This window comes from Tamandua tetradactyla, chromosome 5, assembly GCF_023851605.1.
Source record: "Tamandua tetradactyla isolate mTamTet1 chromosome 5, mTamTet1.pri, whole genome shotgun sequence".
Classification (NCBI taxonomy): domain Eukaryota; kingdom Metazoa; phylum Chordata; class Mammalia; order Pilosa; family Myrmecophagidae; genus Tamandua; species Tamandua tetradactyla.
In genome coordinates this window covers 175,888,851-175,960,939 of record NC_135331.1, presented here as the reverse complement: position 1 = coordinate 175,960,939, position 72,089 = coordinate 175,888,851, and the positions used below count along the sequence as shown (strand labels likewise).

The window sequence follows — 72,089 nt, the reverse complement described above, 5'->3', positions numbered from 1 at the left end:
CTCAATGACCTCCCCGAGCTACATGTGACATGACTCCCAAGGATGTAAATTGTAGGACAGAACTTCTGACATGACCTGGGGCCCAGCATTATGGGATTGAGAAATCCTTCTTGACCAAAAGGGGATAGAGAGAAATGAGACAAAATAAAGTTTCAATGCTAAGAGATATGAAACAGAGTTGAGAGTTTATCTTGGAGGTTATTCGTATGCATTATATAGATTTCCCTTTTTAGTTTGTGGTATATTGGAGTGGCTGGAGAGAAATACCTGAAACTGTTGAGCACTGTTCCAGTAGCCTTGATTCTTGAAGAGAATTGTATATTAATATAGCTTTGAAAATGTGAACATGTGATTGTGAAAATCTTGTGTCTGTTGCTCTTTTCATCCAAGGTATGGATGGGTGAGTAAAATATATATATACATATATTTTTACACAAGTCAGTGGGAAATGTGTACAATCATATATATATATATATATATATATATGGAAAATATAGAATTGGGGGTATAAAGGGTAAAAAAATGAGTAAATTAAAATTCTGGTGGTGAATGCATGGAAGGGAAAGGGGAATGAGGATGTGAGAGGCTTTTTTTCTTTTTCTGGAACGATGAAAACATTCTTAAAATGATTGTGGTGATGAATACACAACTATGTGATGATATTGTGAGCCATTGATTATACTCCATGTATGGACTGTATGTGTATAGAGATTTCCCAATAAAAATATTTTAAAAAGCAGTGGGGGAAAAATCAGACACAGAAACATAATGCACAATGATAGTTCATTGGAAAGAGAGATTAATTTTACCTTGCAGTGGTTCAAACAACATTTACAAGGAAGAAACATCCCTGGAAAAGCATGAGAATGCATTTCTAAGAGTCCCAAATTACAGAAGCTTGAAATGCCTTCCATATTCATTGAAAACCAGGCTCATAAGAAATGGAGCTGGTGATGCAGGTTGGGGACAGAGGATAAAGGGCTCTGCTGATTTTGTTGATTATCTTAGATTTCATCCTTATAGGTGGTAATCATTGGAAGAATACTGAGAGTGAGGGAGTGAGTAACATAATAGGACCATACTTATCAAATTATTTTACAAGTAACTCCTATGTACAATGACTAGCACATAATCAAGACAGCCAAGATGAAGAGGTAAGAAAATGTGGCCAAAAACCAGCAGAATAAAGACAATGGAAACAGAATAAAAGGAGCCACAGTCGTAAGAATTCACAGAAATAGTTTAAGAATGACTTTGCTATTATGTTTAACTGCAATAAAAGTCAACAACAAATTTTTGGAAAAAGCTAGACCACACAAATTAACATAGTAGACTTAAAATGGATGCAAATTCATGAGTAGAAATTAAGACCCTGGTTAACCATTTGTGTAGCAGATTCAATTCAGATGAATGGGAACAGAAGGAAAAATCCATAATGATACATCATGGAAAGAAAACACAGATCACCATACTCTAAAAAGCATTCCTGTTTGTACAAAGGCTTATGAGACTCTTTCCTGTGTCTCTCTAAAGTTCTCCAGTTAGGGGGTTTCTTTAGCATGTAAGCCATTTCCCAATGCTATCACCTATTTCTGTGCATAATATGAGCATATTCCACAAAATAATAAACTCTTCCTGCAAGAAAAGTCCCTTTCTTCGTTCCTACCCTATTACTTCTATTTCCAAAGTCTGTTCCTCCAAGGAAAACAATATGCAAAAATTTCTTCACTGAAAGCTTCAGCCAATTAGAAAATATGAAGGAAAAGAACATAGGAAGAGAAAGATTAAATTTCTTACCATATTAGGCTTTCTGCAATGATGTAGCACCAAATACCTTCCCATTTTTAAGAAAAGTTAAATAGCTCAAAGATTTTTGAATTGTAAAATTAAACATGTGTAGAAAATTCATTGAAATATGTGATTACAGAATTATTATAAAACGAACACCCATGACTAACATGCATGTGAAGAAATTGAACAATGCGGTATTCCAGAACCCCCCAAACACGTGCCCTTTCCTAATCATAAACCTTTCCCTTCCCCTAAAGATAAATACTATCTTTGTATTTTATGATAAATAGTTCTTGCTTTTATTTATAGTTTTTGCGTCTTGGTATAAATCTCTCAACATTGTAATTTAGTTCTGTTAATACTTCTTATGAATAGAAAACCCAGTGTGTATTTTTGTATCTGGATTCTTTTGATCAATCATATGATTGTGAAATTCATGAGTATTTTCACATATATTGGTAATTTACTTTGTTTATTGCTGTATGGGATTCCAAGTCTGAATACACAACTGTTTATTTGCCAATTATATCACGGTTGAGAAATAAGACTGTTGAAAGTTTTAGGCCATTATGTACAATGCTAATATAAACACTCTTGTACACATCCCCTGATGCATGTGTGTCTGCATTTTATAGGTATACCTGCATATGAATTGCTGTATATTAGGATGGGTGTGTCTTTAAATTGGATAGATAAAAGCAGTGTCTTAGGTGTCCCATCCCAAATCATTGGAATTAAATGGCAGCATCCTACTACTTGTAAGGTAAACTCACAAACATAGGAGAAGATCAGCTGTTTACCTTCCCTCCAACTACAATTGTTGGGTACTTGGGACAAGGAAGTACACATAGGTTCTGCATGGTCCTGTGGTCCTGGGGATATGATCACCTGCAAGTCAGTGGGAAATGTGAGCAATCAACTGAGATGGGCTTAATTTGCTTTTGGTGTTTCTGGTGGGGTAACCAGAAGAGAACTAGATATATAACAGGATCAGGCATAATCACCAAGATTTTTAAGTACAGTAGCAGTCAAGGGCAGTGTGGAGAGTGTTCTCTGAGAACAAGCTGCTGTTTTCCCCTTTTACTCACAAATAAAACCCTTGCTCAGAACCGTATTAGACTGGCTTCTAAGATGGGCTGATAAATATGTGTTGATTTCCTGCTCAGTAATGCCTGGTGGTACTCCTTAGCAGATAGTGGACAGGCAGCAAGTTCCTTCCTATTTGACCAAAACATGTAGTACCATTCACTGAAGGTAGTCTGGCTACAGTATGTGTATTTCAAGGCAATCAGTTCACCCCGCTAGTGTATCTGTTCCTGGTGGGGAGGGAGCAGCATCCCTCCACTATGGCACAAGGCCAAGGGGTACATACATCATCTATCTCCCTGGATTGAGAACCGCTGACCATGGAGGACCAACAGCCACTAGCGATGACAAACTTGTTCTGTCTTTTCCTGCATGAGTAAATGTTTTAGTCTCCACTGCCTGTGGAGTAAGGCTTTGGCTGCTGACCCTAAACCTGCAAACCATGGAGTGGGGTGGGGCACTGGGACTGCTGTTTCTCCTGACAGGCATTGATTGTTAAGCTCTTTGCCAACCTCCATTCAGTGAGATCCCTTTCCCTGGAGGTGGTAAATGTGTCTCTCTGACAGGCTGTTGGGGACAGTGAACAGGGAACCGAGAGTTCAACAGGAAAATCATCAAATTTATTGTAACTTTGATGGATGCCTAGTTGCTTCAGAAATTTGGGATCTTTAGAAAGTGTTTTAAAACCAGAAAAACTTGAGTTGATGCCAAAAGGTGTGTCTTGCTTTCAGTGATTTTTTTTAAAAGACTCTCTTCCTAATGCATGGTAAGAAAAACATTTCTTTGAATGGCTGGAGAAATATCTAAATCAAAATACATAAACTCAGAGCCTGCCCATACAAATAAGTAAATAAGTACTTAACCTTTGAGCCATTCAGTAGAAGGTAAAAGAAAACTGACATTGATGATTGAAAATATGAACAGATAAATGGTGAGGTTTTGTGTAGTTTACTTTATGGTCCTTGTCCAACTTTTCAGTAAATTCTATTGTTCATTAATGCTTTTGTGTGAACACAAGAATTATTTGGGGGAATTCAAATATAAAAACAAGGGGAGAATCAGATTTGCATTTTGAGATGAATTCTTCAGGTTGAAGAAAGAGGAATAAATTAAAATGAGGTGAGATTGGAGGTAGGTAGACTGATTCAGTAGGTGCTGTAGTAACCTGGCATGAGACAACTGCGATCTGGCCTAGGGAAGGGGCAATATGGATGAGATGATTTGTGTTTCCCAAAAAGGTTTCAGAGGTGGAAGTAGCAATGACTCATTTGATTGTCGATTGGGTGAAGCTATAAAAGAGGAGGAGTCATCAAAGATGAAAATCAGTTTCTGACTTGGCCACTATGAAATGCTGGGCAATTCATAGGAAGAGGAGCAGCTTGTGTGCAGAAGGGTTGACTTTTATTTTGGACATGGTTTCTTTGAAGTTCCAATGTTCGATTAAAATTAGGTATGCAGAGGGGTGTTATATATATGTGTAAAACATCTGGGCTGATGATGTAGATTCGTGATATACCAGTTTATTCCTTGACACACTCTAACCTGACTCTCTAGGTGTCACACTATTTCATGTCACTAAATTCAGTGGTTTTAATCTCTCATTTTTACTTGCTTTCTCAGCAGTCTTAAAGGTATTGTCCATTCCCTTTTTCTTGAGATTGCTTTGGCTTTGTGTCACCATACTGCTCATTTGTTCCAACTTCTTTTATTCCTTCTTTTCTGTTTCCTTGGTAATCTCATCCCTCTTTACTCAAACTTTGCATGTTAAAATCACTGAGAAGTTTATTGCAGTTCCTCTTTAATTCTCACTCTGTGCCTTATTCCAACCCCCCTCTATTTTATCCATATTCATGGTTTCACTTTAATACTATACAGTGATGATGCCCAAATTCATACCTTCAGTCCAGACCTCTTCTTTACTTTAAACCTGTATTTTTCACTTATTCCTCAATATATCCATTTAGATGCTTCTAAGTCACTTTATATTCCACATATCATAACCAAACTTAGAATTTACCATACCTAACCTGAACCATCTTTAATGTTCCCTAAACAACTTCATGCATTACACCATCTACAATCAAAACTATAACTGTATCCTGGAAGCTCCCTCTTTTTGTTTTTCCTTCATATAATCCCTACTCATTTTATCTCCTAAATAGGTCTTAAAACTCTGTATTCCCTCATTCCCCAATCTTGATACTCTAATCCAAAACCAGATTTTCTTTCAGTAGATTTGCATACTATCTCTAACAGGCCAGTCTATACTCACTATCATCACTTTTCAACCTGTTAAAGGGAATGATATTCAAAAATACAAATTCTATTACATTGCTATCCCTATAACTCCCATAGGGCTCCTTAGTGCTTTTAGGATTTAAAAAATATCATTATCATTAACTCATCCTATACACTTTACACAATCAGGCTCCTACACACCTCTCCGTCTTTGTTTTACACCAGTGTAAGTTACTGCCTTCAGTTCTTCAAAGAGGAAACTTCCTGAGCTAGGGAATTTGCACATTGTCTCTCTGGTTCGGAATACTCCTCTCTCTGCCTTGCCTTTATTAACTTATGTTAATCTAGTTTTGCAGTTCCCATGCTACTTCTTCTGGAAAACGACTCCCCTCACCCTTGATTATACCCAATCGTCTTGTTACGTATAGTGACATCATACCTGCACTTTTCTTCATAACACTTACCAGCTGTTTTGAATTATATACATGCTTGATGAATACCTGTGTTCCCTGTTAGATTATTAACTGAATGAATGAAAAGACTACCTTACTTTTTCTAATGATTCATTGCCCACCACATAGTACGCTTTCAGTATTTTTTAAAATAAATGAATGAATAATGTATGAATGAATCAACCTAACAAGGAGAGGTCTCAGAATACTGAGCTTCAAGTGTGTTTTCTGGTTTTACACAATGTTTTAAGATAGCATTGATTTGATTACCAACATTTAAAAATTTAGTGATTTCATATGAAATCTACATTTCAAGGTTCTCTTAAAAATAGGAAGAGCTTGCTACACAGGGCACAAATTGTCTTCTGGTGATAAGGAGCCATGTCTCAGTAGTGGCTTCTCACCTCAGCGCTCCACAGTGCCTCCTCTTTATTTATACCTGGCTGCTCTGGACATCTGGTTTTGCCTTAATTACCGCAGAAGGATCTAAGAGAAAAAAATCATGAATGAAGATTGTGCATCATGACGGGAGGCCTGGAGGAGAGCCCTGAGGAAGATGGTAATTAAGAGGTGGGCAAGAAATTAGGAGACCAGAAAGAAGCCTGAGTAGGAGTATTTATGTGTGAAGGGGACCAAGACAGGAGTATGTGGTTTCCACTAACCAAGAGAAGAAAGAATTTTAAGGAAAAGTTAATTTTAAAAATAAACGTATCTTCTTCATATCTTCATACTCCATGAACAGAATGTTGAAGTCATGTTTGTGCTCATTCAACCTGTGTGTGGCCAAGCCAAAGGCTTCTGAACACTGTGGGAAAAATTAATAAGTGATGAGATAAAGATGTTGCACTCATTACACAATAAACAACTGTCCTTTTCTGTTTTGGAAGCATCAGAAAGGAAAAATCAGCCTCCATTTCTGGACATCCATATCTCTTCCTATGGTGTATCAGTTAGGTTCAGTTGTCAACTAGCCCAGGTGATGGTGGCCAGTTGTTCTGTTGCTATGGACTGAAATCATCAGTATGTGAAATTCATCTATGGCTGATTACATCTGCTGTTGGCTAAGGAAGTGCCTTCCACAAAGAGTGATGATTAATTTAATTAGTGGGTGGCTTAAAAGAGAGAGGTCAGAAGAGAACTCAGCAGATCAGATTCAGATATTTGGAGATGCAGAAAGGAACCACCCCAGGAAAAGCTGAACCCAGATGCTGGGAGGGAAGCCCATCACAGGTCACCGTGCGCCTTCCTGTGTGACAGAGGAACTCAGATAAAAGCCTTCTGCCTTTCCTCAGAAGAACTGTATATATATATATATATATATATATATATATATATATATATATACAGTTATATAAATATTATTATATATTATATATTTAATATATAAAAATTATATTTTATATATATTATATATATGACTGTATATATATATGTGTGTGTATATATATATATATAACTGATTAAATGCCCCTTATAAAAGCCAATCCACTTCAGGAGTATTGCATTCCAACAGTCTTAGCAAACTAAAACAAATTGTTAGTGCCTTAGAAAACAATTCCCTAATTTCTACAAGAATCTGCTTAGGAAAGTCACTCTATGTAGGTAAAAAAATAGCAATACAGAGATGAGGAAAACAGAGATCAAATTTTGAAGACTAAGGCAAGATCTTTCCTTCTCCTACATCTTCCACCTGAAAACAGGTCTCTAGTTTCTTCCTAGTCTCTATTCTAAAACATTTTTCTTTATTCTAGCAACATTAGCTGTCAACAAAAGGACAGAAAGTAAGTATAGTCTTTTAAATGTGTGAGAACCCCAGGTGCATGCTCCACAAGCCTCTTGCACCAACCCACCCTCCTTGGTGGTGTAATGAGAAGTTCCACAGCTGCCCATTGGAGGGCACACTAACTACACCAACCATATACTACACCCACCATGAACAGGAGCTGTTCTGGAACATATAGGGATACAGATCTTGATTGTTTGAATGGCTAGAATGTTTATGATTCTTTTATAGTCGGGTAAAAATATTTCCTAAGAAATATGCCTTTGCAACCTTGACAACCTCTAAAGCAATCCTGGCAGGGATAGAGGATGATGGCAGAGTAAATCGATGGACAATAATAACCACTCATCTGCATTCTTCCCTCTATCACCCCCTTCTCCATTACCTCAAAATATGTTCCCTAAGCTGGATTTGGGTAAATGACAACACTATTTCATACACATGTATTTGACAAATAAATTTATAGTTACCTTTTCCATCTAGAAACTGTTTTGTGTCTTGCTCTAAGTTCTCTGGAGCTTGCAATGGAATCACCAAATTTGAAAATTGATGAGTCCAAAATAGCCTTAGGATTTTTGAAGATGTAAACTATCTGCAGGGAGAATAAAGAAGTAGTTTTAACCATTTTTGGCTATCCTCTTAGATATTTTAACACTTGAATAATATTACACTATATGAATGGAACTTATTTATCCTGTCTACTATCCATGAAAATATAGATTGTTATCAATATTTTTCTATGACAAAGAGCATTATAATCATGATCTTATTCACATGACATCTCACATGTGTGACAGCATATTGAATAAATTTCTAGAAATTAATTCATTTGTAAATTTGATAAATATTGCAAATCACCTTCCATAGAAGCGGTGTCAATTCTCACCTGTCACGAGAATTTTGTGATATCCATTTATAGTGAAGCTGCCACTGGATAACAGTGAAGAAAGGAGAAATTTATCAACAGACAATTCTTAGGTAAATGGTTACATATCTATGGAAAAAAGGAAAATGGTTCTCTATCACACAACATATTTAAAGATTAAGGACTGAAATATGGCAGCAAGACTTTGCCATATAGGAATATATTGTACAATGCACTTCTGATCTTGGGTCAGGAAAAGATTTCTTAAACATGAAATAATTATTTAAAATTTTAAAAATTGGTCAAAATATACCATAAAGTTACAAAGAGCAAGAAAATGTGAGAAAAGACCCATTGTTTGATGGGACTTTATGATTAGGTTCTTTCCATGGTGATGTGACTCACCCAGTTGTGGGTGGAAACTTTTCAGTAGGTTGTATCCATGGAGATGTGTCTTTACTCATTCAAGGTGGGTCTTAATCAATCGCTGCCTGTCCTTTAAGAGGGGACATTTTAGAGAGAACACAGACGTTTGGAAATACAGAAGGAAAAAGAGTCCAGAACGGCCCATAAGAGTTGAGAGACCCACTTGAAACCAGAAGCCATGAGAGAAGGACAGCAGACATTGCCCTGTGTCCTCCATGTGACTGAGGAACCAGAATGCAGCTGCTTTTCCTCCAAGAAGATGCCTTCTTGTTCGTACCTTAACCTGGATATTTTCACTGCCTTAAAATTGTAACTTATAACCTATTAGATCCCTTTTATAAAAAACAACTCATTTTTGTTATTTTGCATTCTGGTAGCTTTAGCAAACAGAAATGGTTATTTACAAATATTTTGTGAGGATGTATTGTGTTTACTACTGACACTTCCACTCACTATTATTAACATCTGTTAGTGGCTTTCATTCCATCATATTTTCTCTTTTTATTACTTCATATTTAAGTTTAAGGAAGAAATTTCTCTTCTCATTTATTTAAATCAGCATAGAGTAGGCATTGGCAAATGACACACTGAGCCAAATCCTACTCATTGCCTATTTTTGAATGAGTCGTGTTCAAAGGTTTTCGTAATTACAATTACTTGAAGGATAATTAAAAGAATAGTATCTTGTGAGATGTGCCAGTTTGAAACTATTGTGTACCCCAGAAAGGCCATTTTCTTTCAATCCTGCTCTAATATTGTGGGGTCAGACCTATTGTTTAGGGTGGAACCATTGATTAGATCATTTCCATGGAGAAGTGGTACACAAAAATGTGGGTGTGACTCTTATATTAGATGGAGGTGTGCCTATGTCCATTCAAGTTTGGATCTTGGTTAGTTTACTGGAGTCCTTGAAGAGGGGAGATATGTTTCAATTTCATGCAGACATTTAGAGTTGCTTGGAGTGCTGACAGTGAGAGTAGATGCTTAGACACAGACGTTTGGAAATGTGGAGTCCAGCAGATGTTGCCATATGTCTTTCCACATGACAGAGAATGGCCGTTCCTGAACCAAGGTATCTTTCTCTGTATGCCTTAATTAGGACATTTCTATCGCCTTAAAACTGTATCTTAATATGTTTCCTTTTAAAAGCTGTTTCTGGTATAATGCAATCTGACAGCATTTAGCAAACTAAACCATGAGACAGGAATATTATATGAAATACAATTTATAGTGTTAACAAATGAAATTTTTTGGAATGCAGTGTAGAGAGCCGCTTTCCGGGTTTGGCCTAGTGGACACGCTGCAGCCTGCTCTAGAGTTCCCCCCGCCCATCGAGTGAGCCAAGATGGCGCTCACATCCTGCTTCCGCAAATGACGCACACGCCCACCAACCCTATCTTCCAATCACCTCTGTATACGTGGCACTAACCTATTGGGTTTGGGCACAGTATATAAGAGGTTACCCGGACGGGGTGGAAGGAGACGACCCACAGGGAGCCGTACCTGACGGCCGCATAGAGGTTGTTCCCCCGCGGGAAATTTCGCCCGCGCGGAACCTGTAACAGAGAATGCAAGCTTAACTCCAGTAAAGGTCTGTGCTTACAACCGTTGTGTGCCTCGAACCCGTGTTTATCACTCGAGTCGGTTTGCCTGCGTCCGTCTCTTTCTCCCCTCCTGTTCCCTTCGCCGGCCAGGGATCAGAAGCCGAACGAGACGGCTGCCGACAAGTGGTGGCCCGTACGGGGAACCCTTCTGCTGCCTTTCCCCGAGCTGGTGAGGACGTGCTTCTTGAGTTCGCAGCGGACTTCTCGCGCCTGATCACCGCGAGGAGGTAAGTGCTTCCTATTACGTGAGAGTTAAGGGCTGTGGGCTTTCAGGTAGCCCCAGTGACTCGGGAGAGCTCCCCGAGTGGTTAAGGTACAGTGCCGACTGCAAGCATGGGGCAGTCAGGAAGTTCACCTTTATTACCCCCTTTAAAAACCCTTTTGAAGCAGCGGGGCATCTCAGTTAAGAAGAGTTCCCTCCTGCGGTTCCTTGACGATGTTGTTACCTTTGCCCTTTGGTTCGCCCATTCCGGTAGCCTCAGCCTGCCTTCTTGGCTGAAACTTGGTAATGACATAGAACGGGCGCGCCGGACGGGCCTTTGTATGGACCCGATCCTGGTCCCTATCTGGGAAACCGTCCGTGCTTGCCCTGAGGCGGAGAATGCTGCAGGCCTAAGTCCGTCTTCCGCCCTGCTGCAGGCACGGCACGCGCTCCAAGAAACTCAGTCAGTTTCGTCTGCGGACGGCTCCCGTAAAGGCAAGCTGCCAGAGTCTGGCGCTAGTTCAGACACCTCTGACTCAGAGTCAGATGGTGATGAGACCGAGGGTGCAGACGCGCCTCCGCTGATCGATTGGGGGAGGCCCCCTGTCTCACCCACGCAGCCTTCCGCCCCGCCAGCGCCTGCTGCAGGGGCGCGGCAGCTTCCGGTGAATGGTTTTGGTGATCTCGCCAAAAACCCTCACCACGGGCTCCCTCTGGTGGCCGAATCAGGTAATTACAGTGGCTGCTCTCCAACTTCTAAGTGCTTGTTAAAAGGAATGGGATATGTCCCCGGCAAAGGCTTAGGAGCCTCATTGCAGGGGCGCGCAAGGCCTATACAAGCTGTCTCCAATTCTGACAGACTAGGCCTGGGTTTTTCCTAGGGGCCACTGAGGGGAGACTCCCACCCACACCTATAAAACTAAAGTGGAAGACAAGTACCCCGGTGTGGGTGCCTCAGTGGCCCTTACCAAAAGAAAAGCTGTTAGCATTGCATACTCTAGTGTCTATACAGCTAAAAGAGAGCCATATCATTCCCTCCACATCGCCTTGGAACACACCCGTATTCGTCATAAAAAAGAAATCAGGCAGATGGAGATTGTTACATGATTTAAGAACCATCAATAACTGTATGGAGCCTTTAGGACCTGTTCAAATGGGGTTACCCCTCCTCTCAGCTTTGCCAGAACACTGGCCCATTATCATCCTAGATCTTAAGGATTGCTTCTTTTCCATCCCACTTCACCCTGAAGATACTCCAAAATTTGCTTTTACTGTGCCCTCTCTTAACCAAGAGGAGCCCTGTCAACGCTTCGAGTGGACGGTCCTGCCCCAGGGCATGACTAATAGTCCTACCATGTGCCAGCTGTATGTTGCTACAAAGCTAGCTAGCACTCGGCAGCAGTTCCCCCAAGTGAAAATCATCCATTATATGGATGACATTCTCTTAGCCCATAAAGACACAGATCTTCTTAAAACAGCTTTATCACATTTAGTCCTTAGTCTTAGAGAAGCCAACCTGGAAGTGGCCCCTGAAAAAATCCAGATGACAGAGATTACCACCTTCCTGGGGGCAAAAATCATGCCTCAGCATGTTTCCCCCCAAAAAGTGTCTCTCAGAGTAGATGACATACATACCCTTAATGATCTGCAAAAACTTATGGGAGATATCAATTGGGTTCGTCCGTACTTAAAGATCACCAATGCCAAATTAACACCTTTGTTTGATTTGCTAAAAGGAGATTCAGACCTACACTCGCCCCGGTATCTCACCCCAGAGGCGAGGCAAGCACTACGTCAGGTAGAACAGGCGCTCAGTAGTGCTGCTTTAAAAAGAATAGACCCCCAAAAGCCATTCGAAGCCTGCTTACTGCCAACAAAACTACAGCCCACGGCAGTGCTATGGCAACAGGGACCATTACTCTGGGTCCACCCTGGAATTTCCCCTAAGAAAAGTTTAGAGCATTTTCCTACAGCAATTGCAGAGTTGGCATTGGAGGCCATCAAGAAGGCCATACAGCATTTTGGCCAACAGCCTAAGTACCTCAGAGTACCTTACTCTTCTCAGCAACTTGAGATACTTACTGGATGTATAGATCAGTGGGCCATCCTCCGATGTACCTTTTTGGGAGAAATTGATAACCAATACCCAAAAGATCCCCTCTTACAATTCGTCACCCGTCACCCAGTAATCTTTCCTAAGGTAACTTCATCTAAGCCACTAGTGGGCGCCCCCACCGTGTACACGGACGGCTCCAGCTCCGGTTCAGGAGCATACTATATGGAAGGGGACACTCCCAAAACAGTGCTCTTCCAACCACAAAAACCTCAGTGGGTCGAATTGCAAGTCATTATTACAGTCCTGAAAGAATTCCCTGGCCCCCTGAATATTGTTTCTGATTCCTTGTACGTCGTAAATTCTGTAAAAGTTTTAGAGACAGTAGGCATTATAAAATGTTCCTCCACATAGAGGTCTGGTCCGATGGAAGGATGTCCTGTCAGGACAATGGCAAGGCCCTGACCCAGTGCTCAGCTGGGCCAGAGGCTCTGTTTGTGTTTTTCCCTAGGAACCAGGACGTCAACCAGTGTGGGTTCCGGAAAGACTGGTGAGAACCGTGACATCGCCCGAGGAGGCCACGGAGCTGTTGCCTAAAAAACCAACAAGCCTTCAACCTGAACCATCAGATCAGGCCTCCAACTCTGCTGATGACGGCGGCGACTGACGAGATAGCAACGAAAGCGCCGGTCACCCTTCGATTGTTTAGAAGGGGGACCAGTTTTAATAACCCCCGTTGCCTTCGACCTTTCCAAACTGGGCGAGACTGTACAAAGTCTGTGGAACCGAGTCACCTCATGGTTCTCTTGGCCCAATTTGACTACTTGGATTCTCGTGGCAGTGGGACTATTAGTGGGCTTAGTCACTGTTAAATGTTTGTTAGAACGCTTGTTCCAGACACAGCAGCAACTACGTGTTTCTACCATGTTAGCTATGTCTTCCCAGTCAAATGTGGGTGTGCGTCCCTCCTCGATAGATAGCCCGTCTGAATCACCTGGGGCAAAGCTCTTGTCAGCAAGGTTTGTTGCAGGCTCCCTGGCCACTACCCGTGTTTAGCTAGGCACCAGAGGCTGTTAATTTTGCGCGCCTAGCCGCCTCGACGGTGGAGCTGCGGCCGCAGTCCTGGCCAGACTGGGCTTGGCTCTAGCCATTGCACCGAGGCCTCCGCAGCGTTTCCTATGCCCTGGCTGTCGCTCTCATAATCCCCGCTTGACCCAGTTGCGAGGCGAAGCACTGCAGGGAGGAGTCACGTGGTATCCAGTTCACGGACTCTCCGGTCTCTATATGAGGTGAGCATTCTGGTCGGTGCCAGAGGCTCCGTCGTGTGATGACGCGAGCCTAGTCCAGACTCCCCAAAGCACCAAACTATGTTGTGAGCCACTCAGGCCCACGGGAGCACCATCATCAATAGAGACACTGGGTACAAGAATACGGTCTACGGACCATGCCTCTTATAAAAACAAAAAGGGGGAGATGTAGAGAGCCGCTTTCCGGGTTTGGCCTAGTGGACACGCTGCAGCCTGCTCTAGAGTTCCCCCCGCCCATCGAGTGAGCCAAGATGGCGCTCACATCCTGCTTCCGCAAATGACGCACACGCCCACCAACCCTATCTTCCAATCACCTCTGTATACGTGGCACTAACCTATTGGGTTTGGGCACAGTATATAAGAGGTTACCCGGACGGGGTGGAAGGAGACGACCCACAGGGAGCCGTACCTGACGGCCGCATAGAGGTTGTTCCCCCGCGGGAAATTTCGCCCGCGCAGAACCTGTAACAGAGAATGCAAGCTTAACTCCAGTAAAGGTCTGTGCTTACAACCGTTGTGTGCCTCGAACCCGTGTTTATCACTCGAGTCGGTTTGCCTGCGTCCGTCTCTTTCTCCCCTCCTGTTCCCTTCGCCGGCCGGGGATCAGAAGCCGAACGAGACGGCTGCCGACAATGCAGGTATCTTCATTCATTTACATGTTTCTTATGGCTGCTTTTGCACTACCATGGCAGAGTTGAGTAGTTGCAACAAGAGAGGACAGAAACTATATGGAGCATTCTACCCTTTCATTTGTGTCCACTGCTGTTTGTCCCATTACAAATCACGATGATGTCCTTACAACTAACTCAACAGTGTTTCAGTGCCATGCATATTGCCCCACCACAATTTTATTTTCTAATACTAGTGTGTACCCTCCATGTAAAAATAAGGAAAGCAGAAAAAGCGGTTTTTGAATGTCACACTTTTATGGGACAGTGTAGTGTGGATTATTTTGTTATTGAACGAAATGGCAAAACCTTATTTTATGCAATGAATTAAGATGTGTTTAAAAAATACAGTATACATTAACCTTACCACACTAAGCCTTGCCCGAAATATTCCTAACTCATTGGAAAGAAATGGATAGAAAATTTAGAAAATTTACAGTAGAATACCTCATGATAGCAGAACTTCTCCATTAAAGCATAAAATGCAAATGAGGTGGCAGCAAATAATTTTGAGAGTGGCTTCTTTGTTAGCCAAGCAAGTTAAGTCATTTACCAATTGTGAGTTAATTAAATTGGATTTGAGTAAAGCTACTGAAGTAATGCATGTAGTGAAAATAAACTTATCTAATGGTTTTAGACTCCCACAGCAAATCAATTCCTCTCTTTCATAAACATGTATTATAAAAATTATTTATAATTATCAATGTATTTTGAATTTTAAAATAAAAGTTCATGGAAATTAGTCTCCTTTCTTGTTATACAGGCACCTACTTGAATCTTTGATTAGCCTTTGACCTGTTGACTCAAAAACCAAAAACATGAACTTTCTAGCTCTTTACGAAAAGTATTTGCCTATTCTTGTTATAGACTCATTTTTTTCTTATATTATTCAAAGGTCATAATTCAGGCTGTCATTATGTATTTTAATATTAAATTGTTTCAATAGCGGTCGGTTGCAGTCCTTCCAAAATGGTTTCATGTCCTTTGGAAATGTCTCCAGGATTCTCTGAGCAGTTTTTAATATTCTAGTACAACTAGATGGCCCAGGCTCAATCATACTCTCCCTGCCCCAGCTCTGCAATCAACCATTTGTCTTGGCTCCTCTAAATGGAGAATGGTATCTAGAAGCCAAAACCTGGACTTCAGTTGTGATCAATGTTTCTGCTTTGTCATTGCTTTTATGCTCCATCATTAGACAGATTAGGAAATATGAAATGATATGATGTGGTTTCCTCTCAATGTCCTCATTTTTTGAGCATTTGAAAGATATAAAAAGACAAGACAGGCTGAATCTGTGGAGTGGGGAAAAGGAACATTTTGTTGTATCACGATTATACTGTGCTTTCCAAATTCTTTCTTCTTATTTGCCCTTCATTAATATTTTGGGGATACCATTATTTAAATAGAGGGCCTCTCCCAAATCTTAGAAACCACACTTTCACTAAGCACTGGAAAAGCCACGGAAGCCAGAAGACTAGTCATATTCTCATCTGCAATGGACACTATGTTACTGATGGTACGGATAAACAGCAAATAAAACCATTGTTTTGGTCAATTTTTCATTTTGCTTAAAGGATACAAGTGTGGTGTTGACTTCCTCATGCTGATGCCAATGATGACTGGTCCAGAGCCTTCATGGCTGATAATCAGAAGTTGAGAAAAAGAGAAGAAAAGGGAGGTAGATTGGTAAACAGAGAGTGAAGGTGGGAGGAAGGAAGAAGGAAAGGAAGGGAGAGAAATCAAGGAAAAGATCTCAAGTTTTTCAAAAGGCCTCTGAAAGCATTTGACTGAATGAAACTTCATGTTATGAAATCAGAAATTATAGTTGAGCTATTCATCTTACTAAATAATCCACCGCCACTGTTCTCTATTCTCTAGGATATATGACCCTCACAAAATGGATTATTGTCTTCATTTACAATCACTGTCAGATACAAGATACTGGGTGTACCCTTAAAAGTTGAAATTGCTCACAGATTAAAACCTATTTCCTTACAAGTAAAGACATATATTGAGAGGATCAATAACCTTCCCTAGGATAAATTTATTACGTAGTGGAAACCTGAGAATCATTAGCAAAGGACACCTTATGTCGACAAGAAATAATTTAAAATGGGTGAGGAGTGTTTGGAGAGGCTATAGACAAATGACAATTATTATAGAATGTGAAAAACAACTGATGAAATTTCATCCATGATGTCTGCATCTAAAAAAATAATCAGCAGAAGAAAAGCATCATTTAGGAAAGACAACCCTGAGCTTTGGAAAAGGAATGTAAATGCTTAGTGAATTTGCAGGACCTCTGGAACCTTCTATAGCCATAGCCAATATAAACAAATGAGCCTGGTGATATTAGAGTAGAACAAGGTAAGATAATGTATACCAAGACTGTGGTAGCAGACTAGGTATAACCTCCAGCTCGCAAAGGGAGGACGAAAAGTTATCATTAATCTTTCCTCATGTCCAAGGCAGAACTGCCCCAATAGATATTATTGTAGCTTTAAAATACACATTGTTGTTGTTTTCGTAATTGCCAAAGTTAGGTAAATGTGACTACTGTTTACTCACCATTCTCTTATTTTTTTTCCAACAGCTTTTAGGAGTCTGATGTCCCTGGAGTAACATGACATTTTTTACCTAATGTCAACAAACCCACAGGAGCTTGAATTGCCCTCAGATGCCAAACAACAGAGCCAATCACTGATTCACCAGAATACTTCTCCATTGGCCAAAACTACCTTGGTAGAAGATATTTATTTCTCAGCAACAGGTCTACCCTCGAACCCTACAATTGTGTCAGGGGTGGATTTTGCTTCGTCATCTGATCTTCAACAGTGAGTACTCCCAGGGTGGACCTAGATCCTCTGTCAAGTCAGTCTGTCTGCAGTGTAACAAATAGACTTAGTTTTATCTCCTGAATTCCTGTTCCCCTCCTTTTCTTTAGGACTCAATGAAAACGTAGAAGAGAATAACAAGACATCCTTTCTCTCTATGCAATCTCTTCCTCCTGTGCCCCTCAAGGAATATAGTGTCTTTTGCAGTGTCTGTACACAGTTCTCTAGAGTGCTAGGAAGTGTGTCAGTAAGAAAGTCACATTTTAGTCTTTGTCTTTCTCATTAACTCTGTCTCCTACTTATGAACTTCTCCTCCATTTTCCCATGTTATACAGTACAAATTCTCCCTCACCATCCATCTAAATTGAGTTCTCCAAGGTGCTTCCTCGAAAATTTGTGATGCCAACTTCAAAATGACTCTCCTACTCCTATTGAAACCATTTTGTCAGCCAGGATATTCTACCCCCAATTCTCCATAGTTCATGTTACCTCAATTCAACCTGTAGTGAAGAAAGCAAAATTCTACGCTTGTAGCATGTTTCTCTTACTTGGGGGTCAAGTAACATTCCATAAAGGACAACCTCTCTTCTAGAGGTTGAAATAAAATTTCTGTTGAAATCAAGGTACTTTATTACTCTTTGGTTTTCACTTTTTTAGTGTGAATAGCAGAGTTTCCTCTTTTGTTATAATGAAGATTTTCCCAGTTCCACTCTCCAGAAATTCTGATTCTGCTTATCTACTATACAGCCCAAAACCATGAGGAACCCAGATTATTTTAATACAAGTCAGTTCCTACTCTTACTCTACAAAACAGAAATCTCTGACTTCACTCTATTGATTAGGTGAGTTAGGGTTTTTTAAAGGAATTAAATGTGTTTCTTGAGATACAGTTTAGACTAAGCCATATTTGAAGCTTTTGACCAGTCATTTTCTTCTTGCACACAAAAATTAAAAAAAAATAACTGAATTATAGGGCAGTTGTTCTTAAATCTAATAAAGTCACCAGAACTCCTAGGACCTCCTCATATTTAGCAATGAAGAATAGATATCTCAGGCAGAACTAATAAAGTAGTGTTTGGTGGGTCTAATTTTGGTCAGATATGTCTTTATTAGGTTCCAGTTTTTTTTTTTTTACCTTTCTCATTTAGATTTATATTCGATTTCTGATTATAAAATCTTCTACTGGAAATTATTATAACAATCACCATATAAAATCTTAAAACTAAAAGTCAACATTTACAAAATGAAAGAAATTGTTATTACTCGTGTAGAAAATACTCTACACTCATTTGAAACAGCAGAACATATCCCAAAGCTTCAGAAGCTTCCTTCAGATGCAGCTGATTATTCATGTTCTAGGGAAAATCAGAAATGAAAAGTCTATTTATAAGAGGCACAAATGGTTCAGTGGTAGAATGCTCACCTTCCATGTGGGAGACATGGGTTCAAATTCAGGCACATGCACAAACACACACACACCCAAAACAAGCATATTGATGAAAGAATGATGATGAAAAAAAAATTTTTATTGTTTATATTATAAAATACTGAGACTCTTCATGATAAAGTGATTAAAAGAATCTTGGTTCTGTGCTGTGTCAGCTTGAGCAATTTGCTTAACCTTTCTTTGCATTAGTTTCTACCTCTTCATGTTCAGAATCATGAGGACATGTCTCCCGTGGGGTTTCCAGGAAAGCTATTTAAATTCTTATTATGTCAGTTTTTCCATTGTTAAAACAGTGATAAAAACAATACCTACTTTGTTAGGTTGCGGTGAACATGAAATGATTAACATACACACATACATACATGCATACACACACACGTAAGTTGTTTACCGTGGCAAATGAGTTGATACCTATAAGACATTAAATGATGCCCAGTCCATATGAAGTACTCTATATGTGTAAGTCATTATAAAAAACTACTAAATATTGAAAATAATTTCATCTGTTTTTTTTTGGTAGGTGAACAATTATGGATGACACTGACCAATTTTTATTGAACTTTAAAGGCTTTAACTTTGAACGCACTTTAATTGATATTGATGTACTAGAAAATCTAGACAATTTTGAAATTAGAGATGATGATGTCTTCATAATCACATATCCAAAATCTGGTAAGTTCAAGGAATGGAGCCATCTGTTGTCAGTCTCCACTCTGGATTTTTAATCGATAAATGTATATTTATATGTTTTTAGATATCAACAACAGCCTAGTCTACTTAAGCAACCACTTAGGATCAGAAACAATTACTTGAAACTCAAATTCTAGATGATAAGACCATTTTCAGTGCATATATTGCCATTTCTGATGGTGTACTGGTTACACTCTATGATATACCCCAGAAAAGCCATGATTTAATCCAATTTTGTGGGGGCAGCTATTTCTTTTGATCCTGATTCAATACTTTAAGGTGGAAACGTCTGATTAGCTTATCTCCCCAGAAATGTAGCACGCCCATTGTGTGACCTTTTGATTAGATGGAGATGTGACTCCACTCATTCCAAATGGGTCTTTATTGGTTACCGGAATCCTTTAAAAGAGGACACATTTTGGAGAGAGCAGAGCTGACAGAGTAGAGCTGATGTGACAGTGGGGATTGAGACAGAAATAGCCTAGGTGCTAAGCAAGGACTCACAGAAGTATCCAGAAACTGAAGAGAATAAATCTCCAGCCCTGGCAGACGCTAAGTTAAGTGATGAAACCCAGAGTTTTTTCCCAGATCAGGGAAGTGAAGGCCCACAGACAACTAGAGAAGAAACAATGGTAGCAATGGAACCAGGAACAAGGACAGGCAGACACCAGCCACTTGCCTTCCGAAGTCATCATTTCTTGAATTAAGGTATCTTTTCCTAGATGCCTTAGTTTGGACATTTTTATAGGCTTAGAAATATAAACTTGCAACTTATTAAATCTCCTTTTTAAAAGCCACTTTGTTTCTGGTATATTGCATTCTGTCAACTGAACAAACTAATATAGATGTGAAAATAGAAGCCTGGTATAACCAGCTCTTTTTGGTAAAGTCAAATCAAATCTAATCGCGTCTAGGTTCACTTAAAAGGAAATGGCACTATTCAAACATTGACATGAATTTCCCAAATCCCTTCATAGCTGATTACCAGGGTTGATTGGTTAAGAAACCAAGGATCAGAAAGAACACCCCCATTTTTCATCCTCCCTTCCCCCAGTGTGTAATGGGAAGTCAGAGGCTATCTCTGGACATTTTGTTTAAAAAAAATCACAATGTAAGAATCTGATGTTGAATAGCAGAGGAGGGGGAGAATTGAACACACTTTCATATAGCTTTAAAGACACATCTGGGCTGAAGGCATATTTTTAAAAGGTACATTTCTGAGAAGAGAGACTAAGCAGGGAGTAACAGAGGTAGTCACAGAAGATGGTAGAAAGGGATCTTCTGTGGAGTACAAGGCACAGAGAAGGATCTGAAGAATTAACCCGAATCAGCACTATCATGGAGTCAGAACACTCATCACTCTTCAAAGTGAAGAAAGAACTAATAGTCCTTGATTTAATCTTATGTGAAATAGAAACAGACCACAAAAAAACCTGGATCATTTAACGGGCATACTTAGAAAAGTTATAAAGGAAAAAAATATCCCCTAACGATTTTAAGGTGGATGGCATTATTGTTGAAATTAACCTTTAGAAATAAATTCAGAGTTGAAAACAAGGTTATTTATCTTGACAGGTACCATCTGGGCTCAGCAGATATTAAGCTTGATTCATTATGAGGGACATCGTAACAAAACTGAGAATGTGGAAACGCTTGACAGAGCCCCCTTCCTGGAATACAATATGCGCAAAGTGGATTTTAGCAAGATGCCATCACCTCGCATCTTCAGTTCCCACATCCCATATTATTTAGCACCGAGAGGTCTGAAGAACAAAAAAGCTAAAGTACGTCATAGAAATAATTTTTTCTCTCATCTCCATGTCTTGTTCTTGGCTCCACTGTTCTGAAGTCTTTCAAATGTTGTGCTTTTTATGTCGTTATGACATGGGCATTCATATTTATATATATATTTTGTATGCTGTTCGGTAGCATCACATTTCCTATTTTTCCATGTGATTATCCTGTTATTTATTGCAGCACCATTTGTTGAATTTTTGTTTGTTTTTTGTTTGCTTGTTTTTTGGGAAGTGCATGGACCGGGAAGCAAACCTGGTCTCCTGCCTGGCAGGTGAGAATTCTACCACTGAACTACCTTGACACCCCCTTATATATATATATTAGTGCAATAAGTATGCTCACATTAATTATATATGGAAGTATAAGTATATACATATATTGGGCCACCATATATATTATTTTGCAATCTAATTATATAACCTATAACAAAAATAAAAAATCTATCATGTCAGTACAGGAGACTCCATTTTTCTTAAACAGAATTTCATGTATAGCTGTCCAAAATTTAACATCTATTGATGGAAAGGTACGTTTCAGCAAATGTATATATGTATATTGTAATAAACATCTTATATGGATTTGCGCTTTGTAATTCTGGTGAAACGTTTCTCTAAGAGTGGAGTTTTCAGGAGAAAGTGCCCAAATATTTTATATGTTGGTAGATGTTACATATTTGCCTTCTATAGGTTTTCTAGAAGGCAAATCTTGGATAATTTGAATCTCTTTTGATTTTAACAAATTTGAGTATTTTTCGTGTATCTTTAGGCTTATAGATAACTTTTATATTCTTTGCTTAGTTTTTTTTTTTAGTTTGTCTCTTATTTAACGTTTTGTAGAAGTATTTACTTGGGACAAATATTTTCCCAATTAATGGTTAACTTTAAAAACTTTGAAAGCTTTTAATATTATGTAACCAATCTGTTAATCTTTCCTTCTTGGCCTCTAGATCTGTTGGTTTGCTAAGAAAAGTTTTCCCCACTACAAAGATTATGCAATCACTTTCTAGGTTTTTCTAGTTAGTTTATACTTTTATTTTCTACATTTAATTATAAGTTATATCTGATAGTATATGTGATGTGAAGTATGAATATTGCACTATATAATTTGCCCAAAAGGTTAGCCAGCTTACCTGACATAATTTATTGAAGCATTCCACGGTTTCCCCATTATTTTGAAGACTACATGTTGATATGCTAAACATCCCAGTCTCTCCTTCTGATTCTTCACTTTCTATTCCAAAAATCTGGCAGGACTAAACAGGACCAGCTCTTCACTATTTTAAACATTCAATCATGTAAACATTTTCCTGTCTCATAAGTCAAATCCTCATTGACTTCATTTTCTAGTATGTTAATTCCTGTAATGACTTTCAGATGTTGATTTGAATTGATTAAGCATAAAGGTTACTTCTGAGAAAATTGTTAGCCTTGCAATACTTTAACATTCCATCCAGTGTTATCCCCTGAATCTATTTTTAATCAGGTCTACTTTTGTATCCTCCAAATATGTTTTACATTGTTCTTCATATACTGCTTACTCACATTCTAAGTTAATTGCTAATTTTTGTTTATTTTTAAATTGTAATTATGATTTGGATTTGTTCACTATTGTCTTTTCTATTTAATTACTGCTGTTATAAGGAAAAAGGCATTGGTTTTGTCACTGTATTATATCTGGTCCCCTTAAACTCTTTCATTAGTTTTTTTAATTTTCCCTTTATTCTCTCAAATATATTTCATCATCTTAAAATAATAATAAATTTGATTTCTTTTTGCATTTTAATATTTGTACTTTATTTTTCTATTTGCTACCTAAAATCTGAGAAAAAATTGAATAATAGAAGTGAGTGATAATAATCTTTTCTCATCCTTCATCCTTGAGAATTTTCAGTATTTTGCTTGTTTGTAGTTTTGTTTTGCTATTGAATTCTTATGTAAATAATGCTGAGAATTATTTTTTCCATTCTTAATTTACTTGAGGTTTCACTTCTGTTTATGCTTGTTTTATTCAGAAAAGGTACAATCACATCAAACGACTTTTTTATCAACTGAAGATGTCATATATTTTATCTACTTTAATGTATAAAGAAATGAATTTCTTTAATTAATTGATTAATATTACATTTCCAGAATAAATCCTACTTGCTTACATATAACATTCTTACATACTGCCATAAGTGTTTTATTAATTTTTATGTAGAGTTATTAAAATCCATACTATTAAAAAATAGAGCTCTAATTTTTAGGATTATTCTATCTTTATTTCCCTCATTGTCAATGTAATTCTTATGTCGTATGACAATCTTGACGGCTTTTTAAATCTTTCCACATTCTAGAGTCGTTTAGTAATATGCATTAACTGGTTTTGTGTATTTAATTTTTCAAAGTCCATTCATTATAAATATACCCACTCATTTTATTTGGTGACTACCTCCTCTAAGCAATTGTTATAATTTTATTTTCAAAGTAAATTTTTCCTATTTTAGCTAGAAAACTGAAAAATATATGACATGTACTTCCAAGATTTAATAAATTGCCTCTAATTCCATCATTATCTCTTTTTCATTCATTTGTAATGATGTGAATTTTTTCACTCCTTTTCACATCTTTTTAGAATTATCAGGATATTTCTATGTTATGATCTTTTCCTCCAAAAAACTACTTTAAAAAAATAAAATTAAGGTTTTCTACTTTATTAATATCTTCTCCTTTATTTAATTATTTCCTTATACTTTCATCGCATTAATTTTCCTATCACCTCTAGTTAAATAATATATCTATTCCCAATACTTATTTTAGAAATATTAACATTTTAAATTATGGATAGCCTTTGGAATCTATTTTAGATATAGTTTGTTAATATCTAAATAATATATAATCTCAGTCTTAATTTTCTAATTTGTCCAAGTTATTTTGAACACTTTTTGTTTCCAAGTGTTTACATAATTTTATTTTAACTTCTTCAATGCTGATTTTAGTATTATGGCACTATCATTAAATAACAGTGTTGCAGGAGTTCTAATTTGGGGCATTTATACAGAAGTTTTGTGGCCAATAACATGATCAATTTCCCAACATGTTCCATGACTAGATAACAAAGTTATGTATATACTCTTCATAGGGTACAAATGCACAGATATATGAAATTAATTTTGTTCCTCAAGTTATTCATTTCCTTTTATCCTTTTATCTGAAGTTAGGCATGTATAAGTCTACTGTGATTGGTACTATGTCAAAATCTTTAAACTCACCAGATTGTGCTGTCAAAGTAACTCTGTTATGTCACTCAGTTTACAAAACTTCCTGTTCTGTTGGACGTTGCAAAAAAGTATTGGTTGTCATTTTGAATCATTGGACCTTATTTTATTTAATTTTATATTTTTATTGTCACTTGTTCTCCATTTTCTGAGATTTTCTTTGTTTGTGATTTTCAATACTATCTTCACTGCTGTATACTTTTACAAGCTCCATAATTTTATCACTTTTATGCTTTCCTTCACTGAATATTTTGCTATTAAGACATATTCTGCGTGGACATTCTTAAACATGTACCTAGTACACAGCTGCACTGCACGAGCTTTCCTACGATACACATCCAAGAATATAATTAAAAAACCATAGAAAACAATAATATTAAAACTTATAGCATGATTTTTGTAAGAAGACAGTCATACCAGTTTATGCTCTAACCAGTAACATATTACTGCTTATTGTTCCTCACCCTACAGGGCTTTTTCTTCACAGATTTCCTAATTTTTGTCAGTCTGGTCATTATAAAATGATAGTTAAACTGGTCTCAGTTTGCATTACCCTAATTAGTAATGAGATTAAGCACTTTTTCATATGCTTATTGGTCATAATTACATCTTCTTCAGTGAAAAAGAACTGTGACTTTTGATTCATTTTCTATTGTTTTTCTTTTTATTGTTGATTTGTTTTACATATATAATTTGTTACACGTGTTTTTTCTCTACATTTTGCTGCTTTTTTGTAACTTTCTTTATGGTATATTTTGGTGGATATCATTCTGAATTTTAATGCAGACGAATTTATCAATTTTTAGTTTAAATGATTTTTTCTTCTTTAAGAAATCCTTCCCTGATTCAAGAACAGAAATATACTATATATGTATATATATATATATATATATATATATATATACATATATATCTTTTTTTTTTGCATAAGTATGTACTGGGAATCAAATATACAAAATATTTTTAAATGCCAAAGTCTTGCTGTCGTACATCAACCCTTAATCCTTAAATATGATGTGCAATAGAGATCCGGTTTCACTTTTTTTCCTTGTATATGACCATTTGCCCAAACACCATCTGTTGAATACTTTCCCCATTTCTCACTGATATCCAATGGCATCTTGAGGATAAACTGAATATCACACTATTCTCATGAGGGTAAATTAACACTGCTTCTTTTCTATGGAAGGTAATTTGTAAAATTTATCAATTTTACAAGTGATTAATTTCACTTCTAGAAATTCATCTAAGTTGCTATTGGAAATGTGAAATGCCATGTGAATAAAGTTATGATTACAATGCTCTTTGTAAGAGCAAAATCTTGTTAACAACCTAAATTCCATGGATAGTAGATAAGTTTCATTCATGTAATGTAATATTATTCAGGTGTTAAAAAATCCGGGAGGATAACCAAAAATTGTTAAAACTACTCCTTTATTCTCCCTGCAGATTGTTTACATCTACAGAAACCCTAAGGACATTTTGGTCTCATATTATCATTTTTCAAATTTGGTGGTTCGATTACAAGCTTCAGACAATTTAGAACAATTCATGAAACAATTTCTAGATGGAAAAGGTAACTATGAATTTATTTAACAAGCAATATATTTAAGAGATAATGTTACCATTTAACCAAATTCTCAAGTGTACTGAACACATTTGGAAGAGATGGAGAGGGGAGATAGAGGGTGGGATGCAGATGAGTGGTTGTTATTATCCATGAATTTATTCTGCCACCCAAAGATCTTTCTGCTCTTGCCAGGACCACTTTAGGGGTTGACAAGGTTGCAAAGTTGGTTTTTGTTTGTTTGTTTGTTTTTTTCAGAAATATTTTCACCAGACTATAAAAGAATCATAAAATTCTAGTCATTCAGACGATCTAGGTCAATATCTCCATATGTTCCAGAACAGCTAATCTTCATGGTGGGTGTAGGTAGTGTGCCCTGCTATGGGCCTGTGGTAGACCTTATAAAGTGGCTGTGGAACTTCTCATTTCACCACCGAGGAGGGTGGGTTGGTGCAAGAGGCGCGTGGAGTGTGCACCTGGGGTTCTCACTCATTTAGAGGACAATAGTAGTTACTGTCCTTTTGTTGGTAGTATTGCTATGCAGAGATTTTAGAATAGAGACTAAGAGGAAAAATAGATTCATGTTTTCAGGTGGAGGAAATAAAAGAAGGAAAGATGTTAGCTTAAAGAAATCTTCAAAATCTGATCTATGTTTTCCTTATCTCTGTATTGCTGCTTTCCTACATACAGAGTAACTTACTCCTATAAAAATCAGGAAATTGTTTTCCAGGCACTAACCATTAAAAAGGGATGGATGTCCAGTATTGGAGACTTAATTTTTCCTTTTTGAGGCTTCTGTAAAAGAAAAGAAAGGAAAAGTTATTGCACAATAACTGTAACATCTGTACCTCATCATTTATTAATTTTTCCCACAGTGGTAGGAAGCCGTTGGTTTGATCACATCAGAGGATGGTATGAGCACAAACATGACTTCAACATTCTGTTCATGAAGTATGAAGATATGAAGAAGGTAAGATGAGTTTATTTTTAAACGTGATTATTTCCTTAAAATCCTTTCTACTCTCGATTAATGTGAACCACATTCTCCGGTCTTGTTCCCCTTCACACGTAAACACTCCTACTCCGGCTTCTTTCTGGTCCTCTAATTTCTTGTCCACTTCTTAATCACCATCCTGCTCAGGGCTCTCCTCCAGGCCTCCTCTCATGATACACAATCTTCTTTTATGATTTTTTTCTCTTGGATCCTCCTGCAGCAATAGAGGTAAACCCAGATGTCCAGAGCAGCCAGACATAAATAAAGAGGAGGTCCTGTGTAGCACTGGGGTGAGAAGCCACTGCCAAGACATGGCTCCTTGTCACCAGATGAGAATTTGTGCCCTGGGATGCAAGCTCTTCCTATTTTTAAGAGAAATTTGAAACAGATTTCTTGTGAAATCACTTAATTTTTAAATATTGGGCATCAGATCAAAGCTATTTAAAATATTGTGTAAACCATACAGAATATATTTAAAGGTCTCTATTCTGTGATCTAATTAACAAGTTGATTTCCACATACATCATTTATTCATCCCTGTATTTTTAAATATTGAATGCTTAATACATGACAGGTACAACATCATTAGAAAAAGAGAACAAGCCTCTAATTCATACAGTTCATAACCCAACAGGGAAGACAAGTGTTCATCAAGCATGTTATTTAATTCAAAACAGTTGTTAATGTTATAAAGAAAAGTGCAGGCATGATGTCACTATATGTATCAAGGGGATTGGATGTAGTCAAGTGTGATGGAAGACATTTTTCCAGAAGAAGTATCATGGGAACTGCAAAGCTAGATATATATGAGGTAACAAAGACAGGAGAGATAGAAGAGCATTCCAAGCCAAGGCAACAATATGGAAATTCCCTACAGCAGGAATTTTCCTCCTTTGTGGATCAGAAGGCAGTGCCTCACAATGGTGAAAGATGAAGATAGAGAGGTGTGTAGGAGCCAGACTGTACAAAGTCTAGAGGCTGTTTTAAGGGCAGTGATTTTTTTAATTCTAAAAGTGGTAAGGAACCCTTTAGGAATTATAGAAGGGTTGCAATATTATAGAATTAATATTTTTTAATATCATTCCTTTTAGTGGGTGCAAATGTGATGATAATAAATATGGGCAGAGCAGATAGAAGTGTAAATTCAATGAAAACCAGTCATGCATTGGATTAGAGTGGCATTACTGGGATCTGAAGAATGCAAGTTTTAAGACATAATTAGGAGATAAAAAGGAAAGGAATTATATTTAGGGAAAAAAGAGAAAGAAAGCAGCAAGGAGACATCCCATATTTTTGACTGATGTATTTGCATAGATGGTGCTTTACATGAAGTTGTTTAGGGAGCATTGAAGAAGGTTAAGTTTACATAGAGAAAAATTCTAAATTTAGTTTTGACAGGTGGACATTAAGTGACTTGGAAGTATTTAAATGTACATAGTGAGGAATGAGTGTAAAATACAGGTTTAAAGGAATGAAGAGGTCTGGACTGAAGATATTAATTTGGGCATCATTGCTGAGTAGTATATAATTGAAACCATGAACATGGATAAAATAGAGGCGATGTTGGAACGAAGAGTGAGAAGTACTGAAGAATTGGAATAAGCTGCTCAGAGATTTTGGCATCTCAAATTTGTATTGAGGGATGGGTCTACCTTACAAACAGAAAAGGAGCAATCAGAGAAGTGCAAACGAATGAGCAATATGGAGACATGGAACTCAAAACAGTATCGAGAAACAGGGAATGGATGATATTTCTAAGGCTGCTGAGAAGTCAAGTAAAAATGAGAGTTTAGTGTGACACATAGTAAGTCCAATGAGAGTGAGTTGAGGGAATAATCTGGTGTATTCCAAATCTACATAATCAGCCCAGATCCTTGACGCATGCATATAATTGCCTTCTGCTAGTTAATCCTTTATTTAATATTGAGACTTCAATAAAAAATTCATCCTCTTCCCTGAAGAAGCTGCTTCGCTTCCTATGTTTGCCCAGTATTTAAGACGTCAAGTCAGAAAACAAATTTCATCTTTGATGACTCCTCCTCCTTAGCAGCTTCACTTAGTCACCAAAGCAATGAGTCATTACTACTTCCACCTCTGAAACCTTTGTGGAAAACAATCTCGATCCATTTATCCCCTTCACTGGGGAATTTCTCTAGAAATTTCTTGTCCTAGGGAATTTCCATATTGTTGCCTTGGCTTGGAATGCTCTTCTAACTCTCCTGCCTTTGTTACCTCATATATATCTAGCTTTGCAGCCAGGTCACTGTTATCTCTTGCTAAATGTCTACAGCACCTGCCTAATCAGTTTACCTGTCTCCAACCTCACCTCAGTCCATTTAATCCTCATTCTTCAACCTGAAAGATTCATCTCAAAATGCAAATCTGTTCTCCCCCTATTGTATATTTTAATTCCTCCATAATAATTTCTGTATTCACACAGAGGCATTCATGAACAATAGAATTTACTGAAAATTTGGACACAGACACCACAGAATAAACTACACAAAAGTCCCAACATTTATCGGTTCTGTATTTTCCATCATTAATATCAATTTTCTTCTTCTACCAAATATCCCACAGTTTCATTATTTTGACCTAATTTTTCTCCTGCCATTCAAAGATTTTTTTTTACAATACATCAAGAAGAGAGATTGTTTAAATCTCTTCAAAGAAGATAGATTCTTGGTCTCAACTCAAGTTTTTCTGCTTTTAAAACTCTTTCTAATGACCCCAGGTCTGTAGCAATTAGGCATCTGTCACTGTTCCAATAAATTTGAGGATCTTCTTGTAAAACTGTAGGCTCTGTGCTCACTGTGCCAAACAGATACAGGAAAGAGGCACCATTACCACCTCCAGGGGAGGGGATCTCACTGAATGAAGGTTGGCAAAGAGCTTAACAAAACCTGTCAGGAAGAAGAGCAGTCCCAGTGCCCCAGCCCACTCCATGGTTTGCAGGTGTTGGGGTCAGCAGCCAAAGCCTAACTCCACAGGCAATGGGTAGTAAGACATTTACTCACACAAGAAGAGACAGACAAGTTTGTCTTCACTAGTGGGTATTGGTCCTCCAAGGACAGCACTACTCAATCCAGGGAGATAGATGATTTATGCACCCCTTGGGCTTGTGCCATAGTGGAGGGATGCTGCTCCCTCCCCACCAGGAACAGATATAACAGCCGGCTGAGCTGGTTGCCTTGAAATGTCTTCAGTAAATGGTAACATATGTTTGGGTCAAAGCTGGAGGGAATATGCTGGCCATCCACCATCAGCTGTGGAGTACCTCCAGGCACTCCTGAGAAGGGAGTCAGCAGGTACTTATCATCCCATCCTAGAAGCCAGGCTAACAGGATCCTGAGCACAGGGTTTATTCTGAGTGAAATGGGAAGATGGCAACTTGCCCTCAGAGCATCCCCTCCACACTGCCCTTGTCTGCTACTTAACTTCAAGATTTCATGGCAATTATGCCTGATACTGTTGTATATCTGGTTCTCCAATGGTTATTCTACCAGAAAAACCCAAGCACACAAACAGTATCACAGAAGATTATGCATATTTCTCACTGACTTGTAGGTAAAAATATCCCCAGGACCATAGGACCAAGCAGAGCCTATTTATACTGTCTTGTCCCATGTGTCCAGCAATATTACTTGGGGGAAGGGAATCTGCTGATTTTTTCCAATGTTTTTTATTTATCTTAAATGTAGTAGAATGTTGTCATTTAATTTCAATGATGCCACTCTGAAGTGCTACTTTTATCAATTCAAAGATACACCCATCCAAAAAAAACAGCAATTCATATGTAGGTAGACCTATAAAATGTAGGCACACATGCATCAGGGGGTGTGTACAAGAATGCTTACACTAGCAGTGTATATAATGGCTTAAAACTTGAAAAGTCTTCTTTCTCAGTTGTGATAGAAGTGGTGAGTTAACTTGGTACATTCGTACATTGGAATACCACATGGCATTAAAATAAAACAAATTACCAATATATGTGAAAACGATGGTGAACCTCTCAGTCATATTTTTTATTAAAATATCTAGAAGCAAAAATAAACACTGGGTTTTCCATTTATATAATGTATTAACTCAGAACTAAATTATGCCGTTGAGGGCTTAGTAGTAAGTTGTTAAAATTAAAAATAAAAGCACAAGATTAATTATCATAAAATGCAAAGACAGTGTTTATCTTTGAGGGGAGGAAAAGTTTTATGAACAAGAAAGGGCATTGTTTGGGGGTTTCTGGAATGCTGACGTTTTAATTTCTTGATTTGCATGTCAAAGTCTTGGGTGTTCACTTTATAATAATATTTTAATCACATATTTTAATGAGTTTTCTGATGTGTTTTATTTAAAAATTTAAAATCTTTAATCCCTATATTTTTATTTACCTGATGAGAAATGAGATGCTGCTTACTGCCACATCATTGGGGAAAGCAAAATACAGTAAGAAATTAAAAATATAAATTTCTTTTAACAAATCTTCACACACATACATTCCATACATAGTATACAATCAGTGGCTCACAATATCAATACATGGTTGTATATTCATCACCATGATGATTTTTTACATTTGCATTATACTGAGAAATGCAATCTTTTTCTGGCTATGATCTTTTCCTTGATATATCATAATTGGCTGAAGTTTTCAGGGAGAAATTTTATATAGCTGTATTCCTTCCTAGAATAGATTTTGGAGACTGAACTACTAAGGTGGAAAATAAGAAAGGAATTCTTTATCTTACTGGAAGAGTTTATTATTTTGTGGGACATAATCAGATTATGGGCAGTGATAGGTGATAGAATTGGGAAATGTTTATACACTGAAGAACCATCCTAAGTGGAGAACTTTAGAGACATTGAAAAGTCTTACAGCTATCTTATAAGCAGTAATGGTTGTTAGAGGACACTCACCTCTGTTTTGTTTTTCCATGTTGCATCGTTATGAATTTTTCCTTCGGTTCTCATTATCTCAATTGAGTTTTCATTCATGTATTGGGATCCATTTTGAATCTGCTATGTTTTTTTGTATGGTTTCTAGCTCTTTTCAAAATGTTTTTGGAGCTTTGCATTGAACATAGTAGCATAATTGTTTTTATATTATTTCTGCGAATTCTTAGTTCTGTTGCTTCTTTTACTGTGTTTCTGTTGTCTTTATTTCTGTTGGTTTTTGGTCACATTGTCTCATCTCTTCATCTTGGCTATCTTGATTATGTGCTTGGCATTGACATAAGAGTTATTTGTAAAAATAATTTGATAACTACGGTCCTATTATTTTCAGCATGCCCTCACACTCAATATTCTTTGACTATCCCCTATAAGCATGAAAACAAAGATACTCGGCACACTCTGCAAGGCCCTTTATCCTCAGTTTCCAGTCTGCATCTCCTGCTCCATTTCTTATGAGTCCAATTTCCCATGAAATGGAAGGCATTTCAAGCTTCTGTAATTTGGAACTCACTTTTACACTTAGAAAGGCATTCTCATGCTTCTCCAGGGACATTTCTTTCACTTGAAAGTTGTTCTAGCCACTGCAAAGGGAAATTGATCTCTCTTTCCTATGAACTGTCATTGTGCATTGTGTTTCTTGGTCTGAGTTTTGTAACTCCCCCGTGTATTGTAATTATTATTTTTTTCCGTGGGTCAAGAGTTAATAAAGTTAATAATTTTTTTTCTGTTTTTTATTGGAAAAATAACATATATGCAAAAAGGCAATAAATTTCAAAGCACACCTGAACAATTAGTTACAGAACAGATTTCTGAGTTTGGTATAGGTTACAGTTCCACAATTTTAGGTTTTTACTTCTGGTTGCTCCAATACACTGGAGATTAAAATAAATAAGAATATAATGATTCAGCAGTCCTACTCATTTGTTAAATCTGAATTCTCTTTTATAACTCCAACTTCTCCTTATATATTTCTTCCAGTCTTTAGGGGTATTTGGGCTATGCCCATTCTAAGTTTTTCATGTTGGAAGGCACTGTCAATAATATGGGTAGGGGGGTGGAACTAGCTGATGTTCTGGAAAGGCTGACCCCCCTGGGTTTCAGGACTTATCTGGCTTAGGAACCCATCTGGAGGTTATAGGTTTCTAGAAAGTGATCATCGTGAATGGAACCTTTGTAGAATCTCTGATAAAGCCCTAGGTGTTCTTTAGGGTTGGCAGGAATGGCTTTATTGGGGTTTGGCAAACCGTGATAAATAGCAATATTTAGTTGAAGCTTGCCTAAGAGTAGCCTCCAGAGTAGCCTCTCATCTTTATTTGAATTCTCTTGGCCACTGATACCTTCCTCGTAACAATTCTTTTCCCCTTTTGGTCAGGAAGGTGTTGTTGACCCCACAGTGCCAGGGCCAGGCCTCTCCCTGGGAATCATGTCCCACATTATCAGGGACACTTTCCCCTGGATGTCATATCCCTTGTAGAGGGAGGGTAATGATTTTACTTGCAGAGTTGGGCTTAGAGAGAGGCCACATCTAGCCACAAAAAAGGTCCTTGGGAAGTAACTTCCAGGCACAGTCACAGGGAGATTTAGCTTCTCTGCTATACAAATAAGCTTCACAAGAGCAAGCCTCAAGATCAAGGGCTTGGCCCAATAACCTGGAGGACCCCAAGGCTTGAAAAGTATCAGAGGTTTCCTTAGTGGTAAAACTTAATACTCCCAGATTTTATCTCCCATTCCTCAAGGGACTTTGCTGATACATTTTAATTATCTGCTTAACATACCCTGGGATGTTTCCGGGTATTTCATTAAACTATACAGGATTACAAGCCCTCATTCCCGTTCTGGGCTCCCTGTGTTTGGGTTGTTTAAATGATCTACTCAGACTGGTTAAATTCGATTATGTGCTACATAAAATTAAGGTTTGGGGCTAAATAAACTTCTCTTCCTTTGGTCTCATAGAGTAGACGAAGTTCTAAAATGCAGAGGATGTCATCGTTATCCCTGCATTCTGATTTACCTTTGTCCTGACCTGATCGGCTTCATTCTTATCATTAATTGAAGCCTGATTTCTTTTTCAATTCCTCTAACAGCTATTATATGTGGCAATGCTGACCTTCAGAACTGCAGAACTCCTACTCTGAGCCTTAGGTGACACACAGGTACCTCAAGTTCCAGGGAAATACCAGGTTATACATGTATAGCACAGCCTCTCAAAATCTAGATATAACAATTAACAGCTCCAAACTCAATGTAACTGCTATAAGAGCTTACAATCTAGGCCCGTTTTTCTTATAAGTATTTTCTAAATGAGACCATACAGTATTTTCTCTTTTGTTCCTGGCAAAGGTAACAGTTTTGCATGTGTCTTCAAAGATATCCTTAGGTGAAACCGGCATTTTTTTCTTTTTTCTACGTGTGATGGTGAAGAATACAGGAATCACTAGTACAGTTTGGTGCTCCTGCCTTGATCAGTTCTAAGGCAACAGCAGTTTCATCCACCATTGTTCTTGAACAAATAGCTAATGTCAATATAGCAGTAAAGGCACACGATATCTTAGTATTATTGTGAAATTAGTTTTAACTTCTTGTACTCCCTAAAAAGAGTCTCAGGGCCTCCCGGTTTCTGTGGACCACTTTGAGAACTGCTGCTCTAAGGAGTTACCTGCCCTTGACCTTTCTGTCAGTCCAATACCATCTGACATCCTTCTCCACTGTTATTCTGGATGTGCTCTCAGTGGTAGCTCCTCCTCAGTCTCGGAACAAGAAACTCATGCCAAAAAAAAAAAAAAACAACAACTCTCAATTCTTCCTTTTCCCTTAGCCCTCACATTCAGCCTAACAGTAACATTCTGTCCGTTTTCCCTCCAGAAGGACTACCACATCCTTTTCACCCCATTTCTACCATTTTGTAAAAGCCAACACCCTCTCCAGTCTGGACCTCTTGATTTTTGCATGTCCCTTGCCTATCACTTCCTTCGTATCTCATATCGTGCCCTTTGTGTGTTATAGTTCAGATATGCTGATTTTCTTTGAGTTGCTTGCACACTTCAACTTCTTTCCCCCTCAGAACTTGCTGTGCTTTGCCCTGATCATAATTCTCCAGGCTATTCACCTGGCTGTCCCTTGCCATTCTAGTCCCCTCCTGAGCCTTCTGGGGTATGCCCTGCCTCCTGGCGCACTACCACATCACACTCCTTTAATTTCTTCACCATACTCATGACCATCAGAGTTAATTTCTTCATGTATTTATTTGGTTGTTTACTTAGAGATGCCAATTAGACAAATAGGTGTGGATTAGGGAAGAAGTCCAGTTGAATAAATATACTCAAGTAACATCAGGATATAAAAGGCGTTGAAAGCGCTCCTTAAACTATGAGTTGCCATAAGGGCAGTAGAAAGACTGTTTGTCTGTCCTATTCACCATTATATCCACAGCATCGAGGATGGACAAACTGACTCTCTTCCATGGGATCAAAGATTTTAATCCTAATACCATTTAAAGACAATTATATTACTTCTTTTTAACACTGAAATTCAGAAAGCCACTTTCAAAATTGAAAATTTGAATTCTTCTGTTTTCTTCAAAGATGGAGCTTTTAAAAAGTATATAGATTCATTAAGCATTCTTTTGGATGAGGCTTAGAATTTGTTTCTTTAGTTATGGATTGTTTGTAAGTGTATTTGCTGTGGGAAGAAATAAAAAAGAAAAATAAAGTACTGTGATTGCCTATTCTATAGTATTTACTTATTATTGAATTTAGTCAATGGACCTACCCCTAGTGTAATGCTTTAATTATTCCTAAAAGCTTTGCAGCTAAAGAAAAAAGATTAAATGAAAATTGTCTGCATTAATTTAATTTTTATTTTATTTCCATTCATTTTCATGGGATAATTATATGTTCTATATCAATTCAAGATACTCAAACAATGTTCAAAGTCGAAAAATGTATCAGATGAATAATGAAAGCATATAAAAGAAAAGTAACAATAATTCGAAAGTAAATATTTTGTACATAAACTATAAGAAAGATTCATTTTGCTCAGAAAAGGAACAAGAAAAGACTTGGTATTGAGTGGAGAAGGAGGGTATGAGGCTCATTTTCTGAAAGGTACATTCTGTGGTCTGTTTAATTTTTTCCTCATTTTTTCAACTTTTGGGGGACTAATGGCAATCCTGCACTGAAACTGTAGTTAAAAACTTCACATATAGAGCAGACTGAAGAGTCAGAGAAGATGCTACCTGTTCATCCTAAAACAAAATAATTGGGTTCATCTAAATGTTATGCGCTGGTCAAATGTTTTCCATAAAATATTCTCTGACTAGAAGCTGTTGTTGTAAATAAATTGATAAGTATATCTTTGCCTGAAACTAATTTCAAAATATTATTTTCTTGGTATACTTATTTAGTTTTGGGTGAAAAATGCTTCATACATTTTTTTAAAAGGGGGAAAGTCATTACAGAATTGCTGTAACATTTCAAGAGCTTTTATGGGGAAAAGATAAGTAAAATCATTATGTAAAATAAGTCTTTATTTATTGAATGCCACCATGGGTAAAACACTAGCTGTGTTGTGTCCTAGGAATGCAACTGTAATCCAAAAAAGACACTGTCTTTCCATCAGGCACAGTGGGGAAGACACGTTAATCACAAGCATTACACAGCTAGAGGAATGGTATGTGGGCATGAGACCTTATGTGCAGTCAGAAATTTTCATTAAGGAGATAGCATGGAGCTGAGATTTGAAGGAGGAGAAGCAGCTGGCCAGGTAAGAAGTGAGCAAAAGACTGTTCTGTGCATTTCCTCAGAACTAGAAGCAGGTGAGGGAATGGTAGAAACTAGGAAGCATGGGGGAGGGGAACATGAGAAGCCTGGAAAGGTGGCAGGAAGTGACCACACAAGCCCTGCTGGCAGTGATAAAAAGGTGGGCTTTTGTCCAAAGAGTAATGAGAAGCTACAAATTGGTTTTTAATAGGGAATGACATCAAATTTTAATTTTGCTTACGTTGTTCTGGTTTCAGTACAGACACTACGTTAATAGTGGAAAGTGGCAATTGTTTTAGTAGGCCAAGCTTGAGACGCTCTTGGACTTTTTTGGACTTATTTGCTTTACTCTTTTTGTCATTAAATTGTAATAATTGTAATAATTGTAATAGTAATGTATTGTTTGCTTTAACTTCCCCATCACCTACCATAGTCTCTGAAACATGGAATTTATTCCCAAGATGTTGGTTGAATGAATGAATGTAACTGAGTTGATCTTATAAAAGTAAACAATAGGAAGCTCTAACTAGGCTGACAACCAAAGCACTCATTTTCAAAGACGGATTAAGAAGTAATGTATACTTGTCAAATTTTAGACTTAGAATGAATCCAAGCACCATTCGTTTTTTAAAACATGAGGAAGGTATTAGGCCATAACTCATACATTCCTTGTAAATGGAATAGACTTCCATCTCCACAATTCCTTTCAGGATCTCAAAAGTTCTGTGGCAAAACTCTGCAGTTTTCTTGGGAAAGAACTGAGTGAAGAGGACTTGGATACAGTTGTCAGACAGGCCACCTTTCAGAACATGAAAGATGACCCACAAGCAAACTATAATACTATTCTAAGAGAAGAAATTGGGGCACGAAACAATGATGGACATTTCATGCGCAGAGGTGAGACTTACTGATTTATACCAGCAAAAATTTATGGGATTTAGAGATGTACCCAACAGTTCTCTCAAATTCTTACTACCATTTGGGCCCTAGAGAGAATCTAGCTTCTAACCAAAAATGGGTCTGCAGAGTATCTGCTTCAGTTCAGAGACTGACACTTTAGTCTGTCTAATAAATATTAGATTCTTTCCTTCTAGGCAATGTCATCCTTTTCCATTTCTTAGCAAAATTTTGTCTGAAGGCAATGGCGATACATGGATAGGAGACTTCCAATTCTTGTTTTCCTTTATTCCTCCTAGAATATTCTAGGAGGTAAATTTTATATTTGTTTTCATGTGGGTGAGGGAACTGGATTATTGCTATATTCATATTTCTTCATTATAAGAAGTAGAGTGTTACCTCATTTAACCCAATCTGGTAAGCATTCAATTATTCAACATTCACAATCAGTTTTTTTGTGTGTGCAACTATTATGTTCCAGTAGCTGTGGTTAAGAATGAATATAATTTCCTCCTAATATCCTTTATGCTTAAAAACTTCTTTTTCTTTTTATAATTTTAAGGTACACCATACCAATTCATAATTTATACTTACACATTTTTTATATCTTATTTTCAAACTTATTCATATGATGATGGTCAATGATTTATACTTAATTATGTAAGGATCTTATTAAGATTGAGCCTAATATTGGTATTTAAAAAATTGTTCTTTTTCACTTTGTTCCATTTATCAGCAACTCTGACTTCTCATTACTCAACTAGATCAAGTATGAAGAAAATCTAACATCCATAGTAGCTTGCTATTTGCTTTGTATGCCAATAATTAAGTTTACAAAAGAAAATGTCATACCTGAAAATGCCAAATTATTAGTTTTCCTAAAGAAATAGGTTAAGGATGACTTTAACTTCTACAAGGTAAAATGTCAACAATGGCAGCTCTGGGCACCCTATATATGTGTGTATATATATATATATATATATATATATATATATATATATTTTTTTTTTTTTTTGCATGTGCAGGCACCGGGAATCAAACCCGGGTCTCCGGCATGGCAGGTAGGAACTCTGCCTGCTGAGCGACCGTGGCCTGCCCAACCCTATATATTTTTAATTCATTTCTTGAAAAATTTTTGGGCCTCATCTTTTTAAGTTAACGTGTGAAAAATATACACTTCTAGGTTTTTATTAAGAATTATATGATGTATGTATTTTGCTTAGTTTATTGCTTGGCACATAGTGAAATATATTTTAAAATTCTAATTTCTGTATATTTTAGAGTTTTTCTTAAGAAAGGTTATGATTGAATGGTTTTGAATAAACATTTAACAGTTAGAGAAATAGACTACAATTACATTTACTGTATTACAGCATTCTTAAGTTTGTCTCATCAATACCCCGAATAAGGAAAGGCGAGGTGTCAAACCCCATGGTAAACTAATACAGATATCTAGCAGGGCTCAGAGGAAATGTGAAAGTGGTTTGGGGGGAACCGTTGCCCTGATTATGCCACTTCCTCACCCAGGTGCTGTTCATTGCTTGTCCCACTAGGTACTGTTGGAGACTGGAAACGTCACTTGACTGTGGAGCAGAATGAAAGATTTGACAAGATATTTCAAAGGAACATGAAAGATTTCCCCTTGGATTTCACCTGGGACCTAAGTGAGCAGTAGAATTGGAATCGCAGTCCAAAAGAAACATATAAAAATCTCTTACTCATACACAGTGAACCCAAGGTAAAACATGGAACATAGTTAATAGTACAGTTATAAAAATGTGCTCTCATCAATTGTAACAAAACATTCCACACCAATACAAGTTGTTAATAAAAGGGTAGTATATGGGATCTTATATTTTAAGCCTGATCATTCGGTAAACACATGTCTAATAAAGAAAAAAATCGATTACCCAGAAGGCATATTTTAAAATGCATATTAATTTGTGTCTCTTATGCAATGTAAATGATTAAAATTCATTAATAAATAAGAATAAATTATGCTTCAGATAACTTGCCATATGTTTTTTAATTTATTTATTAATTAAAAAATTAACAACAAACTAAACATTACCAGGTGATCATTCCGTTCTACATATATAATCAGTAATTCACAATATCAGCACTTAGTTGCATATTCATCATTTCTTAGAACATTTGCATCAGTACAGAAAAGAAATAAAAAGACAACAGACAAGGAAATAAAACAAAAACAGAAAAAAACAAGATTATACATACCATACACCTTACCCCTCCCTTTCATTGATCACTAGCATTTCAAACTAAATTTATTTTAACATTTGTTCTCCCTATTATTTATTTTTATTCCATATGTTCTACTTGTCTGTTAACAAGGTAGATAAAAGGAGCATCAGACACAAGGTTTTCACAGTCACACAGTCACATTGTGAAAGCTATATCATTTGTCAATCAACATCAAGAGACATGGCTACCAGAACACAGCTCTACATTTTCAGGCAATTCCCTCCAGCATTTCCATTACATCTTGAATAACAAGCTGATATCTATTTAATGCATAAGAATAACCTCCAGGATAACCTCTAGACTCCGTTTGGAATCTCTCAGCCATCGACACTTTGTCATATTTCACTCTTTCCCCTTTAGGTTGAGAAGGTTTTCTCAATCCCTTGATGCTGAGTCTCAACCCATTCTAGGGTTTTTCTTAATCCCTTGATGCTGAATCTCAGCTCATTCTAGGTTTTCTGTCCCGCGTTGCCAGGAAGGTCCACACCCCTGGGAGTCATGTCCCACGTAGAAAGGGGGAGGGTGGTAAGTTTGCTTGTTGTGTTGGCTGGAGAGAGAGGCCACATCTGAGCAGCAAAATAGGCTCTCTTACGGGTGACTGTTAGGCCTAAATTTCAAGTAGACTTGACCTATCCTTTGTGGGGTTGTTTCATATGCACAAACCCCAAGACTGGGGGCTCAGCCTCTAGCTTTGGTTGTCCACACTGCTTGTGAGAATTTCAAGAATTCAACTTGAGGAAGTTGGATTTCTCCCCATTCTCACCATTCCCCAAAGGGACTTTGCAAATACTTTTCCACTCACTGATCAAATCACTCTGGGATTCACTGGGGCATCACTCTGGACAACCCAACAAAATCTCATGTTCTACCCAAGGTTCCTTGTACTTACGTTGTTCAACCAAGCTATCTACATAAGTTATATTAGGAAATGCACTAGTCAAAATATAAATTTTGTACCAAATAAACATTTTTTGCTTTAGTTTCACACATAAGTTGAAATTTTTAAATATTAATTACCATCTGTTTTCAGCACCTTGCAGTAATGACATTCCTTTGTTCTTTCTCATGTAAAAACATTTTTTAAATTTGTACATTTAGTCTCTATCATTATACACTCTAGGCATTCCTAGATTATACCATCTCAATCTTTATCATCCATATTTCTTTCTGACTTCATTTATGTCCCCAGCCCTCTTCCCTCTATCATTCTCACATGCAGCTTCATTCAGTGTTTTAACATAATTGTATTACAGTTAGGTAGTATTGTGCTGTCCATTTCCAAGTTTTTGTATTCAGTCCTGTTGCACAATCTGTATCCATTCAGCTCCAATTACCCATTATCTTACCCTGTTTCTATCTCCTGATGGTCTCTGTTACCCACGAAACATTCCAAATTTATTCACTAATGTCAGTTCATATCAGTGAGACCATACAGTATTTGTCCTTTTGTTTTTGGCTAATCTCACTCAGCATAATGTCCTTAAGGTCCATTCATGTTGTTACATACTTCATAACTTTATTCTGTCTTACAGATGTATAATATTCCATCTTATGTATATGCTACAGTTTGTTTAGCCAACTGTCTGTTGATGGACATTTTGGCTGTTTCCATCTCTTGGTAATTGTTAATAATGCTGCTATAAACATTGGTGTGCAAATGTCCATTTGTGTCCTTGCCCTCATGTCCTTGGAGTAGAGACAGCATATAGATGGGTCCTGTTTTTTAATCCATTCTGCCAGTCTATGTCTTTTGATTGGGTAGTTTAATCCATTACCATTTAGTGTTATTACTGTACAAGTAATACTTTCTCCTACCATTTTGCCTTTTGGATTTTATATGTCATAACTAATTTTCCTTCTTTTTACCTTACTCATAGTCTTCCTTTCTACTCTCTTCTCCATACCTCTCTCTTCTATCTTTTCATTATCTGTCTCTAGTGCTCCCTTTAATATTTCTTGCAGAGCTGGTCTCTTGGTCAAATTATCTCAGTGATTTTTTGTCTGAAAATGTTTTAATCTCTCCCTCATTTTTGAAGGACAATTTTGCTGGATATAGAATTCTTGGTTGGCAGTTTTTCTCTTTTAATATTTTAAATACATCAATCCACTGTCTTCTCACCTCCATGGTTTCTGCTGAGAAATCCACACATAGACTTATTGGGCTTCAACTGTATGTGGTGGATTGCTTTTCTCTTGCTGCTTTCAAGATTCTCTCTTTCTCTTTGACCTCTGACCTTCTGATTAGTAAATGTCTTGGAATATATCTATTTGGATCTATTCTCTTTGGGTTATGCTGCACTTCTTGGATCTGTAATTTTAAGTCTTTCATAAGAGTCAGAAATTTTCAGTGATAATTTCCTCCATTAGTTTTTCTCCTCCTTTTCACTTCTCTTCTCCTTCTGGGACACTCACAACACATATATTCATGTGGTTCATATTGTCCTTCAATTCCCTGAGTCCCTGCTAATATTTTTCCATTTTTTCCCCTATATTTTCTTTTTCATGTCGGATTTCAGATGTTTCATTCTCCAGTTCACTAATACTATCTTCTGCCTCTCGAAATCTACCATTGTAGGTTTCCATTGTTTTCTTCATCTCTTCTACCATGCCTTTCATTCCCATAAGTTCTGTGATTTGTTTTTTCAGACTTTTGATTTCTTCTTTCTGTTCATTCCTTCCCTTCTTTATATCCTCCCTCAATTCATTGATTTGGTTTTTGATGAGGTTCTCCATGTCTGTTCGTATATTCTGAATTAATTGTTTAGCTCCTGTATCTCATTTGAATTGTTGGTTTGTTCCTTTGACTGGGCCATATCTTCAATTTTCCTGGTGTGATTTGTTATTTTTTGCTGGCATCTAGACATTTAATTACCTTAATTAGTTTATTCTGGAGATTGCTTTCCCTTCTTTTATCTAGGATTTTTTTGTTGGATGAATTTATTGTCCCTCTGTTCTTTGACATTCAGTTCAGCTTATTTGGTCCACTAGCTTAGGTTTGGTTTAACAGAGGAGAATTTTTCAGTTCTTGTTTTCTTGTTTCTTGCTCTGCTTGTATGGTGCCTTTTTCCCCCCCACCCTTATAAGGGTCTACTTAGATACTATAGACCCCAGCCAAATTTTCCCAGACCAAACTGGCTTCCTATCAGGAGGAAAGATTCACCTGCATCAGTTTTCCCTGAGGGTGAGACCCAGCAGATTGAAAGACTTTCCTGTGACATCTGGGTTCTGTTTTTCTTACCTGCCCAGTTTGTGGCACTTGTTTGCCTGTAGGTCCCACCACCATAAGATGATGCATTACCTTTATCTTTGGCAGACTCTCCCTGCTGGAGGCATGGTGGAGACAGAGGAGAGATTGTAAGCTGGTTTTAATGACTTCAAATCACCAATCCCTTGTGTGTGAACTCTTTGAGGGAGGGATTCCACCTGAGTTGGGCTTCACCCCTCCCCTGGGGAAGGCACAGGCTCTAGACAAGCCCTCAAATGAGCTTGTTTCTGCCTATGCCTGGGGTAGTTGCAGCCTGAGGATCCCTGCTGCTGTATCCAAAGGCAGTCAAGCCTTTGTAGAAACACAGTCATGAAAGCCTCTGTTTGCTTTTTTTTTCTTTTTCCATCAGCCCTGCCCCCTTGGTGCCAGGGCAAAAATGAGCGACCTCTGCATTGACGAGGTTCACTTGAGCTGGGGGCCTAATTTCTATAGTCAGAATTTGTTAATTAATTCCACAATTGGTGTTTGGTTGGGCTCAGCCCCTGCTGCTGGTAAAGTTCCTTTCCTTTCCCCTCTGGGAAGCAGCCTATGGGGGAGGGGCGCCGGCCACCATGGCTTGGGGAACTCACGGTTCTGGGTGGGCTCACAGCTGGTCCAGCTGGTCCAGACTGGAGTATGCTGTGTATCCAGTCACTGATGTGGCACCAGGAGCTGTTCTGTACTGTTTCTGGTTAAATAGTAGTTGTTCTGGAGGACAAACTAAAACATACACATTGCTAAGCCACCATCTTGATTCCTCCTCTCAATTTGCCATATGTTTGATGAACTGTTTGGAATTTCAAAAATCGAAATGCTTTGGAAGATATCCTGCACTGGTAAACTGCATGGTAATAAAATACCAAAATTGTTCTTAAAAGAGTTTTCTGTAATGTGCACTTTTTCTATATCTACAATTGAATTAGGATCAGTTAAACATTAAATATCCTTTCATTCATGCAGTTAAAATTTGGTTATGTGGTTTCAAAAAATGTGAATGTTGAGGGAAGGGGCCAAGATGGCGGCTTAGTAAGGTGCATGTGTCTTAGTTCCTCCTCCAGAACAACTACTAAATAACCAGAAACAGTATAGAACAGCTCCCAGAGCCACGACAGAGAACAGACACACAGCGTACCCCAGTCTGGACCGGCTGGACCGGCTGCGAGACTCCGTAGTGGTGAGTTCCCCGAGTGGTGCATGCTTCCCTGGGCCGCGGCAGCTGGTGGCCGGAGCCCCTCCCTCACAGGTGGCTTCCCAGATGACTGAGAGTCTCGGAGAGGTGAGTTCCCCAAGCCACGGCGGCCGGCAGCCAGCACCCCTCCCTTATGGGCGGCTTCCTGGACCGGTCGTGAGTCTCAGATCAGCGAGTTCGCCAGGCAGCGGCAGCTGGCGACCGGTGCCCCTCCCCCACAGGCGGCTTCCTGGAGGGAAAGGAAAGAGTCTCCAACAGTAGCAGGGACTGAGTCCAACCAAACACCAATAGTGGCATTAATAAACAAATTCTGACTACTAAAAATAGGCCCCCAGCTCAGGTGAAGCTGATCAAGGCAGAAGTCGCCTATTGGGCTAACTGAAAAAGAGGAAAGGGGGCGAAACAGAGCCTTCTGCAGCTGTTTCTACGGAGCCTTGTTGCCTCTGGACTCAGCGCCAGGATTACACAGGTTGCAACTGCCCCAAATGCAGAAACAGGCTGCTTTCAGGACTCTCTACCATCTGAACCTTCCCCACAGGAGGGGTGAAATGCAACTCAGGTGGAACCCCTCTTCCAAGGAATTCAGATCCCAGGGCTTCACAATTTGAAGCCATTAACAACAGCCTACAACCATTCCTCTGTCTCCACCATGCACCCAGCAGGGAGAGCCTTCCAAAGTTAAAGGAACCACAACATCTTTTGCTGGTGGGACCCGCAGACAGACAAGTGCCACATACTGGGCAGGATAAGAAAATACAGAGCCCAGAGACTTCACAGGAAAGTCTTTCAACCTGCTGGGTCTCACATTCAGGGAAATCTGATTAAATGTCCAGACGCCAGCAAAAAATAACAAATCACACCAGGAAAATAGAAGATATGGCCCAGTCAAAGGAACAAACCAATAATTCAAATGAGATACAAGAGCTGAGACAACTAATTCTGAATATACGAACAGAAATGGAAAACCTCTTCAAAAACCCAATCAATAAATTGAGGGAGGACATGAAGAAGGCATGGGATAAACAAAAAGAAGAACTGGAAAGTCTGAAAAAACAAATCACAGAACTTATGGGAATGAAAGATACAGTAGAAGAGATGAAAAAACAATGGAAACCTACAATGGTAGATTTCAAGAGACAGAGGTTAGAATTAGTGAACTGGAGGATGGAACATCTGAAATCCAAAAAGAAACAGAAACTATAGGGAAATAAATGGGAAAATTTGAGCAGGGGCTCAGGGAATTGAATGATAATATGAAGCACATGAATATATGTGTTGTGGGTGTCCCAGAAGGAGAAGAGAAGGGAAAAGGAGGAGAAAAACTAATGGAAGAAATTATCACTGAAAATTTCCTAACTCTTACAAAAGACCTAAAATTACAGATTTAAGAAGTGCAACGCACCCCAAAGAGAATAGATCCAAATAGGCATTCTCCAAGACACTTACTAGTTAGAATGTCAGAGCTCAAAGAGAAAGAGAGGATCTTGGAAGCAGCAAGAGAAAAACAATCCATCACATACAAGGGAAACCCAATAAGACTATGTGTAGATTTCTCAGCAGAAACCATGGAAGCTAGAAGACAGTAGGATGATATATTTAAATTACTAAAAAAGAAAAACTGCCAACCAAGACTTCTATATCCAGCAAAATTGTCCTTCAAAAATGAGGGAGAAACTAAACCATTTTCAGATAAAAAGTAACTGAGAGAATGTGTGACCAAGAGACCAGCTCTGCAAGAAATACTAAAAGGAGCACGTGAGTCAGATATGAAAAGACAGAAGAGAGAGGTATGGAGAAGAGTGTAGAAAGAAGGAAAATCAGATATGATATATATAATACAAAAGGCAAAATGGTATGGGAAAGTATTACCCAAACAGTAATAACACTAAATTTTAATGGACTGAATTCCCCAATCAAAAGACATAGACTGGCAGAATGGATTAAGAACAGGATCCTTCTATATGCTGTCTACAGGAAATGCATCTTAGACCCAAAGATAAACATAGGTTGAAAGTGAAAGGTTGGGAAAAGATATTTCATGCAAATAACAACCAGAAAAGAGCAGGAGTAGCTATACTAATATCCAACAAAGTAGACTTCAAATATAAAACAGTTAAAAGAGACAAAGAAGGATACTATCTACTAATTAAAGGAACAATTCAACAAGAAGACATAACAATCATAAATATTTATGCACCGAATCAGAATGCTCCAAAATACATGAGGAATACACTGCAAATACTGAAAAGGGAAATAGACACATCTACCATAGTAGTTGGAGACTTCAATTCCCCACTCTCATCAATGGACAGAACATCTAGACAGAGGATCAATAAAGAAACAGAGAATTTGAATATTACAATAAATGAGCTAGACTTAACAGACATTTATAAGACATTACACCCCTCAACAGCAGGATACACCTTTTTCTCAAGTGCTCATGGATCATTCTCAAAGATAGACCATATGCTGGGTCACAAAGCAAGTCTCAACAAATTTAAAAAGATTGAAATCATACACAACACTTTCTCAGATCATAAAGGAATGAAGTTGGAAATCAATAATAGGCAGAGTGCCAGAAAATTCACAAATACATGGAGGCTCAACAACACACTCTTAAACAACCAGTGGGTCAAGGAAGAAATTACAAGAGAAATTAGTAAATATCTTGAGGCGAATGAAAATGAAAACACAACATATGAAAACCTATGGGACGCAGCAAAGGCAGTGCTAAGAGGGAAATTTATTGCCCTAAATGCCTATATCAAAAAAGAAGAAAGGGCAAAAATTCGGGAATTAAATGTCCACTTGGAAGAACTGGAGAAAGAACAGCAAACTAACCCCAAAGCAAGCAAAAGGAAAGAAATAACAAAGATTAGAGCAGAAATAAATGAAATTGAGAACATGAAAACAATAGAGAACATTATGCTGAGTGAGACTAGCCAAAAAATTCAAAATTGCTTTTACATATGTCTGGCTCTCCACATGGGATCGCTCTTCTGTTCTATTGACAGAGTTGTCACCGGATTGTTCTCAGTTTGTTTAAAGTTATGAATGGTGTTGTCCTGTTGTGTTTATGAATATAACTTTACTGAACTTACCTTTTTAGATCCTTCCATTGCTTTTATGCTTCAAAAATATTTCCCTACTCTGGTATTATGAATAAATTTACCCATATTTTTCTCATTTTCATTGGTTATATTTTAAATATATAACATTTACATGTGTAATTAGTTTGGTGAATTATGTGGTATAAACAAAACTATTTATTCATCAAAATAGTTAACATGATGGAATCATTAAATAATTAATTCATTCTTTATCCACTGATCTTTAGTGGAAATCTCGTGATCTGGTGATTTATTATGAAGATGCATAATTGTTTGTATTTGAGTTCCCTATTTGTTCCACTTGGCATCAAATTTTGACATTCACATTTTTTTATTAATTAAAAGATAAACTAACACAACATTTAGAAATCATTCCATTCTACATATACAATCAGGAATTCCCAATATCATCACATAGATGCATATTCATCATTTCTTAGTACATTTGCATCGATTTAGAAAAAGAAATAAAAAGACAACAGAAAAAGAAATAAAATGATAATAGAGAGAAAGAAATAAATATTAAAAAAAAACTATACCTCAGATGCAGCTTCATTCAGTGTTTTAACATAATTACATTACAGTTAGGTAGTATTGTGCTGTCCATTCCTGAGTTTTTGTATCCAGTCCTATTGCACGTCTGTATCCCTTCAACTCCAATTACCCATTTTCTTACCCTATTTCTATCTCCTGATGGTCTCTGTTACCAATGACATATTCCAAGTTTATTCTCTAATGTCGGTTCACATCAGTGGGACCATACAGTATTTGTCCTTCAGTTTTTGGCTAGTCTCACTCAGCATAATGTTCGCTAGGTCCATCCATGTTATTTCATGCTTCATAAGTTTATTCTGTCTTAAAGCTGCATAATATTCCATCGTATGTATATACCACAGAATTGAATTTTGTCAAATATGTAAAAGCAATTCCATGGCAGAGGCATCAATTTTGATCAAGTTTTGCATGAGACATTCTAGAAAAAATGTTGAAATTCAACTCAAAGTGCACTAGAGATCAAAATATAAAGCATAAAACTGTAAAAGTTACAAAAGAAACAGGAGAATATCTTCACAACTAAGTGCAGGCAACAAGTTCTTAGTCATAATGCCAAAAGCATGATCCATAAAAGAGAAATATAAGGTGGACTTCATCAAGTTATAAACCAAACATTTGGATGGCAAAAGATCTATTAAGAGGATGAAAGGAAAATCCATGGTCCTTGTAAAGCATTTGCAAATCCCATCTTCCATAAAGGACTATATACGGACTGTAATGAACGCTTTAAACTCAACAGTAAGAAAAGAGACTGTCCAACTGGATATTGGACAAAAGGCTTAAACAAACATTTCATCATCATTTGCAGACAAAGGAAGACAGGCTGGAAAATAAGAAAACAAAAATATGTGTACCGAGTGGTGCAATGGTGGCTGAGTGACAGAATTCTCACCTGCCATGCAGGAGACACAGGTTCGATTCCCAGTGCCTACTTCCCCCCCAAAAAAAAACAATAGAAAAAAAATTATGTGTGCCATTATTAACCATCACGGAAATACAAGTTGAAGCTACTATGTGATATTACTACACGCTTATTAGAACAGAGCAACTGATCTCTCATACGTTGCTGGTGTAATATAAAATATTACAACGAGTTTGGAAGACAGTTTTGCTGTTTCTCATAAAGTTCAATAGACATGTAGCATACGACCCAGCAATGCCACTGTTAGGTATTTCTGCTAGAAAATAAAACTTATATTCCTACTCAACACAGCACACGAATGATACTATCAATATTTTTAATGACCCAAAACTAGAAGTATGTCAAATGTCTTCCAAAGGATGAATTTAGGACACCCTACACAGTGGAATTCTACTCAGCAATAAAAAGGCATTCAAGATGCACAACTTGGATAGATTTAAGAGGATGAAAGTATAGAAAAAAAGCCAAACTCAAAGGTTATGTACGTTATGGTTCCATTTATGACATTCTCAAAGTGACAAAATTACAATGATGGAGAATGGATTGGGGATTTCCAGATGTGAGATGGGGAGGAGCATATAACTATTAAGGGGCTACATGAGGGAGTTTCTTTGTGATCATGGGACAGATTGTATCCTGATAGTGCTGATGGTTGCATGAATCTACATGTGATAGAGTTTCATAGAACTATATCCATCAGACCACACCTGTGAAAAAAGAGTGTATGTCAAAACTGGTGAGACCCAAAAGGGCATTTGTATTTGAGTGAATGGGACAGTGTCAATGTCAATTTCTTCCTTTTGATTATGTAAGACATTATCAGTGGGTCAAGTGGTGAAGATTACACCAGGATTTTCTGTATCATTTTGGCATCTTCTTTGGAGTTTTAAAGTATTTCCAAATAAAGTATTATACAATGTTTTTTAGTTTTTTAATTTATTAGTTTTCTTATTTTATATACAATATTTTAAGTTATCCAAAATTGGGTTTGGTGAAAGATTTCTAAGGTTAAAAATTCACTTTTTTAATTCTTTAGACATTAAAATTGTATCTCATGCTTGAAAGTTCCTATTAATAGATACAAGCACTTGCTTTGTACTCAGTAATCACACAATTAATGCCTATAGATTAATCAGGAGGAACCTCAGCAACATATGAGAACATAACTAGATTCAGCAGATCTGGACTGTCGTCCCGAAATTGTGTGCCTCTCTGTCTTTCTTTCTTTCTTTCAAAAACTGGCTGATAGCATTATGCTATGCACTAAGTATACAGTGGTGTACAAAACAGAAATGCTCTCTGACCTGGGAACCAGCACTCTAGTGGAAATAGACATTACAAAGTAATCCTATAAAATTATTGATAGCATTAAGTGCTGTGAAGAAAAGAACTGGATGATGTAATAGAGTTCTATGGAAGCTGAGTTCTGAAGGATGAGGAGCCAGCCAGGCAAAGACATTGGAAGACTTAGTGAGGAAGGCTCCTGGAGGGAGTTAAAAGTGTGGGAACTGAAAGAGGTCCTGCAGCTGGAACATGCTGATGGAAGGAAAGGTAGGAGTCAGTGAGTGCTGGGACCCAGTCTAATCTTGAGCAAGTTAATTAAATTCTCTGTGACTCAGTGCCCTTATTTGAAAAACAAATGCATTATATTTGGAATTTTTTGAGGTCCTCTGTATTCTCCAACTGCAACAGTGAGAAAACTAGTTTTCTTCAACTACATCTGTTTATTTAATTCATTAATTCCAGTATACATGTATAATGCCTTCAGAGAAGCTACTTCCATTTAGAAATATTAAATTTGGATTCATCAATATCTTGTCATTGATTGATATCACATTCATTTTGTTGTTAGAGAAATTATACCTTTACAGTAAAATTGTGCAAAAAATACAGGGTTCCAACATGACCCCTGTTTTAGTTTGCTAGGCTGCTTAATACATACACTTGTGTTTTAGTTTGCTTAAGCTTTCAGGATACAATATGCCAGAAATGGAACAGATTTAAAAAGAGGGATTCATTAACTTCAAGTTTATAGTTTAAAGCTATGAAAATATCAAACTATGGCATCTAGGGATAGCTATCTTGATTCAAGAAAAGCTGATGGATCTAGAACCCCTCTGTTCAGCTGCAAAGGCACACAGCAAAGTCTGCTTTCTCTCCTGGATCCTCATTTCATAAGGATACCACAGGGTGGTCTTCTGTCTCTCCAAAGATCTCTGGCTGTGTGGTTCTCTAGGCTCTGTGGGCTCCAAAGCTGTAAGAATGAGGTCATGTAGCATGGAACAACATGGTTGAAACTTGAGGACATCGTGCTGTGCAAAATTAGCCAGAAACATAAGGACAAATATCATAGGATCTCACTAATATGAACCAACATTAATGAGTGTACTTTGAGAGTTAAAGTTAAGAACACAGATTATCAGGAGCTAGAAAGAGGTAGGATATTGGGCATTTGGTGTTGAAGAAGTACAGAATATGCAACAGAACAGATTTTAAAAATTCGGAAAAAAAAGGTATAATACCATCTGATGGTAGCACAATAATTTGAGTACACTGAATGAAGTTCAATGTGCATATGGTTACAGCATGTATGACACCAAAATGAAAGAAAGAGGATAAAATCTGAGATGGTATAACTCATGAATCCTTAGAGTAGACAATGATGGTGATTATATGTACAAATATAAGAATGTTTTTGTACAAGGTAGAAGAAATGAATGTCAACATTGTAAGGTGTTCAAAATATACAGGAAGAAAAATCAATGCAAATTAAGGTCTGTAATCAACAGTAATATTGTAATATACATCCACTGAATTAACAAAGGCATTATGCCAAAACTAAATATTCATAAGTGGGACGGGGGGGGTATAGGATCATTTGTAGAAGAAAAGGAAATGTCTTCATATAGATTGTTGTGGCAAAATCATGACTCTGTGATTATACTGGGAAGAGTTGATTTTTTACTTCAGTTGGGAGGATTGTATGATGGGTGAATAAAACTTTTAAAATGAACAGACAGAAACAAGTGCTAAAGAAAATGTGGAAAGAGAGATGTACTATTCACTGGTGGTAGGAAAGTTGATAAGTACAGCACTTCTAGAAGGCAGTGTGGTGCTTCCCCAGGAGACTAGGGTGTGGTTGCCATATGATCCTGCAACCCTGTTGCTAGATATATACCTGTAGGGACAGAGAATGGGGTCAGGATTGACATTTCAAAATTTGCAATGGATGGAGGGGGCCTAAAGGGACAATGACTGAGGAGTGGAAGAGATAACTGTGGTGCATACATACAATGGATGACTGAGTAGCTGAAAGAACGAATGAAGTTGTGAAGCATGCAACTAAGTGAATGAACCTTGATGACAATATGTTGAATGAAATGTCAGGAACAAAAGGACAAATGTTATCATGCCTCAGTCATATGGAGTAAAAATAATATACAAATTTGGAGAATTAAAGTTGAGAGCATGGGTTATCTGATTGGAGCCTATTGTAGGGGGGCCCAATGTAATCAACCCGCCACCACGTAGCTGGTGGTCACCTCGGGAAATCATGCCATATTGGAGGCTGAGTGTGGGTTTCTGCTGCTGGTAGATTGGGCGCTCTGCAGTGGCTGTAACCAGGTCAGTCCTTGGTGAGTGGAAGTCCATTCTGCTGAACCCATGCATAACTTCCATCCCTACCACCATGACCACTTGGCTCATGAGCCCATTGGGTGATGACAGGAGTTGCTGGAGAAAGAGGCTGACTGGTATCCACAGAATGGGTCATCTTATCCACTTGATTATTAAAACCTTCCACTGCTGAAGTCACCCTCTGGTGCACATTTACATGGGACACAAATATCTTCATGTTCTTAGTCCACTCTGAAAGATCTATCCACATTGCTCTTCCCCAGACCTTTTTGCCACCAATTTTCCAATTACAGTCTTTCCAAGTCCCTGACCATCCAGCCAAACTATTAGCAACAGCCTATGAGTCAGCATACAAATGCACCTCTGGCCAATTCTCCTTCCAAGCAAAATGAACAACCAGGTACACTGTTCAAAGTTCTGCCCACTAGGTGGATTTCCCCTCACCACTGTCCTTCAGGGACATCCCAGAAAGGAGTTGTAGTACTGCAGCTGTCCACTTTCTGGTTGTACCTGCAAATCATGCTGAACCATCTATAAATCAAGCCCGAGTTTTCTCTTCCTCAGTCAATTCAATGAAAGGAACTCCCCAAGAGGCCATAGGTCTGGTCTGGGAAAGAGAAGGTAATGTGGCAGGAGTGGAGACTGTGGGCATTTGGGCCACTTCCTCATATAACTTACTTCCTCATGTGACTTCAGGACCTGCTTTGGCCCTATCTTGTTTATACCATTTCTATTTTTCAGAGTCCCACTCCTTTCAATCAATGCCCTCACTTTAATGGTAGATACCATGCAAGATTGAGATTTCAGTTTATGTTGTAAATTTGCTACTCTAACAATAAGATTCTGAGTCTGATTTTCAGAGATCTCAAGTCTACAACTACAGAAAATAAGATTTTCCTTCAGGACACTAATAGAAACATTTATATCTGTCAGATGGTGTGTAAACTTCTCATTTGAAGCCTTAAGCCCATCCCTTTCACTCATTAATGTATACAGTGTATCTGACAACATCCAAACTGACATCTCTATACATCTCTATTTACACAAAATTCCATAAAGGTGTCAAAAATATCATCCCCCAGAGTCTGGCTTCATACAAGTTAACCATTAGACGAATCCAATGGTGATATTTTGACTATCTCTTTTGCCAACTCACCCCATGGATTGGTAGTAGCATTCTGATTACATAAATCAGAGTCCTTAGTGCCTTTGAGTCCAGTCAGAGTAGAAAACCAATCATAAAAACCCATTTTTAAGATTCTGTTTCTTAAAACTCACCCTACTTCTGGTACCAAGATATATTAGCTAAGGTACTCTAGAGAAACAGAATCAGCAGGAAATATCTGTAGATATAAAATTTATAAAAGTGACCCACATAACCATGGGAACATAGAGTCCAAAATCCATAGAATAGGCTGTGATACTGATGATGCCAATGAAGGGTCTGGATGAACTCCACAGGAGAGGCTCACTGGCTGAAACAGGAAGAAGAGACTGTCTTTACTGAATCCTCCTTAAAAGGCTTCCAGTGATTAGATTAAACATTACTCATTGCAGAAGACATTCCACTTAGCTGATTACAAATGCAATCAGTTGTGGATGCAGCTGACATGATCATGATTTAATTCTATGAAATGTCTTCTTAGGAAAAGACAAGCCAGTACTTGCCCAACCAGACAAACCACCTGGCCAAGTTGACACATGAACCTGAATATGACATACTCCCCAACTGTTTGCTTTTGGTCCTTCTTTTTTACTCATCCTTCCACACCCTGGATAAAAGGAACATCAGACACAATCACACCATAACATTGTAAAGTATTTGGCTTAAGAATCAAGGCTACTGAATATAGTTCAACAATTTTAGGTACTTGCCTCTAACCATTCCAATAAACCATAAACTAAAAAAGGATATCTATATAATGCATAAGAATAACCTCCAGGACAACCTCTCAACTCTGTTTGAAATCACTCAGCCACCTAAAATTTTTCTCATTTGTCTCTTTCCCACACTGGTCAAGAAGGCTTTCTCATTTCCATGAGGTTAGGTTCCAGCTCATCCCAGGACCCCTGTCCCATACTGCCTGTGAAATTTATACTCCTGGGAGTCATGTCCACATAGCAGGGAAGGTTGTGAATTCACCTACCTGGTTGGCTTAGAGAAAGAGAGGCCATATCTGAACAAAAAAAGAGGTTCCCTGAATTATAATTATAAGTAGGCTTAGTTTTTCCTTTGCAGGAGTCCCAACCTGAAAGCCTATGATCTCAACTTTAGTTCACCAAGTTCTTATATTATAGTTAGGCCATATGATTGAGGTATGATAATATTTTTATTTTTGTTCCTGACATTTCATTCAACTTACAATTCTTAGGGTTCATTCACCAAGTTTCATCCTTCACAATTCCATTCCTGTTTGCGGTTGCTCAGTAGTCCATTGTCTGGATACATCATAGTTTCCCATTCCATCCCTCAGTCATTATATCCTGAGGCCACCTCCATTCATTGTGGACCCAGAACATTAAGGACCATTAGAACACTCCTGTTTTATCTATATTCTTTTCTTGATCTGCCTTTTGTCACCACAAATCCTTGAGGCACAGTGGGGAGTGGATAGGGAGCAGGAGGCCATGTGTATTAGTTTGTTAAACTAAATATACCAGAAATGGAATGGTTCTTATAAAAGAAATTTAAGAAGTTACAAATTTACAGTTCTAAAGCTGAGAAAATGTCCAAATTAAGGCACTAACAAAAGGTTACCTTCATTCAAAAAAGGCTGGTGCCATCTGATATACTCCGTCAGCTGGAAAGGCATGTGGCTTGGTGTCTGCTGGTCCTTGTTCCCTGGATCTATTGCTTCCAGCTTTTGATGCCAGTGGTTTCCTCTCTAAGCATCTGTGGGCCTTCACATAGCTCCCCCTGGGACACAACTCTGGGTTCTGGCTTGCTTAGCATCTAATGGGAAGGCACATGGTGATGTGTGCTGAGATCCAAGCATCACCAAACATCCATGACTCTGTGAGCTTTGAAACAGCTGTTCTCCAAGCATCTGCATCTGCTCTGAGCTTTCTCCAAAATATTTCCCTTTTTAAAGGTGTTCTGGTTTGCTATCTACCAGAATGTGAAATACCAGAAATGGAATGGCTTTTGAAAAAGGGGGATTTAATAAGTTCCAAGTTTACAGTTATAAGGCTGTGAAAATGTCCCAGTTAATGTAAGATCATAAAAATGTGCAATCTAAGGCCTCCACGGAAATGTACCTTGATTCCAGAAAGGTCAGTGAAGTTGGGGTTTCTCTCTCAATTGGAAAGGCACATGGCAACATCTGCTAGCTTTCTCTCCAGGTTTCTTGTTTCATGACGCTTCCCCAGGGGCTTTCTCCTTCTTCATCTCCAAAGGTCACTGGCTACTGGATTCTGTGGCTCTCTTCAAAATGCTTCCACTTTTAAAGGATTCCAGTAAACTAATCAAGTCCTGCCTGGAGTGGGTGGAATCATATCTCCATCTAATCAAAAAGTAAATACCCACAATTGGCTACACACATCTCCATCAAGATAATCTAATCAAAAGATTCTGATCTACCTTATTGAATAGGGATTAAAAGAAAAGATTGCTCCCAAATGTCTGGATCAGCATTAAAACATGGCTTCTCTGGGGTATATAATATTTTCAAACCAGCACAGAAAGTGAGCTGAGGTTGGTTAACTTCTCACCTTTTATTGAAAAATTTCATCAATGCCTATCTTTGAGTGGTGTTGAGTATGTTTTCTGTGAATAATTTTCTTATTTTTGAAGTTTTATGTATCATTTTTACAGGGAAATTGGGGACATTGATTATTACAATAATTATTACATTGTTATCCTTTGCCATCAGCTACCTGGAGTTCCAGTATATACAAGCTTCGGAGCCTATGTTTCTGGTATCTAAAGCATTCCAACAATAGCACATTCTTCCTCTAAGATCTTCTAAAGTTTTAAAGAACAGATGGTAATCTTTGAGGAAATACTGAAGGTGACTGCCTGTCATAATTCCAGCTCAACACCTTGATTCAGAAAGTAGAAAACATGACTGTGTGACCCTGGCTATCATCCCTGTAACTCTGCTGAGCATCTTGGTTTTGTCTTTGACCTGTGTGTAGGAATGTTCTAAGGTTGTTATTTTCTCCCAAGTTGTCTCCAAGGGACAGTAAAATAAACCAAAAGAAGTGCCAGCATGGAACACACCTTCATAGAAGGCTCATTCCACTGAGTCCACATTTCATACCTCTATAGCTCTCATACTTTTGCACTCATTTCTATATAAAAATCATCAAGAAGTTACAAGTTCTGAGAAAATGAGAATTTTTTTGATAGAAAATTATGAGAGCTTCTCTTTCAATTTGGCCCAACTTTCATTTCAGCCACAGGAAATCTGGATTGCCTTTCTGGCCATCTTCACTTTAACCCTCTATTGCAGAATACATCTGCTTTTGCTTTTCTTTCTTTGTGGTTTCCTTATTTAGAATGTGCCTATTTCCTCTAAAAACTGCAGAAGAAGCACAAGAACTTTTCTGTTTGTAAGGTTGTCTAATCTAATCTAACAAACTTGGAAAAATTATGCATCACATGAAATGATTCATCATTGAAATGTTGAATTTCTAATTATAGTGTCTTCAGGGACACATCTTATTTCTCCTTTCTAATGATTAAAAAAATTTCTTTTTAAATTTTAAACAAGTAGAAATTGCAAAGGAATTTTCTATCATGTAACTGCACTTCAGTTCCTCCTCCAAATACTCTAATTTATTAACTCTGCTTTAAAGGAAAATGAAAGGAATTTAATTAAAGAACTAGATTTACACCAAATGGACTCATATGAGACAAACTTCTTTCCATCTCACATTTAGTAGGTGCCTTCTTTGTATTATATACTAAACTACACAACGAAAGAAAAAGATGTAGGTTTTTAAGGAGCTGTGTTTTGTTGTGTATACTCCTTGTAATGATATTCAATCTTCTAATTGATAAAAGCACCTGTAATTTGAATTCTGTAAAAAAGGAGGTGGAGTAAAGTGGCAGATGCAAATATTTAACATGAAATAGTTGGGGAAATACTAGAAAATAGTACTAAAATTCAGATTTTTAAATACAAAAGGCTTGTGTTTTATTGAACAATTTGTCTTAATTCTTAATACTCTAAAAAAGTATAGTTAACAATGAGCACCATGTATGCTATGGCTATTCAATCTGTTTGTTTCCTGAATAAACTTTAAACCACTTCAATACTTTCAAATCCACTCTCTTGTGTGCTCAGTTGTTGAATGATCTGCATGTTGCATTTGGCATGCTAGGTGAGTTAAACTTAGAAAACTTTCTTTATATTACGGACTTTAATAGGGGTCATTTCAGCTGGGAGTTAGGAAAAGGAATTGTTTTCTCATACAATGGCCATGATTTAACTGCATTCATTCATTCCACAAATATTTATTCCCACTCTTTCTCAGCAATGTTCTTGGTTCTTGTGATATTTTGAATATGATGAAAGGCATCCTGCTCTTGTGATACTTATAACATAGAGGGATTATAAAAACCATAATAAATGAAACATACAAAGCAGAAACTAGTTAACGATGGGTCTTAGACTGGAAATAAATCAGGTTCATGTGATATTTTAGTTAGCCAGAAAACTCTTTCCTAAGAGTTCATGAGAAGCGCAGACTTTAATGACACAGAGAAAACAACCATGTAAACATCTCTGGGAAGAGCATTTTAGGCAGACAAACAGTGAGCAGAAAATCTTTAAACAGGAATAGCTTTATTCAAGCAGCAAAATAATGCAAATGTGGCTGAAACACAGTTAGCAGAGACCAGATCAGGGAAGTAAGCAGCATGTGACACAAAGGAAGCTGGGGCATGAGGAATCAATCAGCTGCAGCAGTGAGCAAGAAGTCTTGTTTACTAAGAACAGCCTTAAAGCAAATATTTGACCTTAAATCCATGTGGTGAAGCCAAATATCTCCCACAACCTTTATACTCTAAAAAAAGCATAGCTAGCCAAACAAGGGTATTCATAGGAGTTGAAGAGAAGGTAAGACAAGATTAAACATTAAGGGCAAAGACTGTGACTATATTTTTAATTTTTTTTTCAAAACGCGTTTGTCACTAAGCAGAAAAAAAGTGTATTATTACATATATTGTCATTTTGTATGTGTGTCTATACTAATGTGTATATGTTTAGTAGTGCCTTTGAAAATGGTAAATGCAAAGTTAATAACTCCACAGCTCTTTCAAAATATTATTTTGTACATTCTCTCTCTTTACGGTTTACAAAACTTAAGTTGCAGAACTTAATTTTGACTCTTCGATAACTACACTGGTCTTTTGTTGTGGAAATTTATGGAGAAATTTGGAATAGACACTATTAAAAACTAGGAAGGGTCAGAGATTTCACTCTTCTTTCTAGTTAACCAGTTAGCCTGATTCTGTTTCAGAGATGACAAAGGACATTGTTACACATTACCCAGCAAGCAGGATAAAGATCTGCATATTTGCATCTTCTCCCCTTGCCTCCAAGTCTAACGGGGCTATGGAATAATTGAAGCTCATCTTGAGTGCACAGCAAATACTGCAGCAAGAAGCAGCAAGCCATACTGTAGGCAAACTGTGGTTGGTTTGAGTTACTTAGTTACTCATCTAGCTAGCTCTGGGCACTGATCAATTTAGTACACCCAGCCAGAATTTGCAGAGCTGCTCACAATCCATAACAGGCTGCTGGTCCCAATAACAGCATTATATATATGGTCTACCAACCAAAGTCTCTGCTTACACAAACTGCTTCAAGACCAGGAAATTGGAATCAGTTACAGAGAAATCAAGAAAGGTACTCTCTTTGCTTTTAGATATCCCAGGGCCATGCTTGCCTAATAAATTAAACTGAATTACAAATTTCCCCCAGCTCCAATTAATGCCAAGACTGTTTAGGGCATATTTTAAAAGCTCCATCTGTTCTGTGGTTTATCTGATAAAAAGCAATGAGGTCACAGAAGGAATTTGCTCTATCAAGTCTATTAATAAGAGTAGCAGACATTTCTAGGTTAAGGGACTCAAAACTGTGAAAACACACTCTTAAATCTTCACTTACCTTCTCTTTATATATCCTAGAATAAAATGTGATGTTTATTTTTTTCTCTACTCAACCTAGGATTTTCTTTCTTTTAGGCCTTAAAAGAAATAGCCTTTAAAAAAAATCTTCCTTCTTTTACTATTCTCATTTCAACTCATCACATAACTCACAAAATGAAATTAACAAGGTTAGTACCCTCTATGATTAAACCTTGTTTCAGTTATGTTCTGTGTTCCCTTCTATGGCAGAATGACTAAATCATTCCTAGTCCGCCAAATTTTACTTTCAAATAAGTCAAACTACAGGACTGAATTTGTTCCCATTTAAAACAGCAGTTAAGGACCTGCATTTTCCTTGAATCAAATACTCTAGATGTGGTCTTATATAGCCCAATTAACTTGAAAAATCTATAAATAATGATGCTAAAAATAGGAAGGATTTGAATGCTTGAACCATGCTAGGTTTTATTAGAATTTTATACCCATTATTTAATTTAATTCTCAAAATAACTTTTAAGGAACTCATAAGGTAATGAAATTTTATGATCACTGTAAATATCTTTTTCTGAGCTATGTAGCAAATGCTGAAGTGGAATGAGTTCAAATCTAAATTTCTTTTATTGTAACCTGAACTCTTTTCACTATTTTAAAGTTAATTATTACATAATTGATTTTATGTATTCCATAGCTAATTTGAAACTTCTCATTTACCTGTCTTTTGTATGTGACAATGGAATGTTTGGTACTGTCTGATTTATGGAAGAAGAGAAAGTAATAGTTAAAATTTGCTAATCTGTTTGACCTTTATTTTAAAATTAGATTTTATAGTAACATTTTAAATATGTTCATTTAGGGAAAGGAGCACATGCTCTCCCTCAACTAAAGCATCTTGAACAGTGCTGGGAGAACTCAGCATGAGGGTTCTGTTAAGATACTTACAAAAGAATGAGGATTGAATAAGGAGGTGAAGTTGGAGGCAATGTGGTTAACTTTTCTTCTGAGTCAAAACTTATAGGAAGCTTTGCCCATTCATCAATATGTATAACCAGAGGATACACCTTGTTGGGACATAGCAGCTATGGAAAGTTCACCCATCTAGTGGGACCTTAGAGGAGGGAGACCCTGAAGAATCTCTAAAGCACATTTGTGCCAAGTGTTCCCACTAGTGCCACAAAAGCATGGACCTACTTGAATGAGAGAAGGAATTGGGGGTTTTTAGACATTTGAATTTTATAACTGGAATGCTGTAGTAGTTTGTGACTTTTATTCTATCCAACTGAAATTAGTGGAAGTATTTCTAGCATCAAAACTAGAGAAAAGTATGAATTGTCCCTTTTTCAATACATTGCAACCACACACTTCTTTTATAAAATTAACTTTTTAAAAAATTTTGAAGTAGTTTCAGATTTACAGAAAATTACAATCATGTAAGAAAACTAAGTTTATCTTTCACACAAGGTGGCACAGGAAAGGGCTGCAGAATAACTGAAAGCAGTTTCACAGGTAGGCAAGAAAAGCACCTCTGACTTAAGTCAGAACTGGTGTAAAATAAATAAAAACAAAGTTCAAATAAATAATGGCCAGGGTCAATGAAATGTAAAGCTTAATCAAAAGTAGGAACCTTCTGTGGGAAATTTAAATTAGTTAGACAATCTGGATAGGCTGTAACTTCTGGAATATCCAGTCAGTGGAAAAACAGGGGAGGCGTCTGCATACTCAATTTAAGAGTATAAATGCCTATGGTCTTCTATTGTTTGGCACTGGCCACCATTTTTTGGGTGGGCACCCGTTCTTGCAAGATGGTGAATAAGTTCTTTTTTTCTCCATAACTGGTGAATGCTTATTCCCTTTCAATTACAGTGTTCTTTCTAATAGTTTGGGTGCTCATCTGGGATCTGAGGCTCCAGAGGGGTACCCCCAGGGAAGACAGAGGAAAGGTATGCCCAATGATTAAGTGGTCTCAGGCTCCACATGGGAGCCCACCGCTAGCAGCCAAAAGGACCTGAAACCAGATATGGTAGTTAGATTCTATTGTCAACTTGGCCAGGTGAAGGTATCTAGTTTTGTTGATGTGGACATGAGCTAATGGTACGTGAACCTCATCTGTTGCTAATTACATCTGGAGTCGGCTAGAAGGCATGCCTGCTGCAATGAATGACATTTGACTTAATTGGCTGTTGCTTAAATGAGAGAGCGCAATGTAGCACAGCGGAAGCAGCTTGGTATATCCCATCTCAGCCCTCTCAGCTCAGCCCAGGCTTTTGGAGATGCAGAAAGATGTCACCTTGGGGAAAGTTGTTGGAACCCAGAGGCCTGGAGAGAAGGCCAGCAGAGAACATCCTGTGCCTTCCCATGTAAGAAAGAACCTCAGTGGAAAGTTGGCTGCCTTTCCTCTGAAGAACTAACAAAATAAATCCCCTTTTATTGAAAGCCAATCTATCTCTGGTGTATTGCATTCCAGCAGCTAGCAAACTAGAACACCAGATGTTTACATCTGCAATTGTGAAGAAGAAAAGGGAAAAATCTGCCTCACAGTGACCAGGCAACTCTGTGCACAGACTAAGATAAGAAAAAAGGCTATCAAGTATTGCCTTGGTGGTCAGGATGAATTCTGATGAGCCTGGAAGTGAGCAAGTGCAGAGTTCCAATCTGTGGTTCCCTCCTCCATAACAAGGGAAAGGATTGTAGTTGGAGGAAGCAAGATGGTGTGGAAACAAAGGAAACCAGGCAAGACTCAGAATGGGTAGAGGAAGTCAGCCAGCAGGGGAAAAATGGAGGGGGTACCTTATAACCCTCCCCCAGAACATTCCTCTGAATAGTCCATAGGGAGACTGTTGGGACATTGGCAGACCAAGGGTAAGAAAAATGTACATTTGCACAAATGAAATCATTGTGCATCCCGATGTATTCTGGCCAAAATACAGAGTAGGTAAAGATTGGTTTTATGCGAGATCTTTAAAGTCTCACAATATCAGGGATAAAATTGGCTATACCAAAATCTCAGGTCTTAAATAAAGCCTTTGAGGGGTCTCAAGAAGAAAAAAAGGTTAAACTATCCAATAATTTTTAGTTCTTAAAAAGAACTTGAAGAAGCTACATAGAATTACTGATATTTTGATAGTTTTCTAGTTTTGTTTCTTTGATTCAATAGAACTATTTCAAAGTGGTATGTGACCACTTGATGCAGAGTCAGGGTTTCTCTATAATAAATCCATCTGCCAGCTGTAGGACTTGAGACTTACTACTAATAAGAATGAAGCAAATGAGTGAATAAAACTTATTTTTCTTAATGTGGGAGCACTTTCCTATAGAAGTGCAGTCCTGATAAAAGTGTCAATGCAAGAATTGGATTCCTAAGAAGATTATGATGTCTCCTAACAGGACCTGCCAATTACTTCTGAGCAATAATGTTGGCATTATTTGAGGTGGCAGAAAAGATGCCTGCTTTTAAATTTATTTAGGCAAGTAGCTGAGTCAATAAGAGGATGGGTGATTAAAGAGACACAAGCAATTCTTAGTTAAACTAAAGATGCATCTTTTCCAGTAAAATCTTGTTGGGTATTGCTTTTTTTTTCAAGAATTGAACTTAAACAAAACTCCCTCTGCTTACCTTCAAAAGTTGAGGGACCAAATAAGAAAATATTCAGGAAGGGACCTTGATAGCCCTGTGGCCAAAGTATGTTAAGGGGTCTTGGGCTAACATTCAAAAAATCATCCAGAAAATAGATAAGTGGAAGGATAAATCACTAGGAGAATTATTAAGAAAGTCAGAGTGTATTTTACTTATGATGTTTTGTTGTATTCAAATTTACTGGTGATGGCAGCCCTTAAAATGCAATCAGGTTTCTTTCCTTCCACATTTTATTTTAGATGCAGAGTCACCTGTTCCTTCTTTGGTGTAGGTGTGGGCTTTTGCTTGTTGTTTATCTGCTTTGAGGTGCTGTATAAGAGGGAGGTGGGAAGCAGGTTAGAGGGAGATGTCCAAAACTGCTCAGTGTGAGGGTTGTGAAAATGGGTGGTGCTGGAGCATCAGGTATGTACCGGGCCATCACCAGTAGTCGGGACATGCTCAAGAGGGAGGGGAGGGGGATGGGCCTCCACAGCATCGTGGCACTGCCCTGAACCCCCAACCATGCAGATGCTACACCACAATGAGTAGGAGGGCCACTGCAGTGAGGCTTAATGCCTAGGGTGGAGGCCCGAATGGAGCCACTGCAGGTGCAGATCTTGGTGATAACAGCAAATATTTAAATGAAAACTTTGAAGGCCAAAGTTAATAAAGGTTTCCAGGTGAACAGCAGTTGAACATGAGTCAATTGGTCCTGAGAGCATGGGCTCAGCACCATCCTGGCCCCCTCCTCTAGGCTCCAAACCCCTCCTCCATGCATGGCCCATCCCTGGACTCCCAGGACTACACAGCCACTGACCCTTCTGGGGGTAGAGACCAGTGCCAGGGATGGGTCAGGGATGAACTTGACCAAGGGGCCAATACAAACACTGACTGGGTGTTCCCCAGGCTGCCTACCAAGTGCCAAAAACCAATTCACTTAGCTGAACAGCTTCCCCTGCCATGCCATGGGTGATAGTGAATTGTGAGAAGGGAAGAGGAAAGCAGAAATAACAAGCTAAAATCATGTTAAGCATGGTCGACCACATGGTCAAGAAGGGATTAGGTACATGGTAGTTCTTTTTCAGAATACTATGCCTGGTGAAAATTATAGTACATTGTCCTCTCTTTTCCCTCCAGTCAGGGCTGGAAAAGTCAAGGCCACACCAGCTTCTTGCCTCACTTCAAGAAACCACTCTGCCTGTCTCTCTAGATGAAAGGGCCCCAGGACCTTAGAAACATGGTCTCGCATACCAACGCATGGACTATAACTGAGGATGGGACTGGCGATTCCTCCAGCTTAACCACAACACAAGCAGGGCTTTCAGGGTATTGTGAAAAGGGCATCCTCTGACCAGTTTTATCCAAGAAGTGGAAAGGGACCTGTGCTCTGGTCCAACTGACCATCCCCTTCATCCTAGCATTTGAAAGGAGGAGGATTAAGTTAATTTAGACAGCATAGGGGTGCCAAGGGAAATCCCAAATTAATTAGATCAACTATACCAAGGACACAGTTGTGGGAAGAACAGAAGAATTGGATGCTACTGGCCAAATGACATGGGACAATAGGATGGCCCTAGAAATGATGTGAGCCAAAAAAGGGAGGTGTTAACGTTAGGGTCAGGAAGTTTTTATACATTTATCCCTAATAATACAGTCCCAAGTGGAATTATCATCAAACTTTTGCGAGGTCTGAAGGCCTTATCTGAAGAATTGATGAAAACTTCAGACATTGATGACCCACTCATGAGACGGTTAGAAAACTGGTATGGGGGATGGAAAGGGGTGATGCTGCCCATGCTTACTTCTTTAACCATCATAGTTAGGGTACCCACAATACTTAGGAGCTAAATTATCCCTTGTGCCTGAGTGTTAGTTCAGAAATTCATCAAGAAACCCCTTAAAGAAGAAGATCCCTATGCTCTTATCAAGTTTGAAGAAAGACTAAAATGTGGAAACTAAAAAGCTTCAAAAAGAAAAGGGAGAGTATTTGTAAGAAAATGAAGTTTAACTTTCACACAAGATGACACAGGAAGGGCTGAAGAATAACTCAAACTGGTTTTGCAGGCAGGCAAGAAAAGCACCTCTGATGTAAGCCTGAAAATTGGCATGAAATGGATGAAAACAAAGTTTAAGAAATAGTGGACAGGGTCATTGAAATGTAAAGTGTAATCAAAAGCAGGAACCTTCCATGGCAAATTTAAATTAGTTACACTGTCAGGATAGGCTGTAACTTCTGGAGTATCCAATCAGCAGAGAAACAGGGTAGGGGCCTGCATGCTAAGTTTAGAATATAAATGCCTGTGGCATTCTATTGTTTGGTGTGCTGGCCACCATTTTTGGGTGGGCACCTGTTCTTGCAAGATCATGAATAAGTTCTTTTCTTCTCCATGATCAGGAGGCTTATTCTCTTTCAAGTGCGGTGTTCTCTCTAACAAATTATAGAATAAAGATATTCCATATCACCTCCACCCAAGAACCCCAGATTTTAACAGCTCACCACATTAGCTCCATAGCATTTCTCTCCATATATAAAGATGTAAACATAGAGATAGACATTGATATATACATAAATATGATGTAGAAAAAAGCAGACATAAGAATAGATGTGATTTTTCTGACATGATGCTTCCTATATTACTACCACATAGTTATTCCAATTTTGTTAATTCTTTTTTTAATTAATAAAAAAAAAAAAAAAAAAAGATGTAGTGAAGAGGCTGGAGGGAATTGCCTGAAAATGTAGTGCTGTGTTCCAGTAGCCATGTTTCTTGAGGATGACTGAACAATGATAAAGCTTTCATAATGAGACTCTGTGAATGTGAAAATCTTATGTCTGATGCTCCTTTTAGCTACTATATCAACAGAAGAGTAGAACATATGGAATAAAAATAAATAATAGGGGGAACAAATGTTAAAATAAATTCAGTTTGAAATAGTGGTAAATGAAAGCGAGAGGTAAGGGGTATGGTACGTATAGTTTTTTTTTTCTCTATTATCATTTTATTTCTTTTTCCGTTGTCTTTTTATTTCTTTTTCTAAATCGATGCAAATGTTCTAAGAAATGATGAATATGCAACTATGTGATGATATTAAGAATTACTGATTATATATGTAGAATGGAATGATTTCCAAATGTTTTGTTTGTTAATTTTTTTTAATTAATTAAAAAAAAGCCAAAAAAAAAAAAAAAAGATATCGACATGATAAACCTCTGTTATCCTATTCAAAGTCCATATTTCATATGCTGTGAACTGTCTTAACATTGCATTTGTTTTTCCTTTGAGGTCCAGGATCCTCTCCAACAACATGTGTTACATCTAGTTGACACACCTAATTCATTTTGGAAGAAATTTTCGGTCCTCTCCTACTTCTCATATCCTTGGCAGTCTTAAAGAATAGAGGTTCTTCATTCTGTATGTAATAGTCAATCTGTATTTCTTATTATTCCTAATAATCATGCAAAGGCTGTCTATTCTGGGCTGAAACATAATAGAAATGGTGCTATGTTCTTCATGCCTCACAGCAGAAGCAACATAAGGTCAATCTGACTAATTTTGATGGAGGTTAAGCTTGACCATGTGGTTAATTGGTGCCTGTCATATTTCTCCACTACAATATCAACATTTTCACTTTCTCTTTTTTTCTTATTTTTGAAGATTCTCTGAATCAATGTTAAAATCCAATTTTCCATACCTCACCACCAACCATAGCATCTATTGAGGGAAACTGTTTAAATCAACTACTAATATAATGGCTGTCAAATAGTGATTTGCTATTTCTATCATCCATTCTCTCATCATTTTCTGTAATCACTGCTTCTTTAACTAAGTTTCTGTAACCACTATAATAACCAAGAATTACAAGACTAGCCAAGAACCAGGAAATGATGACCCATCCAAAGGTAGATGATGGAAAATCAGGAAAACATCAATGAAGAAGACCAGATTGTGGACATGACAGAAAAGACTTAAAAAAAAAAAGAAAAGAAAAAAAAAGACCTTCAATATCCTTAAGAGATGAAAGAAGAAACAGAGAAAAAACTTCAGGATATCAAGATACCCCAGAATGAATGAACAATATGAGAATCTCAATAAAGATAGAAATTATGAAAAGAAACCAAATGGAACTGCTGGAATGAAAAATTCAGTGATTTGAAGACAAGACACGTGAAATTAGTCAAGATAAGAAGAAGAAATTAAAAATGATAAAAAGTGAAAATAAACTAAGAAACCTGTGGGATAAAATCAAATGCACCAATATATTCATTATAGTAGTTCCAGAAGGACGAAAAAGAGAGAAGGATACAGAAGGAGTATACAAAGAAATAATGACAGAAAACTACCCAGGGTTAGCAAGAGACATGAATATACACATCCAAGAAGCCCAGAGAACACAAAACAACATAAACTTCAAGTATACCTCACCTCATACTAATTGAATTGTCAAGTGCAAAGGACAAGGAGAGAGATCCAAAAGCTGCAAGAAAAAAGCAACATGAAATGCACAGGGGAGTAACAATTAAATTCTGACTCCTTACCAGAAGCCACGAAGCAAGGAGACAGTAGGTTGGAATACTGAAAGCACTGAAAAAAATCACAAAATAAAACCTTTATATATGACAAGACTTTCAATAATGAGGGACTGATAAGACACTCCCAAATAAACAAAAGCTGAGGGAGGTCATCAATACTAGATCTTCCCTACAAGCAATGCTGAAGGTACTTCTTCAGAAAGAAAGTAGTGGACATGAGACAATAGACATTAGACACTTTATGCTTCTTTAGTGTCCACTAAAGAAGCATAAGGAAATAAAGATTTCTGATAAAGATAACCACTCGGATCATTCTAGATTCCAGTACTATTGCATTGTATATTTCGCATATAACTACACTTCTTATTTCCTTTAGGTGCTGAAATGCAAATGCATACAAGTAATGAGAAATCTATGGTTTAGCATATTTAATGCACAAACATACAATTTGTCAAAATACCCAAAATAAGGTGGGAGGATGGAACAGTATAGGAAGAGTGTAAGTGTATGCTATTGAAGTTAATTTTGTATCAAATAAAATGACATATATTTAGGATGGTAAATTTTAACCCCATGGTAACCACACAGAAAATACATGAAATATGTTTCCAAATACAAATGAGCATCTGCAAGAAATTCAAATTTGTCTATGTCTAGACAAATGACATCAACTGGAGAGTTCAATAAGCAATCCTCACTTGATAGCTAAATGATTTTTGACAAGGGCCAAAGCCACTCAACTGTGTAAAAAAAAAATCTCTTCAAAAAATAGTTTTGAGAAAACAGGATAATGAAGTGTACCCTTACCTCACACCATACAGATAAATCAACTCAAAGTGTATCTAAGATTTAAATGTAAGAGCCAGAACTATAAAATTCCTAAGAAAATGTTGGGAAACATCTTCAGGACTTTAAGTTTGACCATAGTATCTTAGACTTTACAGCCAAAGCACAAGCAATAAAAGAAAAAAATAGATAAAGGGGATCTTGTCAATATAAAAACTTTGGTGCATCATAAGAGTCAAATGACAACCTACATAATGAGAGAAATTATCTGAGTATCACATATTTAGTACATGTTTAATATCCACAATATAAAAAAATCCTACAACTCAGCAACAAAAGATAAACAACCCAATTTAAAAGTAGACAAAAGTCTTGAATATATATTTCCCCAAGAAGCTCTATAAATGGCCAAAAGACCATGAAAAGGTGCTCAGTATCATTAGCCATTAGGGACATCAAAATCAAAACCACAATGAGATACCATTTCACATCTATTACAATGGGTACTATCAACAACAACAAAAAAAAAACAGAAAATTACAAGTGTTTGAGAAGACTTGAAGAAATAGGAAACTGATCCATTGCTGGTAAGAATGCAAAATGGTGCAGCCACTTTGGAAGACCATTTGACAGTACTTAAGAATGTTAAGTATAGAAGTTCCATAAAAGCTGGAAATCCCACTCTAAGGATATATCCCAAAGCATTGAAAACAGGGACTCCAACAGACATTTTCACACCAATGTTCAAAGCAACATTATTCAAAATTGCCAAAAGCTGGAAACAACTCCACTGTCCAACAACTAATAAATGGATAAGGAAAATGTGGTATATACACATAATGTACTATTATTTAGCTGTGAAAAGAAATATGTGACAACATGGATGAATCTTGACGATGTCATATTGAGTGAAATAAAGGGCAAATACTGTACTATCTTACTGGTATGAAATAATTAGAATAAGAAAAGTCATGGAGTCAGAATCTAGAATATAGATTACCAATAGCAGGATGAGGGTAGGAAATACAGACTTATTGCTTAATTATGCAGATTTCTATTTTGGATGATGGAAAAATTTGGTATGGATGGTGGTGGTGGTAACACAACATTGTGAATGTAATGAATAGCACAATTATATATTTGTATAATATAAAAATATTATATATATTTACCCACTTTAATTTAGTATTGCCCCTCTTTATTCACGATAATTTCCTTTGGTCTTAATATTCAGCTTTTTTTTTTTAATTAGAGCTAGCATGGTATAACTTTCTCTATCCATTTTCTTTAATTGTGTCCTATATCTTCACACTTAAAGTGGGTTTATTGTTGACAAAATATAGTTGGTCTTCATTTTTTCCACTATGGTAGTGTGTCTTATAATTGCTTTATTTAAACCTTCTCATTAAAGTGATTTTTATATAATTGGATTAATATCTATTATATTTGTATCTATTTTCTATTTGTTACCCAGATCTTTCTTTCTCTTTTTTTGTCTTTCTTTCTTTTTGTGCTCTATGCTTTTAATTGAAAATTTTACAATTCAGTGTTTGCTCTTATCTTAGCATATCAGTTTAACTCATTTTTAAAAGTTATAGTGCTTTTTCTAGAGTTTTCAGTATGCATTTACAATTAATCTATGTCCACATTCGAATGAACAGTATAGAAATTCAAGGAAGGTCATGTACCTTAATACAGTGTCTTCTAGTCTGCTAGTTGCCAGAATGCAATATACCAGAAACAGAATGGCTTTTAAAGGGGAATTTAATAACTTGCCAGTTTGCAGTTCTAAGGCTGAGAAAATTTCCCAATTAAAACAACTCTATAGAAATGTCCAATCAAAGGCATCCAGGGAATGATACCTTGGTTCAAGAAGTGCAATGAAGTTCAGCGTTTCCCTCTCAAGTGAGAAGGCACATGGTCAACACGGTCATAGTTTCTCTCTCATCTGGAAGGGCACATGGCTAACATGGCATCATCTGCTAGCGTCTTCTCCTGGTTTGATTTCAATCACATCTCCAGGGAGATGATCTGGTTACAGTTTTAAACATACAGTATTGAATAGGGATTATTCTGCCTTTGTGAAATGGGATTTAGATTAAAACAAAGCTTTTCTAGGGTACACACATCCTTTCAAATTAGCATATTCCACCCTCTGGACCCTAAAATAGACATGTTTTCCCCATGTACAAAATACATTCATTCCGTAACAATATCAGAGAAACTTAAACCATTTCAGTAGCAATATACATGAAATACAAAGTTAGAAATTTACAAACTTCTATCAGAGTTAGTTACAGGTATGGTCGGTTCTAAGGAAAAGTTTTCCTCTGGCTCTGGACCTATATAAACTCAAAACAAGTTATATGTTGAAAACATACAAAGGAGGAACATTCATAGGATACATATACTGATTTCCACAGTGAGGAAGAAACACAGAGGTCACTGGACCATACAATTTTGAAAGCCCACAGGACAAAGTCCATTAGATTTCAAAGTCTGAGAGTCATTTATCCTCAGAACTTTTGAAAGCGGCAGTCCCACACTTTCCAAGGGCCTACTCAGAGGCCTGCTTCTCTTTGAATGCAACCTTGGGGAATGTTGGGGAGACCACCTTTTCTCAGCTCCACCCTCTCCAAGCATTGGGGCCACACCCAGGTTCTCTGCCATCTCTGGGGCACACATTCAACCCCTCCATGGGGTGGCAGCCAGGCTCTCCCCAAACCCCAAAGGATGTGTTTCATTCTCTCCAAGGCCTGAGGCGACATGACTCTTCCACTTCAACAAGATGGAAGGCCCATCCTTTGCCTTTGGGGCAAATTTACCCTCTCCATGGGCATGAGTGAATCTACTCTCCTGCCCCAAGGCTTCTTGACTTAAGACTTCAGCCTCCATGGTTTTTGCTTCTGAAGTCATTTTTCGTCCAATGCATCCCGTCTCTGAACCACCCAGCCCAGAATGGCAGTGCCTGTTTATACAGGCCCCACAGCACTGTCCTTGACTTTCTATGCAGTAGCCTTGGATCATGCCCATCAGACATAAGGCATTTCCACAAATCCTTCCTGGACAAATCCATGTCTGATCCTGACTTTCTCTGAAATGGCTGACAGTTTCCACACTTGGTTAAATCCTCACACAGGGCACTATTCTCTGTGGTCTCCCTTTCTGGAGGCCCAGAATTTTTCAGGATATCAAGTTCTGGTTTCTTTGTACTCAAGAGTTCAGTTTTCAGCTTATCTGTCTCCTGTTGCATTTCACTATAAGCAGTGAGGAGAAACCAGGCTGCACATTCAAAATTTAATTTGGAGATCTCTTCTACTAAATGTCCAAGTTCATGGCTTTTAAAATCTGCTTTCCAGCCAAAGCCAATAGTCAATTTTGCCAGATTATCTGCAATTTTAAAACAAGGATCACCTTCCTTCCAGTTTGCAATACCACGTGCCTCATTTTTATCTAAGGCCTTATCAGAAATATGGTTAGA

The 72,089-nt window shown here is 37.6% G+C and overlaps 1 protein-coding gene across 1 annotated transcript; it reads left to right on the top strand.

Moving 5' to 3' along the window:
- Positions 1-17,185: 17,185 nt before the first annotated feature.
- On the top strand, positions 17,186-39,691 carry LOC143682893 (amine sulfotransferase-like). The gene is made up of 7 exons (XM_077159298.1): positions 17,186-17,309; positions 19,277-19,428; positions 21,022-21,230; positions 25,949-26,075; positions 26,942-27,036; positions 37,478-37,664; positions 39,218-39,691. The coding sequence occupies exons 2-7, from the start codon at positions 19,287-19,289 to the stop codon at positions 39,337-39,339; spliced, it is 882 nt and encodes a 293-aa protein (XP_077015413.1). The 5' UTR covers positions 17,186-17,309; positions 19,277-19,286; the 3' UTR covers positions 39,340-39,691.
- The last annotated feature ends 32,398 nt before the right edge of the window (positions 39,692-72,089 follow it).

What these genes read in the sequence shown, in the direction of transcription:
- LOC143682893 (XM_077159298.1), top strand. Translation starts at nt 19,287, where the DNA reads ATGGATGACACTGACCAATTTTTATTGAACTTTAAAGGCTTTAACTTT. An exon ending in AATCACATATCCAAAATCTG is followed by an intron (nt 19,429 to 21,021) that starts GTAAGTTCAAGG and finishes TTATCTTGACAG; the next exon opens with GTACCATCTGGGCTCAGCAG. An exon ending in ACAATTTCTAGATGGAAAAG is followed by an intron (nt 26,076 to 26,941) that starts GTAACTATGAAT and finishes TTTTTCCCACAG; the next exon opens with TGGTAGGAAGCCGTTGGTTT.